Genomic DNA, 71,279 nt, shown 5'->3' with positions numbered 1-71,279 from the left:
AAGATGCATTATATTCATTTATTTTTGACTCTCTGCATAATGGATGTCAGGGATGGGAAAACCTAATTTCCAGCCAGAGCAAGACATATCCCAAGCTATATGTTTCCTCAGCCTCATCTCCGCTTCACATTTCTGTGTCCTGAGATCTCAACTTTTATGCCCAGCAGGTCCTATTTCACAGCCTTTGAACTACAGACATTAAATAACATACCTGTCTCGAAGTATTAGGTTTATAACTTACACTTTAGTGCTGCCCTCAAGGATTTTATAGAACTATTAAATAGCAATGATGAGTTTTTGGTAAGTGGAGAAGCCATCCAACCATGGAAAGTGTTTGCTCTGTCTTCCCTTGACTTCTTCTTAGGGGGTCAGGAAGGAAGTTTGTAATTGCATACAAAACATATGCCCAAGCCACTCAGTTTTCTACATGGTCCACAGTGCTACAAGCGCGAGTGCTTAAAACAGGAAACAAGAAACAAGTCAAATGAGGAAGGAAGTACAAGCATAAAGTCCTCCCCATCTTTCTTCCAAATCACTTCTTTTCCATTCTTATTTTCTTTTTCTACTAATGCCTGCATTCCCTTGTTGTCCTCTCCTTTTCTTGACATGTTCAAATCCCACTAATTAGCTTTCCTAGACAGGCACAAAAAACCCACTTTTGGTTCTCATTGTCTTTTGAACTGGCTGGGCTCAAATTCAGGAGCTTGAGTCAGTTGCTTGAATCAATGTCACAGAGGCATTTAGAGTTACTTGAGACACCCTTGGGTGCCTGCAAGATCTGCAAAGGACTAGCAGATGTGATGCAACACATGTGGGAGGACGAGGGCACCTGTGTGGAAACCACAGAACATGCAACTCAAATAACCCTAGATATTTAAGTCTAGAAATAGCTTCCTAGATCTTTACTGAATCAGTATACAGTTGCTTAAATAGCTGTGTCTGGCAGTATTTGCAATGCCCAAGGGTACCCAAAATGTTTGTCCAGGACTGACAAATATGACAAAGACTGCAGAGGACACGTGGTTTTTCAGAGCAGCAGCTGAAGACCAGACAGGATATGTCATAGTGACTAAGGCGACAGCAAGTATCTATGTCTAGGCACCTGAAAGCTGCCCTAGATCTCTGAAGACTCCTGGGAGCTCAGATGTCTGGCTCACCTGGGAACACCAAGACCCTAAGAATCAAAAGGAAGGTCTCTTAGTTGGGGTTAAATCCCATCATACAGTGTAGAGCTGTTGGCACCTCCTTGAAAACCAGTGGGGAAAAAAAAATGGGCCCTTTTAGGAACCAATTCTTCCCACTCTGTCCTCATTCTAACTCCTTTCTCAGGATACTGCTGCTCTCTGCCAGGCATGTCTTCACTCAAGTGGCTTCTTAAAACCTAGGGTCCCCAGAGAGCCCACAAACACTGAACTAGTGTAGTTGATACCCTAAAACGGAAACAAAATAATTAAATCTGGATTAGTGTAGAGGGTCGGCACACAATCCACTGTCACTGGAAGGCCCAGAGGACCTGGTGGGGCTGGAGAGGAGCACAGGCTTTTAGTACTTTTTTGCTGCTTTTGCACAGTGAACAGTTTTATGGATGCTGATTGTACTTGAAGGATCACATGGTAGGAGATATGCATCTCCTTTGGGCCAAACAAAAATATTGCAAAGCCCCTAATGGATGACTTCCTCCTTTAGGAGAGCAGATAACCAGCTGTGCTTAGTCAAGTTAAGGTTTCACCTTTCCACCGTGTAGCAATATGGTTACCTGCGTGACACATCTGTTTGGCTCTTTCCTGGAAAGAGCAACTAGAAATGCTGCTACTGCCTTCCTTGACTCTTCATTTCAGCTGCGCTACAGAATGAAAGATTACACTGAATTTTCCAGGTAGCCAAACTGTTGGAGCAATCTGAAGTCATATAGAATTAATAAAGCAGATAGCTCAATGCAGAACTTGTCATTTAGTCCTTAACCATCTTGTAAACAGCATTATTCTAAGCCTTAGAAGAACTACCCTGCAAAAGACTTTGTTCACAGTCTGGGGTGATTTTCAAACCACTTTCAATATCTCAAATTTGATAAAGAATCTAATAAGACTAGTGCTTCCCCTTGTTTCTACTGTGCTTTGAAATGGGCCAAAGATTTCTTTAAAGTTACCCCCAAAAACGGAAATTGCAAACATCTGAATTCTCTTTTTTTATTAATCAAAGTTTATGTTTCCACATGTGCTTATAAGATGATATGCCAACCTTCACTGCCTTATCCAGTGTCAGGCCTTAAAGAAACAAACTTTGCAGAACGTATCAAAAGTTGTCATGAGGCAGAGATAAGCCCCAAGAGAGGTCGAAGAGAGTTCAAACGAGCAAAACGAGGATGAAAGAAAAGAAAGACCTATGATCTAGTAGTGCAAATGCACGAGACTAAACAGGGAAGCACGTGAGATGCAGCTGTATTCGTTCACTTTAGACTTAGTAGAAGATAGGTTGTCTAGACCATGCAGCTGTAGAAATACATGGAAGAAGGAGCCACAAGTGTGATAGCCAGGAGGACAAGGGGAGAAGGGGGGATGCGTGGTCTAATAACAGTGAGTACACTCCACGGCTGCCTAAACCCATTTCCCTCCAGGCTGCCTGTGTCTCTTAATTTCTTTGGGTGTATCTTCCCACTCCTTCACATCAGCTCTGCATGTCTCGGACCCTGTGCTGAGCACTTTCTGTACGCTAAATTGATAGGAAACAATCCCCTTTTACCTTTGCCATGGGCAGCCCAGGGGGTGATGGGGGGTCTCATCTTGGATTGGTGCACGCCTCTTGCCTGTGGGACCGCATGTGCTCTGGGATGAGGGCTTCCTCTTGCTCTGTTATGTGGGACTTCAAACAGCTCTGTGCAATGCTACAGAGCCTCCCGGCCCTGTGACTACCAGCGGACACAGAAGCTACTGTGGTGTGGATGTACCAAAAGCCTGGTATCCACATTTTGTAAACCTACTCCCTTCCTTCACAACAGTTCAGCCCCAAAGCTTGCTGTGGCTCTGGCTAGTACTCTGAGTTTCTGTCATGCCCTTACTCCAGGTGACATGCAGCTTAGACACAAATGTAACTAATTACTTAATGAATGACTCAGGCAGCACTGGCTGAAGGTAGCTGTGGCACTATGGAATTCAGAGTTCATTAACCAAGCATTTCTACAGCTTTTTTGGCAGGTTTTAAAACTGGCATCAAGTCCTACAACTTCATTCAGAAGGTCAGAGAGGGCAATTCAGCTTGGGGCCCAGGATATGCCTACTCCAGCATGGGGAAGGGAGAGCAGAGGGCAGAATCTGAAGCCCTCAAGATAAAGATCACCATTTCTCCAGGCCCTGCACAGTTAAAACAACAGCTGGGCCACCTCTGCCTCCAGCGGGCAGAGCATGTTTGGTGACTTCACCCAAGGAACAACGTAAGAATCTAATTTCAGGAAGTGCTGGTGGGCTCTGAACCCCAAACTCACAGACAGAAATTTGATCAACAGGCACCATTCTCCTCAGTATGACGTGTTGACTGGCCTTCCTATCCCAGCAGTGAGGAAGAGGTGTCCACAGGACCTATGTTCCTCCACAGAAGTGGTCTCAAGCTCTTTAGCACAGGCACTGGGCTTCTCTTAAGGCCCTTCCCGTCTTTAGAAATAGCGGCTTAATTTAGGGATTTATAAAGAACACTAACAATAACAATAGTAAAGTAATCATCACTGAGCGTCTCCACAAAGTTGTATTCTACCCATAAGAAAGCTAAATTTGGAAGAAAAGCAACCAGGAGTGACAAAGGAAAGGTGAAAAATGAAGGCACCAGTGTACTGCAGCTTTTGATAAACCACCTACAAGACTGCCAGACTCAATTTTCATATTTCAGAGAGGTTGAGGATTATGAAAAAAAACTCTCAAAGATTCTGGAAAGCTGGACCATCTCATTGGGACTTCTCTCTTAAATTTATTCAAACATATTCCCAGCGCCTCTCTTCATGTTTCATATACCCATTCCTCAGGAGCAAAAGATGTTCTCTAGAGCCAGAGAGCTTTATATCTGAGACCAAATCAAAGAGAGAGAGAGAGAAAGAAAAAAATCCTATGGCATGTATGAACACAAAATGAGTCATGCTACAGTGGTTTGCACCTGAAAGGAAACCTTAAAGGACTGCTTCCTCCTAGCTGCAGGTCATGATGTGCTGCCGTAAGCAAGGATTTGAGACAGGAAACAGAGTGACAATCTCCTTCCCATTCCACTGCCGGACACATCTGGTGTCAAAACCAAAGCTGTGCAAAGGGCTGGACTCCCACAATGCTCACGTCCTCCAGCTCCCCCAGCCAGCGCTGCAGTTGCAAAAGAAAGACCAATTTAAATTTTGCTATGCTTCAGCATATGCAAGCTAAGGCTTTGCATCAAAAATAAGTGATGTTGCAAGTGACAGCAAACTCGAACCACAGGCAAAGTTCCCGCAGTGAAGTGAAACTCAGATGTCTTGTGCAGATTTGGCAAAAACATGCTAGCTTCACTTGAAGTCATCAGACAGACATTTCCTCTTCACTGACCCATGAGAGAAAGGGTTTTTTTTGTCTGTTTATCTAGTTCTCTGATTGTCTATACAAAGCTCTGTATCAATATAATTAAGATCTCGTGAGGAAAATATGGAATTTAGGGAGAAAAAACATAATTTTGTTTTTTTAGTTTTTCAGAAGTTGTGGCCTGCATTAGCCCCATGTGGTTTCAGATGCACCATGAAGGCCTGCCCGTATAGTCGATGGATCCTGTTGGTCCTCAGTTTCTCTGTCTCCACCTTGAAGACATTCCATTTTCTTCTACATTTCCAGGGACCAAAAAAACTCCCAACAAAACTGTAGGAGAAAATGAGGAAGAAAAGTAAAACTACATCAAATTTAGATATTTTTCTGACTCCCAGAAAATGCCTGAATCCTAGGTTTAAAAATTATGTTTCTAATTTTTTTTTTCAACTGCAACCATTTCACGGAATCATAAAATGGTCGAGGTTGGAAGGGACTTCTAGAGATCATCTAGTCTAATCAGGTCAGGATACCATTGGCCTCCCTGGACACAAGGGCACATTGCTGACTCATAGTCAACTTGTTGTCCACCAGCACTCCCAAGTCCTTCTCTGCAGAGTTGCTTTCCAGCTGATCAGCCCCTGATCAGCCTTGTGCATGAGGTCATTCCTCCCTAGGTGCAGGACTCTGCACTTGCCGTTGTTGAACCTCATGAGGTTCCTCTCTGTGCTGCTCTCCAGCCTGTCCAGGGCTCTCTGAATGGCAGCACAGCCCTCAGGTGTGTCAGCCACTCCTCCCAGCTTGGTATCATCTGCAGACTTACTGAGGAGGCACTCCGTCCCCTCATCCAGGTCATTGAGGAGGAAGATGAACAACTCTGGATCCAGTACTGACCCTGGGGGACACCACTAGCTATGGGCGTCCAACTAGACTGTGTCACCAGCCCCAACCCTCTGAGCACTGCCTTTTAGCCAGTTCTCAATCCACCTCACTGTCCACTCATCTAGCTCACACTTCTGGAGCTTACCTATGAAGATGTTATGGGAGACAGTGTCAAAAGCCTTGTCGAAGTCAAGGTACACAACATCCACTGCTCTCCCGTCATCTACTCAGACAATCATGCCATCATAGAGAGCTATTAGATTGATTAAGCTTGATTTCCTCTTGGTGAATCCATGCTGACTACTCTACCCCTGACTATTTGCTGAATCCAGCCAGGCTTTGCAGAGAGATTTGCCCATCCAAAGCTGCGCTTTGTGCCAAAAGCATCCTCTTGGTCGCAGCCCTGGGTTGAACTAGCTGCTTTTGAAGTCATTGGGAATTAAAAGCATTTAGCATCTTCCAGTCCTAATCCACATGTTGTGCAATGGGGCTGGTAGGGAAATTAATGGAGATCTGAATGAGTCCCACTCCTTCCTTTCTCTACTGAGACACAAGTGGGTTTTTTTTCAGTTAACTGGAGCTACTGAGACTCTAGTTTACATTCCAATACCGTGGTTCATATTTGAGCATGTGCCTCCTTCCTCTTTACATCATTAGGCAATTGCACTAGGGAGACATTCTGACCCGATATGTCAACCAAGGTAAATGCTGACATTTAATCAAAGCCCACGATTTGCTGCTAAAAAAGATCAAGCAAGGGCTGAACCTCTTAAGGTTTATGATTTCTTTCAAGAAGTTATGATGAGCTTCCAAATTGTTTCGGCTTCTTACTATATGGTTTTTTTAATCTTTTGCTTTTATTTCCTGGCTCTGTGTCTCCATGTGACTCAGTGATTTCCCGGACCCAGAATCTGCAGTGACATCAGTGTTTCTGAACACATTCTCAGCCATTCAGGCTCCAAGAGCTGAAATTAATAAATACCTCTCACTCTCACTCTCATTAAGTCACCTTGTAATTGTGTGTGTGGGGGGGGGTGCTTTTTTAAAGTCAGCATGTTGAATTTCCTCTAAATCCATATTTGGGCTTGAAATGCAGCATGTCTGCTGTAAAGAATCTATATGATTCTAGCGACCAAAGGAGACAAAGTGGAAAAACCTTGTTTTATCTTTTTCCCTAGTGCCTCATGGGATGACAAGTAGGCATAAAGTAAACTGTGCTGAGAAACACCCGGTGCAGACACAAGGTGAAAGTTCAGTATGGCTACAAGGTGATTTCTGTGTCCTGAAGTCACTTCTGAAAGTGACTTCATCTGCATGAGACCAGGGCAATTAAAAAAAAAAAAAAAAAAAAAAAAAAGAGGGAAAAAAAACCAGTAGAAGTATTTAAGACATGCATAACATCTTGCTGGCTCAAGCAAATGGTAGTGGCTGTATAAATACATCCGTTTTCCCTGCCTGATACTGTATATTCTCTTTGTCCTTTAAAAAGTACCATTTATCTGATCCTGCACAAGTGATGCTCTGTGAAGCCGGTATTGATATCGATACAGTGTTGGTCTTGCTCCACATCAGAGGCCTCAGCACAGCAAGTTTTGCATCAGCCTTAACTCAAGTCCTCCAAAGTCCTTTGTCCTTTCACACACAGTAGTTTCCACTGAGGTTTATCTGAGGAGAAATCACAGCTTTTCTATAACCCAAGATTTCCCCCCAACCCGGTCCCAGTTCTGGGGTTGCTGCCCTGAAATCTCAACTTTGGATCACACTTCAATAAAGCTAATGTGTTGCTTCTTCTTTCCTCCTCAAGGTGATCACCCACTCCTTTGCCCGGCAAGTGCTACGTGGGACTGTGACTCAGCCTCGCTAGGAGTCACGAGCCGCGGGGAGCTTCTCGTCGGAGCCGCCCCGGCGCTATCTCTTGGCCACCTTCACGCCGCGCCGCAGGTGAAGCACGCTGACGCCCACGCAGAGGGTGAAACGAGAGCTGTCACGAGAACAAGGCAAGAGCCCGCAGAAGCACGCAAGCAAGCAAGCAACGCCCATGCCTTTCCTGTCGTTATAGGAACCAACGTGATTGTAGAGCAGGAGAAATTCCTTCTCGCCACAAGACTATACAAGGCTACAGCAGGAGACTTTTAATCTGGTTTATCAGCAGGTCATATGTATCTCGGCAGAGTAATTGAGTCTACCTCATCCTTTCTTTTTTTTAATCACGCTTCATAGCATAAGCAAGATGTTATGAGAAACGCCCCTGAGTTCTGATCAGGATATTTATTTTTTCAGCTTGGATTTCATATTTTTGGATATGTTTTTTAATCTTTTAACAATTCTGCCAGAGTTATTCCTGCATGAATATTCTTACCACCGGGTTCACAAAAGGTAAAAGTAATTCTTCTACTACAAATGCAAAGGAGTGCTTTTTTATATATATATATATATACAAAGGAATTTAGGGCACCAATCCCATTTGGGGCCCTGGGTGAGGAAACCTTACCTCAGTGTTTAGAAGTTCTTTTTTTTTTTTTTTTTTTTTTTTTTGACATCAAACTTTCAGGGCAAGGATTTTGCTTTTTTACTATTTTTTTTCCTTCAGTTCTGGAGTTGTTCCAGGCAAACTAATTGGCCAAGTCTGGCTGCAGGTTAGCAGTACTGCCTCTACATCCATGCTAACCAGTTGCTGTTGTGCTTGGAGATGCAGTTGTCTGGCATCCAAGTGGCTGGACGGCCTCTGCCCCATGCTCCTCATGTTTCTGTGCCCCAGCGTAAAGGCAGTGACAGCACCTTGTGAGCACTTACTAACGTAAACTTGCCTTCTGTCCTGAGCTTTCCAAGTTCTCATCCTTGATCCTCTCTGGAGATGAACATGGATATAATCTCCACGATACCAACTGCCCATCATGCCCATGAATTCTTGCTTTGCTCCCTTGCAACCATTTGGGCATGGTGCTTTCTGCTGAACAACTGGGCCCAGCATGAAAGACACAGGATTCAAACATCTAACAGCTCCATCAGAGCCATCCGACTGCATTTTTCCAACCAACTCAGATCAAGCTGAAGATGCCAAGCAGAAGCAACCCACTTTCTCATCAGTCCTAGCCCTTCCCTTGTGTGTGTGTGTCTTGGTCTTGCAGTCTTTATCTTGATCTAGAAGAAGACTGCAGAAGGGGCCGGTATTTCTGAGCCTGCTTGATCTATCCTGGTCACAATGCACCAAGGATGCTCCAGAGGGCTTCTGCATGAGTTAGCAAATGGCCAGGATCCAGGATGTACTTGTCATTGCCAATTCTTGTCCATGACAGCTATCTGAATGACCAAGTTCAGAGCCACAGTTCTCTGGGAGGGTGTCCTGGGAAAAAGGTTACTCTGTGCTCATCCTGTTCTCATGCTCTGGACAGTTACTGATCAGCCTTCGATCCAATTCCACATGGCAGATTTTAAGTTCGCTTTGTTCTTCCAGCTTTGATTCCCACCAATCACCCTGCACCCCCAATTCCAGGGGTGGCATCAGATTGGGCCTCTCTCATCTTCTTCTTGTGCACATCACATGCACCATGTGCTGGCACTAGGAAGTGTAAACATGGACATTGTATTTATAAGTACAAAAGAACATAAAAATGACCCCGATGGTTCCCTGTTGCCCAGTATTGTGGTCAAAAGCAGTGATCTAAAGGAAATATGACAAAATCAACATGCAGTGATGCTTTTCCTGAATATTCTGCCAATGAATTTGTGTAAATAATATTCAAACTCCTGAAAGCAGCAGGACCCTGTGTATGGTACACTCAGTGATGGAAAGTGAGTTCCTGGCAATGGAGAACAAATGCATGGAAACAGGACAGCAGCAATCAGCAAACGAAGCCAGAGAGCTTAAAACTATTGCATTTTTGTGGTCAGTTTGGGGTTGTTTCATTCATAGAGATGACTAATAGGACTACTATTGTTGTATCTCTTCATGGCAGATGCTAGATTTTGCTGTTAGGTGTGTTTGTTATTTTGATGTTTGTCTGCAATATGCCCAGAGCGAGGCTACAATTTGAGCCTTTAAAGACAATCAAATCATTCTGTAGTCTAATCAGGTGAAAAAAAAAATCAGAAAAATATGAAAAAGGAACATGCATTACTAATGTTACATAATCAGATCACTCCTTTAAACACTTAAAAACACAGGAAGAATGACTTAAATAATAACATCTGCTTGTCTTTTGCCTATCTTTTTATATTAGAAGGCTAAGATTTGATTCAGAACCAATTACTAGGGAACTCCAAACATTGAAAATCTGTGTAACGACTGCCTAACGTAATGATTATCTCATTCTCAGCCACTCTGCTATTTGGATAGATTCTGTCATAATCAAATAAGTCCCTTTAAGCCCCTTAACTGGACTCTAATCCTGCAGATGAACTATTTTTTATATACATGGCCTGCCACGTAGCAGAGAAGCAAAAGCCTCAGTGAATGTCAGAAAAGAGTCATCTACAAGATCTCAATATGTTTAAAGTCTAGGCCTCATTGGTAAAGCAAAATCATGAAAGCTAAACTCATCTTGGCCATGATTTGAGCCCTAATGAGCCCTAAAGTGTTGCTTATATTGCAGCAGCATCTGCCATGGACATGCTGCACAGCCAGCTAGGCAGGGGAGGATATTCATCAAGAAACTCTGTGGCTGGAGACTTGTCTGAGTCTTTGTGTGCTTCTGTCTTTCTGGAGCCAGAAAAACTAGCCTGTAAATGCAGAAAAGAGTTTGCTGCTTCTTATCTCATTCTTAGTTTTGAGAGGTACTTCTCCCCATGGATCAATGTCATCAGTGAAACCATGTTTCTTTTTGGTACCCTTCCTGAGAAATCTAGGGCTGGTATTCAGCACCACTGGAATGACCATCACCATCAGTGTCACAGGGACTTTGGTTCTCTTTTAGTTCATTCAAATGTTGTCTTTCCTGCGTGGGTCTTCTTCATTGGTTTGACTTAGCCACAACTCAGAGACACCTTACCAGTTATAAGAATACTGTTTTTTTCTCAGTAGTGAAAAATCCTTACATTTTTAATTCCCTCACTTCTGCTGAGAAAGGCAGAAACAGTTGTACCTCATCCCCCACTCCAGCCCTTTAGAACCTGGGTTTGTCTGGTTTCTTGAAAAAGGTCACTAGAGGAGAAGACCTCCATGGAGGTTTTCATGCTAACAGTATGCAATCCTGCAGCAGAATAAAACTTGTAGGCTTATGCAGAAGCAGAGCTCCAGGATGTGATAAGGTTCAGAGGCTTCTGTGGTCTGGTTTATGTCAATGAAGACAGGGCTGCAAGCCCTTGTGGGGGCATCTACTTTCAGCTGTACCCCCACTTCCCTCCTTAATGCTGACTGCCTGGGCTAAAAGCCAGCTTGAATCCCTCTTGGAAGGAGATACTGGGTGCTTAAGTTGTCCACACATTGCTGTCTGTATTTGAGGTGTCTCAAGCAATCTCATCTGTCCTCCACCCAGCGAGAACAGCTCTCCTCCTATTATATCAGCCAGCCCTGTATGGATGCCTAGGGCAACCCAGGCACTAGGCAGCTGTGTTTAGACAACTGAGTCCCACCCTGGCCATCCTTTTGAGTAGGATAAATCTTTCTCTAGACATCATTGGCTCCACTGGTTAGACCTCCATTGATTGTAATGAGAACTTAGATACCCAATTCACATCTAAAAACCTGCATGCAGACACCTAAACATAGATTTTTGTGTGTGTGTGTGTGAAAAAGCTTCCTCTGTTGTTACAGGCATTTACCTCCTTCTCAGGCATCCAGGAATAACTGGAACATTACTCGGCCTGACTGACATTCCTGTGGAAAAGGTTGGCATGGTGGAGATGTGGGAAGTTACCATCATTTTCCACTTCAGCTCCCACTGACATGTCTTTCTCTGCTCCTGGCAAGCTCCATGACAGAGTAGCTGGCAAAAGATGTCTCCATGCTCGGCTTAAGTGAAGCTTGTATATTCTGGGGAAATTCTCTACCAACCATCTCTGGATAAAAAGAGTGGGAACAGGTGATTACAACCCATATCTGCCTCCTATTCCTTTGCAGCTAGAAACCTGGAAATGTAAAACTAATGACAGCAGGATTCATCTAATCTGACATTAGCATAGAGTAGGAAGCCTTCAATGAGTTTGACCCATTAACCCTAATCTCGTAATTACCCAGCTATTGATCAAGAAGTATGCATTCAAACAGAAATGCACATAAAATACATGAATCATGAGTTTAATTCTTAGCACCTCCTCTCAGATCTAATTAAGACTGTAATTGCAGCAGGCAATATCCTCTCCTTTCCATCTTTTGGGTTAAAATGGTACACAATTATGTGAGAAAATGACTCTCATCTTTTGTTTTCCACTGTGTTGTTCTTGTCAGCTGCTTAACGGCAACATAGTCACAAAAGAATTTATATCAGACAACAGTTTAAACATTAGCCAAGAGGAGTCTAGCCTTGCGCTTTAAATGACACTAACCAAAAAGGGGAATGAGTCCAAGAGAAAGGCAGGGCTCATAGGTCATGGAGCCGTGGGACATTTTTCCAGAGTTCCTCAAACAGTTTATAGAATCACAGAATCAGTAAGGTTGGAGGGGACCTCTGGAGATCATCTAGTCCAGCCTCCCTGCTCAGCAGGGTCACCTAGAGCATAGTAGATAGGGTTGCATCCAGGCGGGCCTTGAAGATCTCCAGAGAAGGAGACTCCACAACCTCTCTGGGCATCTTCTGCCAGTGCTCTGTCACTCTCACAGTGAAGAAATTCCCCATCATGTTCAGGTGGAATTTCCTGTGCTTCAGTTTCTGCCTGTTGCCTCTTGTCCTGTCACATGGGACAACTGAAAAGAGTTTGGCCCCATCCCCTTGACACCCTCCCTTCAGGTACTTGTACACATTGATAAGATCCCCCCTCAGTCTTCTCTTCCCCAGGCTGAAGAGGCCCAGCTCTCGCAGCCATTCCTCATAGGGCAGGTGCTGCAGCCCTCTCATCATCTTTGTAGCTCTACGCTGGACTCTCTCCAGTAGCTCCATGTCTCTCTTGTCCTGGGGAGCCCAGAAATGGACACAGTACTCGAGATGAGGCCTCCCCAGGGCTGAGTAAAGCGGCAGGATCACCTCCCTCGACCTGCTGGCAACACTCCTCCCAATGCACCCCAGGAGACCATTGGCCTTCCTGGCCACAAGGGCACATTGCTGCCCCATGGTCAGCTTGTCATCCACCAGCACTCTCAGGTCCTTCTCTGCAGAGCTGCTCTCCACAAGGTCAGCCCCCACCTTGTACTGGTGCCTAGGGTTAGTTTTCCCTAGGTGCAGGACTCTGCACTTGCCCTTGTTGAATCTCAGGAGGTTCCTCTCTGCCCAGCTCTCCAGCCTGTCCAGGTCTCTCTGAATGGCAGCACAGCCCTCAGGTGTGTCAGCCCCTCCTCCCAGCTTGGGATCATCAGCAAACTTGCTGAGGAGGCACTCTGTCCCCTCATCCAGGTCCTTGATGAAGAAGTCAAACAGGATAGGACCCAGTACTGAGCCCTGGGGGATGCCACTAGCCACAGGCCACCAACTGGACTCCACGCCACTGATGACGACCCTCTGAGCTCTGCCTTTCAGCCAGTTCTCAATCCACCTCACTGTCCACTCGTCTAACCCACACTTGCTGAGCTTATCTGGGAGGATGTTGCAGGAGACAGTGTCAAAAGCCTTGCTGAAGTCAAGGTACACAATGTCCACTGCTCTGCCCTCATCTACCCAGCCAGTCACTCCATCATAGAAGGCTATCAGATTGGTTAAGCAGGATTTCCCCTTGCTGAATCCATGCTGGCTACTCCTGATCACCTTCTTTTCCTCCATATGTCTGGAGATGACATCCAGAAGGAGCTGTTCCATCACCTTTCCAGGGATGGAGGTGAGACTGACTGGCCTGTAGTTGCCTGGGTCCCCCTTCTTGCCCTTCTTGAAGACTGGAGTGACTCTGGCTTTCTTCCAGTCCTCAGTTACCTCTCCAATTCTCCAGGACCTTTCAAAGATGATGGAGAGCAGCCTGGCAACCACATCCACCAGCTCCCTCAGTATCCATGGGTGCGTCCCATCTGGGCCCATGGATTTGTGGATGTCTAACCTACCCAGGAGGTCTCTAATGCTATCCTCCTCAACCAAAGGAAAGTCTTCCCTTCTCCAGACTTTCTCCCTTACGTCCAGGCTGCAGGATTCCTGAGGGCTGCCCTTAGCAGTGGAGACTGAAGCAAAGAAGGCATTCAGTAATTCTGCCTTCTCTGTATCCCTTGTCACCGGGGCCCCCGCCCCATTCAGTAGCGGGACCACATTTTCCCTAGTCCTGCTCTTGCTGCTGATGTATTTGAAGAAGCCCTTCCTGTTGTCCTTGACATCCCTTGCCAGACTCAATTCCAACTGGGCCTTAGCCTCCCTCGCAGCATCTCTACGTATCCTGACTGCATTGCTATAGTTCTCCCATGTAGTCTGTCCCCTCTCCCACATTCTGTGTATTTTCTTCTTCTGTCTGAATTTGGCCAAGAGCTCCTTGCTCACCCATGCAGGTCTCCCGCCCCCTTTTGCTGCACTTCTTACTCATAGGGATGCACCGCTCTTGAGCCTGAAGGAAGTGATGTTTGAACACTAGCCAGCTCTCCTGGACCCCCCTTCCTTCTAGGGCCTTAACCCATGAGACTCCACCAGTTCTGTCTCTGAAGAGCCCAAAGTCTGCTCTCCTGAAGTCCAGGGTTGCAATCCGGCTTGTTGCCCTAGTTCTTTCCTGCTGGATCCTGAATTCCACCATTTCGTGGTCACTGCAGCCAAGGCTAACCCCAACCTTCACATCTCTAACCAGTCCCTCTCTGTTGGTAAGGACAATGTCCAGCAGGACATCCTTCCTCGTAGGCTCCTCCACCATTTGTGACAAGAAGTTATCATCAATGCACTGCAGGAGCCTCCTGGACTGCTTGTGCCTTGCTGTGTTGTCCCTCCAGCAGGTGTCAGGGTGGTTGAAGTCCCCCCATGAGAACCAGGGCCTGTGATCGTGAGGCTACTTCCAGCTGTCTATAGAAGGCCTCATCAACTTTCTCTTCCTGGTCAGGTGGCCTGTAGTAGACACCCACAACAGTGTCCCCCATGTTAGCCTGCCCTGTGACCTTTACCCATAAGCTCTCGACTGCCTCCTCCTCCTCCCCGCCTAGGCAGAGCTCGATGCATTCCAGTTCCCATTTGGGTGCCAAAGTCACCCCCCATTTCAGTCCCCGGCTGGATCTCCTATCTATTCTGCTGCCAGTGTTGCATCATGCTGAGCAGGGACAGCACATTCACTGCAGAGAAGTTATGCTGGGGTGCAGGAACAGACAGGCGTGATTTCTACCTGTAGAGTCTGTACGATGCTCAAGAGGAAAAGCCAGATGTAAATGCCCATTTTGTTTCACAACATCATTCCCACTGAAAAGTAAGCATTTCTAGTCTGAGACTCTGATGAGTCTTGTGATCAAGGGCTCAGAAAGGATGTAGAGTAAGCAGGGGCTGGCTTTCCTCCTCCCCTTTCTGTTTATCTCTCCTGAGATGTTACACTGACCATTTTAACACAAAGCACAACATTTCATCACCTCTCACACCAGCTCAGCTTTCTACTGCTGCTTGGAGACCTCACCCAAAAGCCCTCCCAGCCTTCACATGCCCGGTGTACCCAGCTGCTTCAGGGCAGAGAAAGGCACATGAGTGTGAATCTACACCAACGTCTTGTCTCAGTTCAGCGACAGCTGCCAACATTTCTGCAGTTCTCTCTACCCCCCAGGCCTCACAGACCAGGTGAATATACATGTGGGAATCCTGTTCTGGTGAATTTTCTGATGCTCTGGACCTTCTGAGAAGGACCTTGTGGTGCCCTTTGACAGAGCAAGGTGGCTGTCATCTCTTTTATTCGTTGATGTTCCTCTCAGAGGAAACTACAGTGTGAGACCAGAGCACTCATGGCCAGTATCAGCTCTTAATCAGTGCTCAAGCAACTCCTGCAGCCATGCCAATGAGCTCTGTTACATGCAGCGCAGATCAAATCCATGCTTCCCGATCACGAGTCAGAACTGGGTGTGCTTAGCTTCTCATTTGTCAAAGAAAGAACCAGTTTTATTTCTGGTCTTCTTTAAATATCCAATGTGGAAATTTAAAAAATAAATTTTTAAAAAATTAAAAAAGAAAGAAAAATCAGTGTTTTGTTACAATGTCTGAAAGGTGAAATTTCCAGTATTCCAGCAGCCCTCTAAGTCCTGGCCAGCTCCTATACCAAGAGCTCATTTTACTAAGAGTAAATGTTGTTTTGCCTCATATCTTTGAGAATTTCCTCAAATAAAATCTCAGATTTCTTGTCCTAGATTGATAAATTATCTACTTGCCTTAAAAATTTCATGTTCAACTCCTTTAACATGAGCAGCTTCTGACTGGAAACACTGACAGAAGTGGTACAAAGTCCCCCTCTAATTAGCAGCTCACCCTCCAGCAAGGATCAAATTCCACTGCTGCATATGGTGTGTAGCTCTCTTTCACTCTGACCTTGGGATCTTGCTACTTCACGTGCCTGGAACACAGAGTTTAAACTAATAACAATAATATTCTTGCCTTTATGCTCCGTCTTTCATCCAAGGATTTTAATGTGCTTTAGAAACGCTAAAAGGCCCCGGCCAAGTTAAACATCACACCTCTCAATGAATTGCTTTTATTCACTATTGTTTCAAGCTCCATGTAAGTATTTTCTAAACACCAATGATTGTGATAAAAATGAAAACCCCTTGTACCGGATGACTTGGCACCATGCACGTGACTCTACCTTCTTCATGATTCTGTGGCAAAGCTGCAAGTGGCCACATTTTTGCAGGACCACTGTGTAAGTGGGATTGAAAAGGCAATTCTGCCACATCTCATCTTTGAAGCTAAGGTGAAAGTCACTCAGCATACAGAATCAAGGTCATGTCAGTGAGACTCTCTTATTTATAAGATTCTTCAAAACATCAACTCAGGACTGCCAACCCCATGAAAAAGAAAACCAAACCAAACCAAAACTACTGAAGAAGCTAATTGCAAAACCATAACTGTCAGTGAAGAGTGAAGGGCAGATGAAAGAGACAAACCCAGGGAGGATGGGAGCAAACTGAATGTATCCTTTCCGCAAGGGAAATTTTCACCGTTTTTAACTCATCACTTGAAAATGGCATAAGGCTGAAAATTCTGTGTCTCTGCAAAGCCAGGGCAGTCAGGGCAAAGCTAGTTTGACCAATTCAAGCTGCAGTAACAGAGAAGCGACTCCTATGCTGAAAAATATCTTCTAGACGTTGTCAGTGGGTAGAGTGCACATGATGGGCACTCTTAGCTCAGACCTGGAGATCACATTAGCTAAACTCAGTTGCCATGACTATTTATGGAGAAAAAGTCAGTTTTCCAGCAAGTTGGAGACCATAGTACATTCAGCTTTAAAAATCCATATTCATTAGTAGGTAGATAAAATAGAGTTTTCCAATTTTTTTTTCTGACTGTAGAGCACTTTGTAGCAGAGGATCCCTTCTGCTCATGCTGATTGTTGCATGTCAAATACAAACTTGCTATCACAGACCCCTTCAAAGTATAGCATGGGCATCCAGACCAAAAACTGAAACCAAAAGGAGGAAAACAAGCATTTTTTATTCCAAGGCACTCAAGACTTTTCTAGTCATCTTAAAATGAGGAATTCATCCTCTCTCTGAGTGCTCAGAGAAGTAAAAATACCTTTTTACATACAGGTAAAAAATATGAGTCACAGAAATGTTTAAGTGTCCTGGCCAAGGTCACGGAGGACTGATGGTCACAGATTCAGGAGCAGAGCTCAGATACTGTCTCCAAAGCCTGTTGACTGAGTGTTATAAAAAGTTTCTTTCCCCCATCATCTCAAGTAGATTCTTTTGTGCTAAATCATTTGTAACAAAAAAGGATGTAATAAGTAGAATAATTAATTCCAACATAACCAAGTCACTATACACTCTACAAAGATCTCCAAGAAACCCTTATCATTGTTTTGTATCTTGGTAAGTTGAAGCACTGGAATGTAAATTCATTCAACCTATCACTTTCAATCATGGGCAGGTGCAAGATCATGGAGACTCTGCAAGGTTACCATGGACTCCTGAATCCCAGCTCTGCACGTGCCAAGGTGCAGCACTGCCAAAGGGAGAAGTAGCCCTTGGCAACACAAGAACACCAAAAGTGGATGGGAACACACATTCATCTATCATATGGCTACAAGCCATCCCAGAAAGACTGATTGCAACACATCGTCCCTAGAAGGTTCAGCAGGAGACTGGGCTCACATTTTGGGTGTCAGATTACCCCTGGAGACCTCAGCCATGCTCACTAGGAAGTCAGGTGATTTTGCATGATTGTCTCCTTCTTCTGCCATTTAGTTTGCCAGGAGTGGCAACTATGACAAATGCAGTAGCTAGAAGATAGGTTGCTAAAAATTTGATGAAAATTGTAGTTTTCAGGAGATCATGTTTAGTTGGGAGAAGTCCTTTATTATTTGTGTCCTTTTTAGGGATAAACAATGGGACTGCTCTTCAGTAGAGAGAGGCAAAGTCAGTGTTTAGACTGGAGTTTCATTTCTGTAGAAACCACACTGGGTTCTGTCCTTCCTTCTTCCCCCCTTTTTTTTTTTATTATTTTTTTTATTTTGTTTTCCTTTGGAAGCCTACAGGGTGCTGTACAGCCTCCTGATTTACCCAAACATCTACAGCAGAAGGTTGGTGACTAACAGACACCAGCCAGAGACCAGGAGCAAAATTGTTTAAGTTGCAAAAACGCTAGGCTGTGTTCTGAACCTTCACTAATGGGTACCTCTTAATTGTTTCTAATATCTGTTGCTTTCCTTTCAATAGTGCTGAATCAAGCAGATCAAATCCTCACCAGAAGAGCATGCAAGAGGTCCTGAGGTTGTATTTAATGCTTAGATCAGTACAGTTCCTAGATGACTGTTGGCAGCACCAAGCAAACTATTTTACATAAATTCAATCTCTAATTTTCAGTTTCTCCTGCAAAATCTCCCCCTACTTTTAGCTTACAAGTTTCTCATAAAATTATTTGTCTCTGTTCCCCAGGTCCCAGAGGCACTGACAGCATATCAGACATTGGGAAAAGCGAAGTGTTGGTGTGAGAGCATGCTGAGGTCTCTTCCCAAATCTCCCAACCAAGATGTTTACTGAAGTCCACACCATCTGAAGGATGCCCTGCCCTAGTCAAGGACTACAGGAGAGGTATTTAAAGCTGAATGGGTACATTTTGTTGAAGATGTGACTTGGAGCCCCCCCACATCCACTCTCATTTGCTTAAACTGATCCCATTTATTAGTAATGCTTTCACTAACTAGAATTAGATGTAAGCAGATGTATGTTAGTTTATTGGTCGCTGTCAAACAAGGGAGCAAATAATGCTACTGGCCTGGCATCACTCATCAGTTGTATTTCCAGCCACTGTTACCACCTGAGAACTCAGGGGTGGAATGTACTTCACAAAATGCCATAACATGACATTGGCTCCTAGATAACAATTCCGTTGGCATCTGCAAGTGGTCATCAAAACTGTCCTTATGTGCATAAAGTCCTGAGGGACAGCAGAGATGATTTGCTACCCTGTTCTTTAGATTAGAAATCTATGGGAATGACAAAGTTGTTGAATCTCTGTGTTTTTCTACCTTGGAAGAATACAGAGAACTAAGTTCTGCACTTAATACGTGGGCTGTAAATTCAATGCAACTTCACTGATTTCATCTGATTTTCTTCAAGATGAAGAAGATTGGAATATGACCTAGAGACAGATATATTACATCTCCACACTTCAGTTATCACAAGGTTTGCCAACATACCTTTGCTATTTAATATGAGGGACACTTTGGATCTGATAGCAGATGAGCCAATAAACTCAAAGCTATAATCACTCTCTGTACCTTTCTGTTTCCCTCTAACCTTCACTGACTGGTCAGTCCAACCTTCACTTAGCAATTTTCTTCTGACAGTGGAGAACCGCTTATAGCCAGTAGCAGATCAGAAAGAATGAAAGTGTAGTACCCAATTATCATCTTTTTTCTAGCTTTTGTTCATTGCCAGAAAACAGTCCAGAAGCATTTGCTTTTTCTGGTCCTTTATATGAATTTGTGATGAAAATGGAGTCAGGTTGACATCTCCAGGCTCTAATGAATTCTTTTCTTTGCACTCAGCCCATAGGAGCAGCAAGATAATAGCTCTTGCTACTAATTGTCCTCATCCTATGAGCCTGAAAGTATCCTCTAAGCCCTTTCCTGGAGGAAAGGCAAGGGAATCAGGAGTTAGCATAGCAGTAGGTGGCGCTGAAGAACTTGGCCAAAGAACCTTGGCCAACACATACCCAACTTGCAGGGCTGTCCAAAAAGCCTTCCTCTGGTCCCCTTCTACAGTAAAATCAGCTAGGAGGGAAATAAGGAGAACCTTCTTCTCCCTCCTCCATTAAAAAAAAAAAAAAAAAAAAAAAAAAAAAAAAGGAAGAAGAAGAAAAACACTTGGGCCACTTTGGGCTCAGTGTAGAGCAGGAGCTGATTTATGCTAAGTTCAGACAAACTCTGGCCAGAAGTGGGATCATGCACTGTAGATGATGAATAGTGGGTTTAATTGAGAATACGGTTACGGCAGCAAGCCACAGACCACAGAAGAGCCTTGTTTCTGGATGGCAACTGTCAGTAATGACTTCTCCATCACTAGGTCTTCAGTCTATTTGGAGAGTTCAGTACTCTCGCAGGCCTTCTGACAACCTTCTTTCACTGACCTCAGTAATTCCCTGGAATGCAATTACATTTATAGCTTCAGAGGTGTGTCTCCCAATTACATAAGTGCCACAAGTCAGCTCCAAGCTGCCATCTGCCACACTTCCCATGAGAGTGCTGGGAACTTGTGACAGCCTGTGCTGTGATGAGGTTTCAGGGCATGAGCCATCATATCCCTTCTTATCTGATAGAATACATTGTTTCTAATGCAGAACTTGCCACATTTGACTGAAAACAACCTTGACCTCCTAGACTTGCCTGACCACTCTTGACAGCTTCAGGAAAAAAGAGGAAGATGATACTCCCTTGCCCTGCTATGCAACAGGAGTGCACATGTTACAGCTGGTTAGAAGCGTTGTATCTTACAGTGGCTTGTCTCTGGGACCACATAGGCTTCCTAGTTGTGAAATTCAAATTCATGTCATCGCACTGATGATAGGTACACCTGTGGAAGAAAAGTGTGTTTACAGGCCCTCATAGCTATTGGTACTGGAGAAATGACTTCAGGTGGAGTGTGTGTGGCATTCAACAACTTTTGGATATGACTAAGATGAGCCTTGCCTTCCATTGATCTTAAAAACATGGAGAGAAGAATCCCCACTCTCCAGACCTTCAGCTCCCTATCCAGTCCACGGGATCAATCATACAAGGACTTTCTATCACTATGTCTAAATAAGGCATCACTCCCACTGCTTTCATTGGAGCCATCATCATACGCTCATTTCTTGATGCTACACTGTAGTGTGGACACTGAAGCACAGTGTTGCAGTGAGATGTTAATAAAGAATTGCATCTTTTTAGCATCTGCAAATTATTGTCAAAAAGACAGACTATTCTGTACAAGGAGAGTGTAGTTGATAACAGATCCAGCAACTCCTAAATTACTTGTGGGTTTAAAGGCAACCAGACTTGCACCAGAGTAAGAATCTCACTGTTACCTTTGACATTGCTCTGAGTTATCACTTCAAATTTGCTCCATGAGACTCACCAGGGCAACAGAAAATCTCCCCAAGAATCACATCTGGATAAAATCCTGGCTCCATAAAATATTCAAATTGACTGAGAACTCCCCTTGCTTTTACTTCCTTGAAGAGATTCAAAAAAAAAAAAATCTTTTCCTGGGGACCTTTTCTGACCTCTAATAACTCATCATTATTAATCATATCGCAGGTCATCATGACCATTTTAGGCAGGAAATTAAGCTTCTCACTAAACACTCCTATCTAATCACCATGGTCAACATTTCAAACTCGTTTGCCCCAAAGGCATTTCCTCTAATATCCATAAAGCTGGGTCACACCAAAGGGTACTTATCAAAGGTCATGTGTGTTCACCATTATGAAAAGCTTTTCTCCCAGGTGCCATGTAACACCTCCACATTTTATCTATGGCCTAATTCAGCATATCAGTGGATGAAACATGTTAGCATTCACGGAATCAACCAGGAAGTTTTCCTCTATCCTTAGTCATCCAAGGGCATTTCATTCTTTTCTTTTTCTTAGTAGTTACCTCAAGATGATCAGGACAATGATATACACAGAGATATAGATTTAGCCAGATAAGACAGGCATAAAAACTTTAATTAGTAGTGTTGTGTGCTAACTTAACTCATCTCCATTCCCCAACAAGAATATACTGGTATTGAACACAACTATATACCAACATGTAACTGTAACTAGATAGACTGAGAAATATACATTGATAAATACACATTGATACACCTAGAGAGGTAAAGATGTGTATGTATGCATGCAAAGCTTAAAATGGCATCATATGCCATGTGCTCACTTCTGCAAATATCAGACTCATGTATCATTAATATCAAGGCATCCAGAATTTCATATCCTGCATTGTGCTTTCATTTGTAGTGGCTGTCTGTAGAGAGATGTAGATATATGTAGAATATATATATATATATATGTATGTACATATATGTACACACACGCACGCTTATATATATAATTTCTGTGAGTGCATGAAGATAAACGAATGGACAAATGCTTGGTCCAGAAAAGCTTTTAGGTGGAAGTTAAGATACCCAAATATAAGTATCCTTGTGCATCTAGACAACATATAGTTAGATATTTTAGTATATCTATAACAAATCTTATAGACAGACTCTATTTACTCCCTTGCTTTACCAGACAGAAACATGCTCAGGTTCACTGCTAATGAAAGTGTCTAACCTACTGCATGATTTTATGTGTCCATCAGACAAAAAGGAACAAATATTTGGATGCTGAGTGGAGATGAATAAATACTTGCCTGTGTTTATTCCACACCCGAGGGTGGGGCTGGCACTCAAACTGATCAAGTGAGCCTCTTTTTTTGTTTGTTTTGGCAGTCTCTGGGTTTTTTCCAAGCCTTTCTCAGGCCACCAGTGGGGCTTGTCTTGGAGGTAGGTCCTGCTGGACAAAGCCATCCTATAAAACAATAGAGGCTACAGAGGCAGGCTGGGGCCCAGCTGATCAGAGAGGATTAATGAGCAGTGTGGGGAAAGGGAAGGCTTCTCTCTAAATATAGAATGAGTCAAACGCATCTCTGAGGAAGGGAGAAGAAAACCTGAAGCAAAAAGGAGGCGTTGACAAGGTACCGTATGTGCTCTCAGTCACATCCTCTCGTTGTTTACTCAAGCTGCAGGGATATGAGCAGAAGCAAAACCTGATCTAGGTCACATAAGCTTTTCTCTCTGCTCAGTGCTGGAGTCAAAACATCCCTTGGGCAAGAGAAGGAGGAGACAAGAAGCCAGTGCATCGTCTGGGAGATCAGATCAGATTTGATGCACGTTCATGGATGAGCGACGATACCATTTCTCCCTGTTCAAGTGCTTCAGGCAGAGAGTGGCTTTTACATCTTTCTAAATACAGCCTCTTTGTGGACCTCACAATGTGCTATTTTGGATTCTCTGAGACATTATTTTCATAATCATGTAGCTTTGCATAACTAATGAACTCTGATTTCAATATATTTTGCAAAGCAGGCACTGGCTGGCGAGGAGCTCCCTGGATTTATGCACCTCAGCGACAGGCATGGTTTAGTTCCTCATCGCCTCCTCTTCTGCCTACACTACCTTCTCAGTGAGAAGTTTCTGGCTCAGCATAAAGCTCTTTGGACTGTTAATCCAGCACAGTCTCCACATCTCCACTTCTGTGCAAGGCCCAACACAATAATGGTTCCACCTTGATCAGCCTCTAGGCATTGCCCTCAAAGCTTAATTAGCCTGACTTGTAAATTGCTGACTTGAGAACCTGAGTTTCCAACAGCACCGGAGTCCTTGGAGGTGCCAGCAAAATCAGTGTTCGACATCTCTGAAACCAGCCTGAAGCTAGGAGACAGAAGGGGATATGCCAGAATCCTACCACAGATAGCCCCATTTAGATATGTGGAGCTGGTGGGGCAAAATCCAGGTCTGGAAACATAGAGGTGCCTGTCTTCAGACATCTGCAGCCAAGCTACCAGCTCAGACTGACAGTTCAAATGAATTAACTGAGAAAAATACCCTTTCCACCAGGAGACCAAATTTAGAGATAGGTCATGAGATCAGTGTTGCTATTTGCCTGCAATTGGACCAGAAAAGAAAAGAAAAGAAAAGAAAAGAAAAGAAAAGAAAAGAAAAGAAAAATGAGACTTTCAGGACCACAAGCAAGCCGTGGGAGAGCTATCCAAGTTCTGCCTGGCCATAAATTAAATATGGGCTTTGCTTAAACCATGCAGCATGCATCAATTACCGTCAATGAGTACCTGTGACACACAGTTACATCCTTCCCCTTGCCAATCCCTTCCTCCCCCATGCTCGGAGCCACAGATCTGCTGTTTCTATTTGAGTCGCTGTGCTGCTGCTTTCCCCTTAGCCAGCACCAGCCAAAAATGCAAATCTCAGTCACTTCTTCCATTCACCACATGTGAGAAAAGGACTCCATTTAGTGAGGGCAGCTGGTAACTACCCACAGCTTTAAATACTGCTGCCTTCAAAGCCTCTGTCTCCGGAATTTCTTATTCAGGGGAGGAGTCAAGCCTGCATGCTTTCTACAGGCTTTACTGAAAGCAATTCACAGTAGATAGCACTCACGTGAAGTCAATCAGCCTTATTGCTTAGGCTGACTGCTGCAAACTTTTTCTCAGCCCAGCTGAGAATTGAGCAATGCAACAACTAAACCCTGGCCAGCTGCTGAGGGAGAAGCTGCAAGCTTTGGCCAGCTGCAGCACCCGCCAGACAAGCAGCAGCTCGTAAATCAAATCATCAGCACTACCTAACGCAGCATGGGGAATTTAAAGATGGAGTAAATGCCCAGTTCAGGCCCTAGTTTTGAGTTCCCCCTATGCTTTGTGACTCCACTGGTCCATTGATCGCCCCACTAGAAGACAAGTCTTCTGCTGCAGTCCAGCATCCCCAGCAGATCTGACACTATGAGGTAGTGACTGGAGTGGGATAAGAGAGTTTCTGGATGATGCTCAAGGCTGATGAACCTTGTGGGAACTTTGTTTGCTCAGGACTGATTAGTACCAGGCCTGGGAATTGCAGAAAATTAGCAATCCATAAGCTGGATGGGGAGAGAAAGGGGAACCATGGCTCCAGATGGCAGGGAGGATGAGTTGCCATCATGGCTGTCTCCTGGGACATGTCCCGGGGATGTCTGAAATCAGGATGGACTTCACATTTGAACAGTGATTTTTGATGTCTTCCCCATACAAGATCATTGGCTGCTCAAGCTACTGGACTTTCAGGCAGGCACATGACTGTTGCTAAATGCTATGACAGGATGTTTCATCCAAAGGAAGTGAGATCCCTCCAGGGATCAGCGAAGTGTGCGTGGTAATCCCAGAGGAAGTGAAATGAGACAATTAATCACCTCTTTTCCTGTGCCTTTTCTGGAAAAAAATAAGCCAAATTTAGGCTTTGGATTCCAGCTATATTGAATCTACTGTGTGACCTGAATCCTTTTCTGACCTTCTGGCTCCTGAGATGCTCTGAAGAGCATGTGACACTCCCAAGTATAATAATAGTAATAATAAGAATAGTAAATCAAGAATAATACAACTTTTCCATCAGCTAAGGCACGAACCTGTCCTGGAGACAGCCAAGGAAATTCCTGAAACTCCCCCTGGCTCCAGCACACAACCGCACGCTAGGTATCCTCCGAAATGGTCATTCCCCGCTCCGTACCTTGCAGGTGCCAGCGGAGTGAGATGGGTGCCTGCACCCCACTGCTACATTTCAGAATCCCACAGCACTTGGGGGGATGAGGCAGGCTGGATGCGACCGTCTGCCTCCAGCTTTGCTCAGGAGGACTATGTCCTTAAAACAGAGGAGCTCCTCCATGGAGCTGGGCAAAACACCAGCCGGGCAATGGCGTGCATTGCCCACCTTCCCGGCTCACCAAGGTCAGCACGTGGCCCGAAACAAAACAGGTTTCTATCCCTGCCTCAAAATGCTGTGAAACAGGCAGTTTCCCACACCCCTCACCATCCACAGAGGCAGCCGTTGGGACTTCGTTTCGCTCTGAGTGTTGGGGACTTCCCTGGGGCCCCAGCAGCCCAGGCCCCAATATTGACATAGCCCAGCATCCTCCTGCAAAAAGTTTCAATATTTGACAAACTCACACTTTCAGCTAGAAAAAAAGCTTGTCCTTGACTCATTTTGCCTGCCTCAGAGCAGATTTCTGTCAGCAGCAGAAAGGGACCCACAGCCCTTGATACGCTCCGTTCTCGTTCAGATTAGCTACTCCAACTTCAGACAGCACCGCTATAAATAATCACAGATAGGCCAAGAAACCAGCTCCCTGACAGTTTAATTTTCTGCAGGCATGACCAATCCACAATGATTTAATTTGCTTTTTGTGCATATTTACTTTGACCCCCTGGTTAATTACTTGGAATAAGATGCTACTTGATTTCCACCGTGCAATGTATCTGTTCTGCGTTGATTGTTTCACTGCTGTGCTGTGTCTGGCCTGCCACAAGCAGAGGTGATGACAACCAAGAGCAGCTCAGTCGAAAGTACTGCAGCTAATGGCATCTCTCTAGGAGTAAAAAACACCCGATTCAGTAGAGGGAACAAGTGCTGGTTCTGCAATAGCTATTAGGCCCAATTACATCCTTCAGTGGGATTTTTTCCTGATGGAAAGGTCTTGTAGCAAATGTTCGTTGATAGCAAGTCAATAGCAGATTCCTAATGGCAAAGCCATTACTCAGACAGCGGGAGAAAAATTACCAGTGAAACAAACAAAAGCAACAATTTCTAGGTGGAAATCTGTGAAAGAATAGTCGTATTGACCCTGGCATCTGGGCGCTCAAGTGTGTAATTTGATTGCCTGTGGTTAACAAGGATGTCATGAGCAGCCTAACGTTTGCAAACTTGCCTATGAAACTGGACTCAGACCATCCACACAGCAGTCTCACAGATGTTTAATTATAATCACCTACTCAGAGCAATAGAGGGAGGTATCAGTTGCTTAATTTTTCACCTTTTGAAATAGGTATCCAATTTGCTCTTGCACATTAGCATTTTAAATATTGACTTCCTGGACAGTACATATTTGTTTAGCTGGTGCTTGTATTTGTTTTTGCACTAGCTTCAAGCCACAGTTCGCAAGAGATGCGAAGACATGAGAGCTCCTGTCAGCCTTCAGCCAGCGAATGGGCTGGACAGTGCAAAGGTGTGGGTCTCCTGCCCGGCTCCTCACAGACACCGTGCTTTGCATCAAGGCCTGATGTACCACCAAAGATGAGCCACAAAGCCCAAGCCTCCGTCACGGACTGGCACATGCACCCACGGGCTCAACGAGAAAGGGAAATGTGCAATTCAGCACTTGTGCTGGCATTGTGAAATACCAGAGGGCTTCAGACTCCCAGGTTGCATGTGCAGAATAAAAACCTCCCAAGGAAGCTGGAAAACTCACATTGCAGGCTCAGACACACGACAAAGCTATTGCAGTCGTGCTCTGTCAGCCAAATCCTGGCTGTCCAACACGTGCATGGTCTCATCCTGTGGCAGACTTGCCACAGCTCAGCTTAGCTTACCCCTCACATCACCGCTGAGTCAACCTCTGTGCAGGCAAATCAACTTCACAGCCATGGCTAAGAGCCTTCCCTTAATGTCTAGCTGGCTGACACACTCACAGGCCTTAAATGCCCCGCTGTCACCACCGGTTCTGTCCTTGCTGGTCCATGGAGCAGCCAGTTCTTGCAGGCAGCAGGAGCTTTGCAGTGAGGCAGCTTCAGAAGAAAGTAGCCAGTTGCCGACATACTCAGATCAGCTTAGCAGATAGGATGGTAATTAATACCTGCATTAAAACTGCTGGGGATGGGCAGATGAGCTATCTGCTTGAGCCTGCTCTTCTCAGCCTTTTGGCCTGTCTGGGTCGATTTCTGGGCAACCATCTCAAGTAGTTTCAAGAGATAATAGTGAGCAAGACACCAAAGCTACCACGTTCAATCAGAGTCACAGTCTTGAACACGTATCTCCATCCTTCTGGGTCTCCTGGGAAGAGTTTCAGCATGACCTGTTGTGTGTGTGTGTAACACATGCTTTGGGCTCATGTGAAATAAGGGGAATGAAACCCTCACATCCAGCTTTGTGAATGATGAAGGACAGGCCCCATTTCTCTGTTAAGTTACTGCTGCATTATCCCCCAGTGTTGCTGCAAGTCAATCTGACGTGGTGTTTCTCCAGCAAAGGACTATTTTGTCCAAAGAAGGCCAACAGTGTGTTAAAATGTCTTCAATTAAATAGAGTGAGGACTGTAAAAGAGGACATCTCAGCACATTGCTGCAGGGCGAGGGATGCTTGAAACTGCTGCAGGGGAGATGTTGTTAGCAGATCTGCTTGTGCTAAAGATGCTACTGTTTGGCCATCCCCGCTCAGTGAAAATGCTATGTCAGTTCACTGAGCCACTCAAGGGTCCAAAGGAACTTTGGCTTGCTAGAAAATTTTGGGAAAAATGGTTTCCATACCATTTGGGCAGGAATATATTTTATTTTTATTTAAATGTAAAAGAAAAATCTCTATTGAATCAAAAGCCTTGGTTTGGAGCCAGCTCTAACCGTGAGTCTTGAAAAATCCTTTATTACAACTCTTCAAACTTAATTCACTTTCCTCACAGTCCTGTGTGTCTCCAAGGTTTGTTGACAAAGAATTTTATGTAATGGCTGCAGATGGACTTTTCTCACCTCCATGCAACAGATCCAGTCATGGGTAAAAATATGCCAGAGGAAGAGGTTTGAAATTAGTCTCTGGGTAGTGTCCATCCTCAGAAATACTCACTATAAGTCTGCATGCTGGTTTAGCAAGTCTGGAAAGGCATCCCTGTCATTATTACAAATTAATTACAGTGAATATCAGTGTGTTATTATTTTATTATACTTTATTTAGACAGCAGCCAGTCACTGCTAGATAATGTAGAGTCAAGCAAGAAAATAACTTCCCTACCCCGAGCAGCTTCTAAAGGAGGAATAGATTGATTCACCCTGATGAGTCTGGCTGTCAGAATTCATTTCATGGACAGAAACACAGCTAAGAAAGCATCCAAATGGATGGTATTCTCTTAGGAAAAACTCAGAAAGAATATTAAAAAGTTGAAGCAAAGTGCTGCCTGGAACTGCTTTGGGATTTTGTGGAAATGACTCTGTCACTGGTACATCTCAGCTAGTGCAAACCTCCTCCTTCATGAACCTGTTCCAGGGACAGTTCACGGATACCTTCTCACCTTTCTCCGGTAGGTTAATACCAGAGGCCAGTTCAGGCCTGAAGAAAGATGACATCTATCCCTTGTAGCCATATGCCAGAAGCTGGGCAATGGGAGTTGATGATGGTGGTTGAGTAGTTATGCAGTAGGCTAACAAGCAGAATGCCTGCAGTCTGTCAGAGGATAAAAGGACACCTGGTGTACCACACAAGGAGGACAGGCTTGGAAGCCAGGTCATGTCACAGTCCCTGGAGCACCACCAGTGGGAGAGACTGAAAGGAAATAAGCCATTAACACCTGCACTATCACCCAGAAATCTAGGTCAATTATGTAATTTGCCTCTGGAGTCACCACTGAGGACAACACAAAGAGGATGGGATGAGCAGACAACCATAGGAAAGCTGCAACCTCTTTCCCCTCCTTTCTTCCCCCAATGAATCGGTGCTTTTGGCACGATGAGTTGAGGCTGAGAAGGACCAGGAGCCAGAGAAATGCATAGTGACATTTGCCTGTCCATATGGCCATATCCTAGGCATCCTATTCCCAAGGGAGGACAGAAGTATTTTTAGGTATCTCTTGCCTCTCCAGAACCAGCACATCGCCTGCTAGCCGGAAAGCATTCTCCTCACTTCCTCCAAAAAAGGCAGCTCTGCCCACAGGTTGGCATCCTGCTTTGCTGGAGGCATGCAGTGTGGGCTAACACTCTCCAGTCTGGTTTGGATGACATTTATCAAAATGTTGGGTTTTATTTTTGTTGATGCTGACTCAGTTGTTTTGATGGATAAAGGCAGTGAAAGGCAAGACCGAACTCTGGAAATACCTTCTCATAATGACCAAAATCACAGTTTAATTGTGGGTCTTGAGCTGCAACCAGAAACATCTGGATTTGGGGCTGTGCTCATTCTCAAGCTTCCCTCCAACATGGTAATTATTCGTTAGCTCTTAATTACTGCTTCTCTTCATGGTTCAAATTCAGCCATGCTTTCTGGTCACAACCTTTGTTGCCATTCTTTTCACTTTTCTAACTTCTGCACCAGGTCACCACATGGTATAAAGTTCTGCCAATACGTATTTCAATATGAAGAGTGCTCAGATACCTGTTGGGGCAATAAAGACCAAGTAATTTTGCTATTGTATGATTGTAGGAGTGGATGCAATATAAGTTTCCCCATTAAGAATCTGTATCTTACTCTGGAGGAAGAAGCAATTCACAAAGACTGTGTGACCTTGAAATTTCTCTCATCATGATTCTTTTGGATCAGGCTAGCTCTGCAACTGAGAGATTTTGTTGAGTCTTCTTAGACCAACAAGAAACGATCTTCTCAGCTTGTCCACAGGTTGGTTGGCCAAATGCATTAGTTGGGTTTCATTTTGCCTCCCACGACGTGTGCCAGAATCAGCATCCCTATTTGTCACATTCCTAGGTTGTAAATTAGTTTGCCCGTAGGATCATGGAAGCTAATGGTAGAAAAGAGTTGTCAAAGCATTTAGCTCATCATCAGTTGGTTTGGAGTTGTTAAGTCCTCAAGGCATGATGGCAGCTCATGAAGAAGAGCCTGACAGGAGATCTGAGGCCTGGAAACACTCAGTATGTCAGTGACTGATTCCCAGGTATCCTGTTGCTCTATGGACTTTATCATCTCTCTGTGAAAGCAGGTTCTCTGAGCTCTGTACAGGATCATCTATCAGAGAGATTTCCAAAAGCCAGCATGATGAACTGAGACAGTAAGCTGTTTTGGCTGTAGAGAGAAATTCAGTCCTCTTCTGGAGTTAAATTCATATCTAGTCACAAACAGAGGTCTCTTTTTTTATCTAACAGCTGATTATTTGGAAGTTATATATCCATCACTAACATCAGCTGCTCCAGAGAGTCACACTGGCCTCCAACACAGCTTGCCTCCACACTGCCCTGGACCAGACCATTCCGCTAGGGCACCACTCTAGGGTACCCTCTAGGGTGCCATTTCTCTAGGGCACCACTGTGGCTCTAAGACAAAACTATTCATTTTTTGAATACAAAACATTCATTTTCTGGTGAGGGAGTTTTTGGTTCATATTTCTCAGGAAACGTCCTCACAGCTAGGTCTCACCCCAGCGCAGGGGCATTTCATAGCAGGGTGCTAAGCCTGTGCTGCAGCTTGTGGGCCTAGCATGAAGGTAGATTGGGTTTCTGAAAGCACAAGGCTGCTGGAGGAGAGATGAAGGACACTGAAGGTGGATGACATCAAGCACAGTATAGTTTTATCCATACTGTCTGCAGGAAGTGGTCCCAAAAGTCCTCTTGGAAAGTCACCCAGGTGCCATTCCAAAGAGTGCAGGTATGGACACATTCAGCCTTTGAGGATGGTAGAGGAATCCATAGATGTAAATAACCCTCCCAGTGCAGTCTTCTTGGATTAAAAACATCACAGCCAGTCCTGTGAGAGAAGCCAGAAGTCATCTAGATCATCTGCCTGCCCCTGCATGGAGTAAGCTTAACTTGGGTCATTCCCAGGCATCATTCGTGTTCCTAAAGACCTCCAGGGATGGAGACTGCTTAGTTTCTTTAGGCAAACTATTCAAACACTTTTCCAGGGAAGAGGAAATGAAACCGTTTCAGCCTGTCCAAAGAGAACTTTCATATACGAGCAATTGCCCGGGGATGCTGTTTCGCAGAGGGAGGTGGTTTGAACCTCCAAAATATTTTGGATCCCCTCCATTATGAGCATCTGTTCAGGGCAGGAACTGCTCTATAATTACTCTTGCAGAAAAGGAACACTTTCCTGCTAATTCTTTATATAGAAAGGCTATAAAGTGTTTTCATGGGAAGTAAAGAAGTAGAACTGACCAGAGAGATATGATAACAAGCTGAACCTAGGGCTTATCAAGAAAAAAGCAGTAGAAGGAGAGTTTATGAATAATGCTAATGGTAACAGCGTCTCCCAATGCCGAAGTGCTGCCAAGGAGGTGATCTGTGTTCATCAGGCCATCGAGTGCTTAGTACGCTCTCCAAAACCCTTCCGGGCAGGGCACAGGAGCAGCTCTGCACCCTGCCTGCACCCAAACCCTCCTCCCTCCGCCCCACCAGATGCTCAGCAGCAACCCATGGTCTGATCTCTGCTCAGATCCAATTAGATGCAGGCCTGGGCTGCCCACACCTCCCTGCAGCTGGAAAGATCCTCCTGCCCTTGCTGGGCTTCCTCCCTCCCTTGTCACCAAGGTAACCCTTTACACAGAAAAACCCAGCCCGGTCCAGCCATTTCAGCAATGTCGGGGTGGCTGTAACCCTTTCTGTGCTGTACTGCTGGTGCATGGAGCAGCTGTATTTTTTTCCAGAGAAAAGTTCCCAGTCTTGGAGAATGAGAGGGTGGAAAAAAGCTGGGAATGTCAGCCCTTCTGCCAGTCCTCACTTTTTAACATTTTTGTGTTTTGCCGGTCATTTGCTGAGTTTCTCTGTGCACATGCAGTGTATCAGTTTCTGCATGTACTTGCCCATCACCTTCTCTACACAAAATCCCATCAATGGGTAAGGCTCAGACTCCTGCTTCATGCTGTGCAAAACGTTCAAGGCCCCAGAAAACCCTAATGATGTTGAAGTTTTGCCTAAATGGAAGGAAATCTGAGCCCCTCCCTATCTGAAAGTTAACATTCCCTGCAAGCTTGCTGAGAGCACAGCCAGAGGAGGGAAGGGTTAAATCCAGATAGCACTTGTGAAATCCCAGGGGAGGAGGGGAAACAAAGCAGCTTCCTTCCAGCCCAATGGTTAGACAGTCCCTGGGCCCAGTTCATCCCTTGGCCACTGCAGTTGCCTAGACCCAGCCCCAATTCACCCCTAGGCAACTGGAGTTCCCCAGAACCCGGACCCAAGTTCGGACGATTCGGCGGACTCCCCTTTCCTCTGCTTTGGACAAAGCACTCTCAGGGCTCAGCTTTGCAGACAAGACCATGACATTTTCTTTTTTCTCTCTCTTTTCTCTTTCCTTGTTTGCTAGGCTGCTTTCCAAGCAGAGCTTTTGCAGCTTACTGGAGGGGGCTGCACCACCAAGCAGCTGAGCACAACCAAAGCAGGGGAGCCCGCAGGTACGGAAAAGTGGCCAAAGGAAGGCAAGAACTGTAAAAGTCATTTTTTTTAGAAGAAATAATACCCCAAAACCACATGCTGGCAGGACTGCAGGAGCAAGCCTCATTGCAGCTTGTCCTGGCTCTGGAAAACAAAGACGAAGCTCCAGGTGTTCTTCCTCCTGGCTGAAAGCCCTGAGTAACCACCTCAAGAGATGTCCACATGCTCTCAGTGACCATATGTTTCAGGTGGAGCAGAAATACTCCAGATAAAAAGGTCCAGTATGTTCAGCATCAGCTTGGCCTACTGGCAGGACATTGCATGGTTCAGGGAACGTGAGATGGAGATGTCCCCAAGGCTCACGGTCACTACAGTCCAACAGGGACAGCAGCAGCCTGCTCTTTCTAGGAAAGCCAGGCCAGAAAGCCTCATTTGCCTCTGTGGGAGCAGATATACCTTGGGCACGTTAGGCAGGGAAATGCACTCAGAGAGAGAAGAACAGCTACTGCAGGAGGCAGCGATGATCTTGCAGAGCCAGGCGACTGGTAGAAGGGCTCAGCCCACACGTGGGCAGGTGTCGAGCAGCACGCAGGCGCAACACCCTTTGCAGGTGCATCTCCCACCGCTGGCAGCCGGCAGAGAGCCTACAACAAAAATGAGCTGCTATGCACCCACCTGCTGTCTTCTCTCAGCTATTTTATCTTAAAGCACAAGCAGCTCTTGCATACGGATGCTTTGTTTCCCTGAAGTGTGGATGTGCTCCTTTAGATTAATTTCCTGCTAAACCTGCTATCTTTTAGGTCTAGCCCTGTCTTGTAGAAATCTCCCATGTAGATGACTTCATGCAGAAAGCAAACATCAAATTATTTTGTGTGCTAAGGCTGGAGAAGGGCAAGGGGGTGTGATTCAGTACAGACCTGGCGTCCTGGCTCCCTACGGGCTCCCTAGCCAGAAGCTGGAGCTGCTGTGCCTCAGTTTCTCCAGGATGCTCCTGCTCTTCTGAGTGTACAATGCTAGTGTACATTTCTACAAGGGTGTCTCAGGGCAGAGAGCCTGGCCCCGGTGGCAGCAGGGACCAATCCCTCCACTGGGACCACTCCAGGCCAGCACAGAGCATCCAGTATTGCTGAGCTTCCTAACTATTTCCTCCCAGAAGGATTAATCCAACTTTTAAGATCTTGCCTGTGTCATCCTGTGTGGAGAACAACAGGTCTGGAAAGAGGAGGCAGGTCCTCCATGGTGAACAGGTCACAGCTCAAGAGGACAGAGATTCGAAAGCAAAAGCACGTGGCTGGGGAAATGACACAGTCTGATTTCTCAAGCAACTCGTGATCTGGAAGAAAAAAGAATCCATGCATATATTCAGGAAGCTGCAAGGGGTTGTCACAAAGTATCTGTCACTGGATAGCTATTTCCAAGCGACAGCTCAAAGGCAGGCGTGTTTGCAGGCGGCACGGCCGATCTGTGCCTCATTGCTGCAAGCAGCAGGGAGGAGCAGGACTGAGACTCTCTCCTCGGAGAAGGATGTTCTGCAGCACTCGTGAGGACGATGCGGGGGCTGCAGGGAGACATCGCTCCAGTGGTATTGATGCATGGGGCACAGAAGGGTATGAGCAGGTCTGAATGTGAACTAGATACTGGTGTTGGTCTCACGGCTACTACCCATCCCCCTTTTTTTTGCTTTCTGATGTGTCCTTTTTTATTTGACAAAATATACAGTATTTTTCAAAATACACTCCATATGGGAGTTTAGGGAAACAGGAGAGCCGTGACATGGTAGTTTTTCTCAGCTGCTCCTAGTAGGACATCACATAGTGGGAAGTCAAGGTGCATGTGGCCAGGATGGGCACCTGTGAGCATCCTGCTGCAGCACAGCTCTGCTTTAACCCTTTCATCCAACTTCCTCCTGCTCCCGCCACCTCGGGGCGTCTCTTGCCCCTGAGCTGAATCAAAACATATTTTCTATATTTTGGTAGAAATATAGCCATAGCCAGGATGTGTTTGGTGTGGAGAGAGTGCACGAATGGATTTAGACACCAGGGACTGTTGCAAATCTAACGCAAATCTAAATAATTCTCATTAGGTCTCTAGGACATAAATCAGTCCCCCCACCCCCTTGCAAAGCAGCACCACAATACCTATTTCTTTTTAATTTTCTTCTTTCGGGGTGAGGAAAAAAAAAAAAAAAAAAAAAAACTCAAATCCCATGACGTGATGCCAGTCACTCCCCAGCCGGCAGGCAGGTGAGCCTGGTGCCGGCTACACTTCATACAACATGTAGCATTGTAAAGGTTTGCCCACAGTTTATTTAATCCCTCACACGTATCAGACGCATTCCTGAGCCATCAATCAGAGCTGAGTCAGTCAGCGTGACTTTTTTTTTTTTTTTTTTTTTTTCAATCACAAGTTCCCCAGTCTTGTTTGTTGGCAGTAAGGCTGGATTTTTTTTTTTTTTTAACTCAAACAGGGCCTGGTAAAATGACAAGGACTCCTCTGTGAGCAGAGAAATGTTTCTGCTGTCAAGGGTAACCTTTAAAGCCGCCTTGCCTCAAGGAACGTCTCTTCTCTGCAATGGCACAAAATGTATCATAGAAAAAAAAAAAAAAAAGGAAAGAGGATGGAAACTGGGTGAACACAAGCCTGAATTCCCGCTGCTCTCCTGGGCTGTGCGTGCCGAGGCTGAGCAAAGCTTTCCGTGCTATTTCCGGGCTGTTTGAGCCGAATGGGCGGGAGCGCTTCACCGGGGGCATGTGCATGCGCCCGGAGGGCCGGTGTGGTGCCCCCAGGCATGGCAGCACGCGAATCCGGGGCTGATGTCTTCACCCTCCTCCCTCCTGCTGGCAGGTTCTCATGGACCTGGATGCTGGGTGAGCCCGCTCCTAGAAAACAGGAAGAGAGAGATAATTCAAATCTGCTCCGACCCTACGCGAGGGCTGCTTGAGGAAAATCAGCCCAACCAAAGGTGGGCCCATGGGATGCAGCAGCCACTGGCTGATAACTCACAGAGTCCCAGAAGGGTTGAGGTTAGAAGGGACCTCTGGAGATCATCTAGTCCAATCCCCCTGCTGAAGTAGGGTGACCTAGAGCACGTTGCACTAGACCCTGTCCAGATAGCTTTTGAATATCTTCAGAGAAGGAGATGCCACAGCCTCTCTGGGCAACCTGTTCCAGTGCTCAGCTGCCTTCACAGGAAAGAAGTTTTCCTCATGTTCAGATGGAGTTTCCTGTGTCTCAGTTTGTGCCCATTGCCTCTTGTCCTATCACTGGGCACCACTGAAAAGAGTTTGTCCCCATCCCCTTGACACCCTCCCTTCAGGTACTTGTACACATTGATAAGATCCCCCCTCAGTCTTCTCTTCTCCAGACTAAACAGGCCCAGCTCTTACAGCCGTTCCTCCAAGGGGAGATGTTCCAGTTCCCTAATCTCTAACATAGCCTTACACTGAATTCCCTCCAGTAGATTCATGTCTCTCTTGTACTGGGGAGCCCAGAACTGGACAGAGTACCCCAGATGAGGCCTCGCCACGATGGAGTAGAGGGGGAGAATCACTTCCCTTGACCTGCTGGCAATACCCTTCCTGATGCACTCCAGGATACCTTTGGCCTTCTAGGCCACAAGGGCATGTTGTTGGCTCATGGTCAATTTGTCCACCAGGACACCCAGGTCATTCTCCGCAGAGCTGCTTTCCAGCAGATCAGCCCCCAGCGTGTACTGGTGCGTGGGGTTATTCCTCCCTAGGGCCAGGACCCTGCATTCCCTTTGTTGAACTTCATGACGTTCTCTGCCCATCTCTCCAGCCTGTCCAGGTCCTTCTGAACAGCAACACAGCCCTCTGACATATCAGAATTCATGCAGGATGCTGTCTGGGATGCTGTTTTGCCAAGTGACCCCTCCTGCTAGGCAGCTGGATGTCATCTGTAGCTATAAAATAGTGATTTGCATTGCATCCTTGTTCCAGCAAAGGGTGGCAGAGCCCTCCTGGCACTAACGACAGCCACGCTCAGCTCATCCAGCCTTGCAACTCAGCCTTCATCACCGGCCTACTGGTGAGAAACAGAGCACTGCTGCCCTTCCAACTGTGCTCATGCTCGTGCAAAGTGATCTCCCATGCGCAGCCCATCACAGGCCCCGTCACACACCCTGAAATAGCAGCAGCGGCTTTTTGGAGACAACATTTTCCTCTGGAGAGGCCTTGAAAGCTCCCTGGCTGCTGTGAAGGCGGCTTTTCTCGGGCTCCCCCCGCTCCAGCAAGGCCGACGTTATCAATATTTTCTGAACAGCCTCTGCTCGCAGGAGGAGCGGCACGTGCTCGTGTTGTGGCTAGGGGGAAAATCAGCCCTTTGGGAGAGCGGTCAGGCACGGTGCAAAAGGCTCTGATGTCCTTGCCCAAAGGCTTCAGGTCTCACAGCAGGGCAAGTGCAAGGACACACTCCACCCTCCAAATGAGGGAAGGCCTATTTCATCTCTAGGACCTGTCTCAGCTTGGATCAAGGAACCAGTCGGGTTTACAGCTGGTGCAAGAGATGCAAAAAAAAGAGCTCTGGAGCTGTCATTTTGTGGCTTTTCTTGGAGGGACTCTTGCAAGGATGCCCAGCCTTGCACATCTGAGTGTGCACCCAGGAAAAAAGTACAATTCTTGCAGGTAGCTCCACCAGGAAAAAAAGCAGAGAGAGGGGTCCTATCAGGCAGGGGAACTGGGTGAGAGGAGACCAAAGATATTGGCTGTCCCATGTGAATCCCAGCTGTGTCACAGCAAGCCTCATCTCCAAGTCAAAATTGATCTACTCCAAAATCCAAGAGGAGGTCAGAGTGGGTCTGAGCAGGGGCTGTCTTTCATCAGCTATCAGAAGCCAGCTTGAGCTGAACCTGAATATGCAGCAGTCTAGAGCTATATTGATCTTTTCCCCCCAATTTTTAGTCCTAGCCAGCTTTCAGAGGCCAAACTGCCTGAAGGGGATGAACCACCGACCACGTGGGGAGCATCAACCCAAGAGAGCCTGCTGGTGGCTCGAACCAGACTGCCATGTCCAAATTACACCTTCCGCAACTTCTCCCCCACTATTTTCTCTGGAGCCAGAAGAGAAAAGAGGGAAAGGGGGGAGGAAAAAAAAAAAAAAAAAAAAAAAAAAAAGAACACACACCCTACACAGCAAATTTGACAACTTCCTTTCAGAGATGCATCTGCCATTTTCCCACCTTCGAGGTAAAGAAAAGACAATCATGATCTCAGCAGACAGCTCTGGCACAGCCCTTCTGCTTCATTTAACATCAAAGTATTTTAAGCAAGTTTGTGATTGCAAGAACTATACCAAGTTTGAAGAGCTAGCGAGTCCTGGCCAGCTCACAGCCTTGATGAAGGTTTAGCCAGAATGCATACGAGGCCATCACCTAGGGCTTCCCTTATACTCCTCGATGACCTAGTCCATACAGTGTGGGGTGTATTCAGCTTGCCCTAAGTAGGTGTCTACAGGTGGTCTGATGAATCACACCCTTAAACACCACTAACGAGCTCTTCATTGACCATAACTGAAGCCAATTATTTAGGCTTAGCCATATCCCTACATCACAGACACCAGAGGTTAGGTGACCAGTCACCACCGCCATGGTAGGTGGCCCGTCACAGCATAGAGCTTTGCCCAAGAAGTTTCCAGCACTTGAGCCTCGAATACCCCGGTCCATCCACTAAATCCACAAGTGTTGCTAAAAAGCTACGGCAATGCTAATTCTCTCTTTTAAGGGTGATCTACAGCCTCTTGTCCCCATCATTCAGAAAGGGACCAGGGTCTTGCTAACAAATTTCTCCTGTTATAAATCTAATTCTGCATTGTTGTATGCTGTGCTCCTGGTGTAAAAATTGCTGTAACCCCTCGGACTGTCCCACTGGATCCCAGAGAGCATGATTCCCAACAGCAAGGGAAGAGTCTGGTCACATCTGTATTTCAACAGGAGATTTTATTGGTCCAGCAACTGCAAAATATACAAATTTCTGAAAGGCATACCCTGTTTTTAAGCTGGCACAGCTTTGTATCAGGCAGTTATTCCAGACATATATACAGGACAGTTAACGTACCACAAGTCCAAAGGAGAGAAAAAAAAAAAAAAAAAAACACCCAAGTAACTACCCTTCTCTCCAAGCTTTGCAATATACATTAAATAAATAAACAGCGCTCTGCTATCAAAAAAAAAAAAAATCATAAAAAAATAAATTCAAGTATCACAAAGGAAAATAGAACAAGAAAAACAAACAAACAAAAAAAAAAAAGATATCATTGGTGTGGTTCAACAAGTCCCCTCTCACCACCTGCCTTGGTTGTGGCATCGCTGCCCGCTCCTTGGCTCTGTTTACCCGAAATCCGACTGGCAGCGAGTTTCCCAGGCAGCAGGAGAGCAGCCCACCTGGCCCAGTGCCCCCCACTGCCCCACAGCACGAGGGCACTGTTTCGCCGCTCAGAGCCCAGTTTCCTTCTTGTTTGAAGAACCAAAAGATTACAAGTTTGCCTTTCCCCCCTCACCCCTTCCCTGGGGGAGAGGGGAAGACATTTCAGGTCATTAGGGTTTTTTTGTTGGTGGTGGTTGATTTTATATATATATATATTTATATGTATATATATATATATATATATAGGTATATATAAAACGTGTATATACACACACACACAAATACACGCAAAAAAAAAATTCTGCAGAATTACATGTTTACAGAATCAAACATGGGGCAGCCGGACGTCACATGCTCGTATTTGCCACCTTATCTTTTCGTGGCAGGAGGAGAAAGAGGGAACTCCCCAGGAAATGGGCTGGGGAAACAAGGGACTCGTCCTCCCAAAACGAGCTCATCTTAAATTCAGGGGAGGGGAGGAAGCAAAAGGGTAGGTGTTAAATGCACTAAATGCACGCAGCACACCCAGAGGAGTCTGCCTTTAAGGCAGCTATGAGGAAAGAAAGGAAAAGCAGGGAAAAAAAAGTCATTTTTTTCATCTGTACAGGAGGCACTGTGGTTCCCCTTTTTGGAAAGGGGGAAGGGGGAAAAAAAGCCCTAAAAGGGAAAAAAAATAAAAAACAAAAATCAGTGTCCACAGACTTTTGCACAAAACGGTAGTGGTTGATTGGCATTTTTAACCTCATGTCTTGTGGCCTGGGATAGACCATGGGGAAAGGAAAAGAAAGGAAAGCTCCCCCCCCCCCACCCCGGGAGCTGGTTATCGCGAAAGCTAATCCCGACGCTCGGCAGCTCGCCCCGCGCCGCCGCAACCTGGCGGCTCAGCTTCCCAGCCCCAAATAAGAGGCGGTGGCCAGGCTCCCCAGTTCAAAGGACAAGACTTGGGGGGGGGGGGGGGGGGACAAAACAGAAGAAAATGAAATAGTTACGCTCCTGCCACAAATAAAGTGCAAAAACTAAGCGCTTTCTACATGTACTCATATACACGCGTGTGCGAGCGTACATCGTAAAGCCAAAAAGCCATTGACAAGTGTATCTCACTGTGGCGTTTTCCAGTCACACATGAACTTCTGCACCCTAGCAAGACCTCTGGTCACCTCCAAGAGACTTGCACATCTGCAGAACACAGCCAGCTTAGCCTGTCCTGCAAAGACACTGGGGTCCAAACCACCTCCAAACCTCCTTTCCCCCCCCCCCCTCTTTTTTTTTTGGTTAAAAGTAGCAGTTTTTGCCTTGAAGGACTTCATGCAATGGCCTGTTGCCCTCTTTGCGTGCATCTCGCGTGCTCGGTGAGACCAGACGTGTGCATGCGACAGGCTGCAGCGTGAAGGACAGCAGCACAGTGCGTTAGGGGCCTTCATGAAAAAATAATAATACCACCAGTAGTAGTAGTAGTAATAATAATAATAGAAAAAAAATTAAAAGCCCCTTTGTCCCCCCCAACCCCATCTCTCTACTAACCCCATATCATTCATGTATATACACTCCACCACAAGATGGATCAGTACCAATCGTCTATACAAAAGTAGATTAAAAAAAATTGCCTACGCATGAAAATTAAATCTGGAAACCTCCCGTGCACGAGAAGCACTTTACAGCTTGCTACGACAGACCAGCGCGCCGGAGAGGAGAGCGGCACAGAGCCGCAGCCTCCGGATTCGGGGTGGTGAAACCACCTTTGCCCCAGGGGCTCCTCCTCCTCCTCCTCCCAGTTGCTCGGTGGTGTCCCTGCTCGATGGAGCGGCTCGCAGGTGAACAGGTTCGGGGGTGGAAGCAGCCGCAGGCCGAGGAGAGCGGATTACAAGCAAGCTGCAGAAATGACGATGGGATAGGAGCCGGCGTCGCTGGTGGGCTCAGGACCACGCCGACCGAGTCACGACGGCTTCTGAGAGTTGTTCATGTTCTGCAAAGGAGACAAGAGGAGACGGGTTGGACATTGCACGTGGCAACACGGACACCCCCCAGCTCTGCTGGGGACGCGGCCACGTCTTTCCGCATGCAAATAAAGAAGTGTGGGGGCGGGAGACAGAAAGCCACAACACAGGGCACTACAAAGCATCCACCATGGAGGGAGAGGACATCATCCACTGGAGGAGAAAGACGAGGGAGTTTGGCCACCTCCTCTCTTCTGCTGGCCCCCTGTGCACCGCCTGGGTTTAACTGCCAGGCACGGATTTGGCACATCCCAAACTCCGAAAACCTGAGCTAAAAGTCAAGGCCCCTGGTTATGCTGGGAAAAGAAGTCACCATCTGCCCACCCTTGACCACACCCCAATGACATCCTTTGGTGCCCTGCACCTACAGCTGTATAAAAAAAAACCCACCCGCTGCAGAGACCCCCAGCACCCCTCCACTACAGGCATTAGGGCACCCACACAGGACATTCGCTAATGCATGGCAAAGCTGCAAGCCTTGAAGATGACAAAAAACAGAGACAACAAGCTAAAAAGCAAGCCAGCACCACCACAGAGAGCAGTGGTCAGAAGGGGAGCATCCATTAGAGGAGAAGGCCAAGGAGTCATTGCAACAGGGATATTTTCTGATTCACAAAGCTACAGGAAAGAGGGGGTTGAAAAAGAGGCAGGAAAGGGTTAGGAAGGTTTCTCAACACTATATATATTCATATATATATACACACACACACACACACTTTTTAAAAGCTACCTAAATTGCCTCTTAGAAGCAAGAGGAATTGCAGCTGGACCCACAACACAAGCTACGAGGCAGAGGGCTGAACTGCTCTGTGTTATCTACAGCGACAGGGTCAGGGTTAGGAAAGCCACATGCACCACAACCATTTACCTTGGAAATATTAGTAAAGAGAAAACTTTGAGAAAATGACAAACGGGCCATCTTTAAGCATGAAAAGTGAAGGGGAGAAAAAGGGAAGGGGAGGAGGAGGAGAAACTGTAAATTGGACTGTTGTTAAAAAGCACGCCTTGGATCGCAGACCAAGCACAAGGACAAGAAACCATCTCGCTGGTCAGTCCCACGGCCCAGCTGTGCTCGGCCATCAGCTCCCCAAGGGCTTGAGCCCACAGCCAGGAGGACTTTCAGGTGTTCCCAGGCTCTACAGGGGTTTCACTGGCCCTGTGGCAGCCCACAGGTGGGGACAGGGGGCTTGTGCCACACCAGCCGTGTTCGCACCAGGATCCTCGCCACCAGCAAAGCCAATGCAGAGGAACTGTGGATGTCAGCGCAGCTTTCACACTGCCGTAGATGCAAATCAGGAAGGGAGGTAACTTGTACCTCCCTAAACCCTCTTTGGTTTAAGGGATCCTCCTCTTGGCTCCCTCAAAAGCAGTCTCTAAATCCAGCACTAGGTGGGTTGAAGCAGGCCCCCAGCAGCTGGAGATTTTAACTTGCTCCTCCAGGCCTACACCTGGGATACGTAGCCATCATCGCCTGGTCCGGCAGAGCTCTTTGTCTACCAAACCATCACGCAAGTACCTCCCAAAGGCTGCAAACTCAACATCAGTGTGCACTTTTGGTGCCCCAGAAAGTACTGAGGCACACAGTGCTTTTTATTACAGCACAGACAGGAAAAAAGGTGGAGGTAGGGATGGATAAAGACAAAAATACCTTCAAGGCAACCCAAGACAACCAAACACTTCATCATGGGTTTTGGCACCTATGAGCAGCATGGGGAGGAGAGCAGGTGTGCATGCCATGCTGAGCAGCTCAACCTCTGCATTCACCAGGTAGCAGCAGGTTGCTTTTCCCCAATGTATCTGTGAGCAAAGCTAAGTCTGATATTTCTAACCTCCCTTTTCCCCAAAGGACTTACTCTAAAAGGGAAGAAATGTGAGGTTCATCAGCTGTTACGTGCAAGCAGTATTGAATTCTGACCCAGCTGGTTAACAGCAAATCTCCCCCACTTCAGCCCACAAAATGAAACAGGATAGGCATGCACATAGGTTGCTGCAAAGCAGTCTAGGGAAGGCAAACTGGCCCCGACACACTGCCCCATCCTCAGCTCAACCCCAGCACACTGCTGACAACCAGCCAGTGCCTATTAGCTTCCTTCATAGTCTGTCACCAAACCAGGAAAAGAAAGGGGCAGGGGGAAGGAAAAAAAAAAAAAAAAAAAAAAAAAAAAAAAAAAAAAACCACACACACACATACCACACTGTGGCCTTTGAGAAGACATTTGAGCACAGCTTCCAAGCACTGCTGCTCTCTCAACTCAATGATGTAGCACAAAGTCAGACAGCTCCACCTTTAACCAGTTGTCCTGTTCCTACTTCCCAAGGATTTATCAGCACTGATCCAAGCTGCTGAAGCCTTGACTGTTCCTAACTTGTACATTAAATGCTCAAGGCTTCTTGCCTCCTGGCTAGAGCTACAGGAGCACAATGTCATTTTGTCCAGTCTGCCCAAGCCACCTCAGACTATTCCCCAAATCCAGTTTGGGGAAACTACAGGTGTAAGGACTCAGGGTCAGCCCAACTCTAAAAACATGCTCCTGCTCCCATGCAGGCAATGAAACCCTACCAGGCACTGAAATAAAAGCAAATAAAAGGGTTATATGCAACCAGGAGCCCACTGGAAAGACAGACAACCTGGATCCATCACCTACATTAAAGTGCTGTGCAGAGGAAATAGCTCAATGAAAATCCACTAGCATCTCCCAGGCACTGCCTGCCAAGGAAGAAGGTAGGAAATTTAGACAGTGTCAGTAGAGGGCAGGTGACAACTTGCTTGATTTCCCAACACAACCAGGATGTTTTAATCAAGCCAGAATACAGGTCGGATAAAACAGCATCCATAGTCTCATCTTCACCTTTCCTAACGCATATCCAAATTCCACTCACACACAGACATATTAACTCAAAAACCGTGCCCCAGCTCAGTTTCACAGCAACAACAAAATGATCAGTGGAATGGCAAGAGATATAGAAAGTGGATGGGAGGGGGATAAGATGCAAGAAGGTACTTACAGGCATGCCTTCCCTAGTAAAGGCTGTAAAGAGACAGAGAGAATGGAAAGAGAGGTGTCAGTAATGCAGCGCAAGAAGGGCAAAGGACATTTGATGTCCACAAGGGGCACCTGAGCAGAGCGCGTTTCCAAAACCTAAGCCAGTGGAGGGTTAGTTAGAAGACTCCACCAGCCCAAGCAGAGCCTCCCAAAGCCGAGACACAAACAAGCTGCCCCGTTTAGAACTAACCAGGATGGAAATGTTAATGCAAGACTGCCACGAAGCAGAGCAGGCAATGCTCAACACAGGTTGGAGGAGCTCTAAGGAATGCAGCATCCTTCCTAACCTCCACAGGGGCCTGGCCAAGGAAGGGGCAAGAGGACACCAGACAACACAGACAACAGGGCACTTGAAGAATGGACAGGCGAGACAGGAAGATCCAAAAAGCAGCTAGTGGGAAGGGCAGCATGGCGACAGCATTCCTATACACCTAGAGCTGCTCAGAAGGCCTTTAGAGGTGTCATCCCAGCTCCTCAGCCAGGAGAGGGAAGGGTGCTTTGTTCCTGGAGAAATGGGCATCAAGCAAGGTTTGGGCCACAACTCTTCAAAAATGGTCAGAAGAGGAGAGGACATACAGGCAGATCCTGCAAGGAGCAGCTGGCTCCCACCAGGCTGGGTGGCCAACCTAGAGTTAGTCAAATCCATTCGGCCTAAAAGGCAGGTACCACAGCAGCTGCACCCAGGGCCACAGGAGGTGACAGGGCTCCCCATGCCCAGCACTATCAAAGACTGCTGTTGCTCATTTTTGGTTCATTTTGCCTAGTGCTCCAGGAAGGAGCAGAGATCTGCAGGCAAAGATGGGCCCTGGTGGCTCCGTGCGGGAAGCACAAGAACATCTGCTTTATTGTAATACCTAGGACTACACTGGGGGCTGAGCAGAGCCAGGGCAAATCTTTTGGTCTCGTCTGCTCCCGGGAGCAGTTCCTCAGGGACTGACACCCCAGAGGTCAGATGGGGGATGCAGAGGCACCCTTTTAGATAATGTAGTTGATTCAGCCCAGATCTTTGGGGCTTTGTGATGTTTTCCAAATCAAAATTCACTGGGCGCTCCTGAAGCCAACCCAGTGTGGGAGGACAGCAGCCATGGGATGATTAATACATCTCAAACAGCAGCACAGATGGAGACAAAGTGAGAGCCGTTCCCCAGATTCAGGAGCGACAGAAGGAAGACGACAAACAATAAACAACAAGAACAACAACAAAAAGAGTTCAACTAACTTGTCCCGGCAGCTGCGAGGGCACTTCCTGAGGAACACAGCCTGGCAGGGCGGAAGAAACAGCCACATGCTCCTCAAAGCTGTTGATGCGAGGTTTTTTGGTGGGCTCTGGGCTTGCTAGAGGGGTAACGCTATTACGTCTCATGAGCGGGTTAGGTCCCTTCTTTGCTTCCTAAATTAGAGTGAGACAAAGAAAAATAAATAAATAAATAAAAAATAAAGAAAAGGGAAGAAGGCGACAGTTAAAGAAGCAGGTGTTTGTTTTTTTTTTTTTTTTTTTTTCTTTTTGGTTGTTTTCTTTTTAAAGCAGCCTCTACTTTTCCCCCCACAATCGCTGTTGACATGCAAAGGGCAACTTGGATGCATTGAAAGGCTTTGGATACCAAAAAAAAATTTGATGAAAAAGTTCAAGAACACAGCGTGATTTCCCAAGAAGGGGAGGGGAAAATAAGGCCCTGCACTCCAAATGAGATGAATTTTCTCCTCTCCTGAGCCTATGCCCACAAAAAAATTAAATATACTTTATTAAAAAAACGTAATAGTGGTAAAAGGCCATGACCTGAGCATGACAGAGACACTAGAGCAAGATGTGCCCATCAGTCTCCTCCTCCAAGCTGTTCTCTCTGACTCAGGGAGAGGTGTGAAAGCAAGAATAGGAAAGATGAGCCAGCCTGGGCTAGCAAGAAGGACTCAGGAAATCAGACCGAGTAGCCAGTGAGGATTGGTACCACGAGAATCTTGAATTCAAGCGATGGGGGATGGAGGAGCAGTGCCTTCAAAGCCAAGCAGAGGAATCAAAGCTCCATCCTAACTGCACCGCATGGGTCTCTTGGAAGTAGTCCAAGGCCCAGATGCCAGGAGGAAGGATTGGCTTCCTCCACAGGGAAAGAGAGGCAGCTGAGATGCTACTGCTTGCTGAGATCAGCAAGCAAAGAAAAGAAGTTGCCCCAAAAGGGGACAGGTCTGACCATCCACCACCCACCAGCTGGGCACATGTCAATACCGCACACAAACCAAAAGGGCACAGCACCTCATCCCTGCTGCATCTTGACCCAAGGGACACCAGCCCCACCAGTGTGGCCTCTGGAGCCAGGTGCCTTCCTCTGCTCCCAACACTCCTTCCTGCAGCAGTGCTGTGTCCTCCCAGCCCAACCACCACACAGGTGTTCCCCTGCTCTGGCCTCAGACCCTGTGGTAGTCACACAAAGTGCGTTGACTCTGTGTTACAGGGCGTTTCATCCCCTTCCTCCGCACTATGCAAGCACAAGGGATCTCCTTCCACCAGCATCTACCCCTGCGGCAACCATGCAAAACCATGGGTGAGCGAAAAAAAAAAGAGAAGGCAGAAATAGCTCAGCAAACTGTTGGCCCTGAACACTGCTAATCTACTGGGAGAGCTTGGAGAAGTCACCTTCTTCATCCATGGCTCCAATCTCACTCAGAAGAATGAATGACTGTACAGGCAAAATACAAAGACCAAGAAGGACCTTTCCATGGGATATAGGCCAGCTTTAATCTGGGCAAACATACCAACAAGCAGGCACATGCAACAGTCCTCTTTCCCTTTGCGGGGCAAGAACCCATCTGATGCTCCAGTTCTCCAGTGGCACTTTTGAGCCTCTAGCTAAGCAGTTCTCACCATGGCCACCCCCGAGAGTCCTTGCTGCTGTGTGACCATAGGAGAAAGAAGGTAGACCAAAGTATGGTTTTGAGGAAAAGCAACACTCACCTCTGACCGTTCCCTATGGGTGTTCACTGCTTCAACATTCAGAAAGATGGATTCCACCCGGCAGCCTGCAGAAGGGAACATACGGAGACAGAGGGCATCAACAACTCATCAGTCACCAGATGCTATGAGATGCTCAAAACCAGATATCTGACCATCTCCCAGAGGCAGCCTGGATTCAGATATGAGGTGCAAGTCAAGTACCTCCACATGTCAAGGAGAAATGCCACTCACCATAGGCTACCGGAGTCAGCTTCAACACTGTGTGAAGGGGACATTTCAGGTAGGGCATTTCATCTGCAGAGAAAGCAAAGCAGATAGGTTATCCTACGCCCTCTCCAACAGGGGACTCAAACACCTTGCTCCTCAGCACCTGTGGCTACCCTGTATGAAGAGATGCACACTCCAGATCCTGCACAGACATGCACACATCTCATCTCCTCCAAACCGTATCACCTACCCAGGCAGGAGAATGTTCTCATTGGTGGGTAAAGGGAGCTCACCTGCACTCTTGTCGAGGAAGTAAGCCAGGAGACAGCGCATAACAGCCTGGTGACAGATCACAAGGACATTCTCTTGTCTCTCCAGCTCCATGATGACTGGCTCTAGACGCTGCACTAGATCTTGGTAAGACTGAGAGAAAAGGGCAGGGAGATGGACATCAGGAAAATGAGGACATTGGTCATTGTCCTTGTCCATCAAATTTATGTTTCTACCTAAACCAATGTAATTATTGCTAAAAATGAACAAAATTCAAAGCCTCAATTTTGGACCATTCTGGAATGTAGCTATTTCTTATAGCCAAGGGATAAAGAAGCTCTTCATGTCTGAACCACAGTTGCAAAGAGTCTATTAAGGTAGGCAATAGCTACATCAAGGCTTCAGACATTCTCTCTCCATGGCCTTGAAATCTGACAGGTTTATAAGTTCTGAAAGGTCTGAAGCATTCTGGAGATAAAGCATTTTAAAGGGCTAAATTCATGAAGAACCAAGATAGATATCCAAAAGAAACCATAGATGTCCAGAGTCAGCATTAGACATCCTCAGACTTTCTCCTGCTGGGCCTACTGTCACTAGGATGTCTCCAAACATTAATTTTTCTCAAATATCTATATACATAGCTTTTAATTCAGGGTTTAAAAGCACAGTACAACCTAAGATATCATCCAGAACTGACACCAATTAACACCTCACTGATTCACACCTCAAAGGCAAATCATGATCCTCATGTCAGGAACAAATGGATCCATCAACCCTCAGCAAATGACACAGACAGCAGGTCTAGAAATCACTTCTCTAAAGCAACACAGCATGTGGAATGCACCAGAAACCTCCAAACGCCCCAACAAATTTTCTATGAAGTAAGTGGGACTGTTTGTTAAATGATACATTCTTTAATGAGATCTTTCCCTACCATGATCTTACATGAGCTGAAAGCAGAAGGCAAATGAGAGCCCTGACCCTTCTGGACTCTGGTTTCTGAAAGCACCTGTTTCTCCTCTACTGCCCTAATCTGAATGTATAGAACAATGTGAAAACAAAAATGCTGGTTTTTAAGTCAAAGTTACATTTCCAAGGGTCTCCTTTCAGACTTACCTCCCCAGAAGGATAGCGGTAATAGTATTTATCCTGATCACGTAAAACAAATTCCTCCAGATACTGCTCCTTGATCTCTTCATACGTCATTTCTTCACATACACCCTGCCAGGATAGGACATCCATGAGGTTACTGATCGCGTTCAGATCAACTGGTGCCGATCCACCCAGCATTCAACCCTTCTCCCAAACAAACTACCTTTAACCCCCTCAGTACTCAGCAACATAGCAGTACCAAGCAGAAATCCCAACATCTTAAAGAGTATCTGTATAAGGTAGAGCTAAGACAAGAAGCCAAATTGCAGATACTAGAGAAGAAAGTGTTCTCTTCCCCTTTCCTTAAACTCTCCCCAAGTAAGAGATTTAGGCAAAAATGAAAAGACCAGTGCTATCACCCCTTCTACCAACCCCCAATCAGCACGATCTGGCTGTTCCTATTACAATCAAGGTTGCTTACAGCGTCTATTTCATTGAGTGCCTTCCACTGCTCGTAAGGCAGCTGGAGAGCTTCTGCCGTTTGTATTGTCCTCTTTAGTTGGCTGGTCCAGATTTTGAGATCCTTTAGGTTCTGCTCCTCAACAAACTTGTTCAGTGCCAATGCAAACTGTGGGACACGAAGAAGAGGTTGGTTCCTAAACCACAACTTCCCACAGAGCCTTCCTCCCTCATTCCTAATAAGCGTTTCCTTCTCCAGCTCCTCTTACACTTTTGAAGCCAGATGTATTGGCTTCATGCTGTGAGGTGCATAGTGGCATAATACACATGGATCTTCAAGGGCCACATACATCATCTCACTGTTGCCTGTCAATTGGGCTTAAAGTATTTGCATTATACTAAAATCAGCTGAATTCAGGACAAATTCTGGTTGATTGGGTCAGAGATAGATTCCTTGGTTTTGTGACATGTCCTACTGCTGCATTTCCCAGAAGCAGTGGGAGACAGTTTTTCCAGATGTACTGGAGTAATGCTTGTCAGCTTGTTCGACCAGGTAATAGACTGATGAGAATCTGACCATTCAACAAAGAATGCACTGCTTGCATGAGCCTAATTTACTAATTAAAGTAAATTGAGGCAGTTTTGAAGATCATGGAAAGCAGAGGGATGAAAAGCGAAGGCTAAGTGTCCATGAAAGTTGTGATGAGGCCCTGGTCAGCCAGTAAAAGTAGATCTCCATAACAGCTAAAAGCTCATAAGGAATGACTGCCAGGGTAGGAGATCGGAGAATGGCAGAGGACAAGGTCATCACCTCATGCCATGAAGCAGCTGCACCAGGATCAAGAAATAGCACCACAACTTGGACTCTTATGCTGACTCTTATGGAAGATCCTAGACCTCTTGTAGTCATAGCTTTGTCATAAACAGAGCTAATCTGATTTATCCTGTAGTTTTTGATAATAGTCATATCTCAGATAACTTCATCTTCGTCACTCTATTTGGGCTTCAAAATGGTACAGGAAGTCAAAATAATTATTCAGTTTTCCTGGAGCATCTCCCTTGCCCATCTTCTTGAAGAACTGATTTGTGAGCAATCTGAAAGCATCATTTGAGCAGGCTAGCCCTACTGAAGAGTAGTGTAGTCCTCAGTGGGCGTGCAACACGGCTGCAGCGCATCCCACACTGCCTATCCTAGATCTGAACCAATGTCTGGATCTAAACTCAAGCAGTGAAGATACCCCTGCCCTTCTCTCCTGGGGAGGTCTGCAGCCCAACCTTTGTCAACCCCACCTACATGCAGGCACACAGTCAATGTGAACAGCTGAAGCATCTTGGTCTGAGCCCAGGCTCAAGCCTAAATTTAGCCAGCCCTGTAGGCAACCCCCGAGCACTGTAGATGGCCTCAAAGATGCTCTTTGCATCTCCTGCAGCCAAATCTCTCCTACAGCCTAATCTCTCCCACAAGCCATAGGGAAATAGTTCGTCCTCCCTTACCTTTTTGCCCCTGTTAGAAAGCCCCGAGTCACCTCCAATCTTCCCCTTGAGGTTGAACTCGCTCTCACCATGCCGACAGAGATAAATGGTGCGAGGCTGGACATGGATGTTCATTAAGTAGTAAACAATCCTGCTCTGGATGTGATCCTGAACCCTGTTGACCAGGAACCGCCGGCCAACATCAATGACTTTGATGAGAGAAAGTTCCCTAGGGAAAGCACACCAAGAGTTAGGGAGATGTGAGAGGAAAAAGCAGAAAGTGGGAAACACCATCCTCAAAAAACAACGTTGTGAGGTACCTCAGTCAATATAATCACCCAGCTAGAAAGATTTCTGTGAATAGTTTTTAACAGGTAGCCAAGAGGTAATGGCAGTTCATGGAGGGCTAAGTAACATCAGTGCAATTGCCACTTCTTCGTGCAGCAGTAAAGGAGATTAAATAAGCCTAGCAGGGAGTTAGTTCCATCCAGGATGGAGCAGCACCTCCTGAGCAGGATCATCCACACAGGGCACACAAGTTAAAACCAGACTTTCTGGGCCCAGAATGCCCTGGGAAGATTTGGATGCCCAACTCCTTGGCATAGGGCTGGGAAAAACAGTATAGTGCTTTCAAGTCTCAGAGAAAGAAGCCTGAATTTACAGTGAGATTTGGCTCAGACATTATTCAAATACGTGACTATGCTTGAATAGGAAGTGAAATGTAGCTCCATATTTCATTGCTGCTTTCTTGGGAAACAAAAGACCTTCAAAGTCAGCTTATTTGGAAGTCAGCAAAGTTTCTTACCGATCATAGTCATCCGGGTCAAGTGGCTGGTAGCTGGCCTGGTAACAATTGATTCTTTTCATAAAGTCCTCCATGGCATCGGTCGAATTACAATCCCGGTAATCAGGGCTGGACAACTTCACTTCCTGCAGCAGGGGAGAAAGCACACCGAAAGGAGCTGTCAGGAAAATTTCCAAAACGGACAGAGAAGACTGTCGCCCCGTCTGCAGCTCACAACAATCCTCCTACGCAAATATCAGGTTTCAAATCATGCCAAGTCTCGGCTGTCACCTGGGCCTCTTTACCTCATTTATAGTGAGGTGGAGAAGAAGCAAACTAGACCCAAAGCTAAGCACAAGATGAGCAGACCTGGTATAAGTCATTGCATTTCTGGTATAGAGAGAGTGGAAAGTGCATGATTTTAGAAAAGACATTTGTCCTCAGCTTTGTGAGCAAATACAGCTCCCAGGAGTTACAGGGCAACCTGGCGGTGCCTCAGTTTCCCATCTGAGGTAGCAGGATAACAGCATTTGACCTCCTTCCGTGGATGATTTGCTTCAAGATAACTGGGGTGAAAGATGCTAGAAGCGAGCAATACAGATATCTAGAATCTTCCTGGATGAAGCTCTGCCTGTGTATTTTCTGCACTGATGCTACCACCATTCAGTTGCAGTGCCTTGTGAAGCAGAAGCCTACATACAAGCTAGTAGTTCATTCTCTCCCCCTTCAAGCACTAGTTTCTATCAAAGAAAGGGATCTTGCAAAAATCCAGCTTTGGGATGTTTTAGAGAAAGGGGTGGGGGAGGGGGAAGATATATCAAACTGAGCATTTTATTAGTATCAGGAAGAGGATTTTGTGTGCAGACTTACAGTAAGCTGGTAGCTTGCCATGGGGCATCAGCTACCAGCAAGAGCAAATGCCATGATTTCACCCCCTACCCTGGGTGCCCACGGTGGAGCCTGTGGGGCAGGAATAAACCCCAACAAAATGATCTCACAGGCTTTGGAGATCTTGCAATGCATTCCTAGACAGTGTAAAAACAACTCGAAGTTCAGACATACAACTGGAAATAAGGCTAGAACACAGCCCAGTGGAGAAAAGGACTTCCATTACAGTTAATTATAACTAAATAGACTAATTAGCTTCTCTCTGCCCTAGCCAAGTCTACCGGGCAAAGGGGCATTGCTGATGGTGGGAGATCAAAGATCCAGCATCTCCCAAAGGAGCCTGCAAAGCAGTGTTTTACGTTGCTTTCCCAGTCAAGTTTTCAGCTAGTGGCGAGAAACCTCTAAGCTTGGCTGCTGTTCTTCTCCAAGCAGACCCCAAATACATTTTGAAACACTATGTGGCCGACAACACTAAGTCTGACTACTCTCCGATGGGCTTTAAACCCCCAAACTACACTCATCACTTCCAAAAACTGGGAGTTTGTGGTCACTGAAGCCTACTGAATGCATTTCTCCCCTCAATGTTAAGTTACATGTCAACATGTAACTTGAAAAGGAGAATGGGACAGTGCTGGCAAAAGGCTAAGACAATTTTTGGATTCATTACATCCAGGTGGCTGGCCCTGGGTCAAGGGAGATAAGAGTTCCTCTCTCATTCCAGGAGAAATAAATCAGAAAAAGACAAAAACCTCCTAACCCCTCAACTGACTGGCTCTGGTACAGGCCAAGGGGGAAATAAATAAATAAATAGAAACCACACTATATAAAAGTTTTTTTAAAAAGATGTTTCCACACTTACCATAACATTGGTAGCTACCACAGTGGGATCATTGCAGACTGACTCAATGAAGAACACCTACAAAGCAAAGTAAAACCCACCTGAAGGCCAGAAACAAGGTTTACAGCATTCAGGCAGCTCCTCACTCAATCCGGGCTCAACCCACAGAGCTCGCCCTCAGCCCCACTCCCTTCCCCTTTCTTCTCTGAGGCTTTAGACCGGGAAGGAAGGAAGCATTTTACATCTGTGATCAATCCAACAGGGAAACCGCACTCCCTCTTACACAGGAGCATCATGAGGACATTATGTTACAGAGAAAAAGTTAGGTCAACAACATGTTAAGGGGAACTATGCAGTACCAGGGGCAGCCTAATGGTACCAACCTTGAATCCATTTTCTTTGGCAAAGTTTAAGATCATCCCTCGCCTCTCTCGTGTTGTATTGGTAGCATCAAAAACCTTTAGAAACACATATATTTGGTTTAACATTTAAGAATGCTGCGTTTCCCACCAATCCCTTCCTCAACCTAAATCCAAGTGGATCAGCAGATATTTTGCAAGAGCCAAGCTCACACAATTCACAGTTCTCTCTCTCATTAAGGGCATCAAGGAACTCACGGGAACTGCATCTCCTCGGGAGCATCCTGTCTCGCTCAAATGGGCCAGAGGGCTCAGAAGTTACTGGGGAGACCAGCAGAGAAATGTGATGGCTTGAAAGTGCCTTCCATTGAAACCCAGCCCCAAAATACAGGGGGGATAACCAACAGACACACTAAAATAGTCCCTGAGGAATGGATGGGAGGCACTAGAGCATTTGCTGATTACAATGCTCAGCTTCAAAAGAAGGAAACATTTTGATATATGGGGGTATATACAGGGGATACACTGAATGGAAAAAAAAAGGAATTAAAAAAAACATTTTTTTGAGCTCACGCAAGATCCACAGCTTCAATTTTGGGTTTAAAGCAAAATGCACCCATGATGTCAAGAGTGCAAGATGAGGGTGCAAAAGGCCCAGGCAACCCCTTTTTCTCCAGGTAGCATAGCTGGAGTAGCATAAACTGTGCAGGAACCAGGAATTCCTTTACAATCAAATACAGCAAAGGGTTTCTCCAAACTCACCGCAATCTGGCCAGCCTCCTCAGTCAGGTACAGCTTGACATCTCGCAAGGCAGCTAGGGCACATTGCCTGCAAAAGAGAGGCGACAGTCGCGTGTTCCTGATATCCTTTGAGATGCTCGCGTCTGCCAGCATGCAGACCTTTCCCACGCCTCCTCCCCTCCTTTCAGTCCCCCTTCCCAAGCAGGACAATGTCCTCAGCTTGCCTAAAAACTGTGAGCTGAGCACGCCAAATCCATAGGACCGAGCGGGCGAAGCCTCAGCGGCGATCAGGCCCTCGCTGGGTGGCCAGGGAGGTCTCAGCTCCAGTCTTTCCGTCTGGCATGTCCCAGGGGGAAACCCACTCTGGCCTCAGGCTTCACCACCCGTTTGGGCACCAGGCAGCCGCAGCACCCGCTTTTACCTCCTGACTTTCATGGCCTCCTCGTTGTCAGGGCGGAAGAAGTCGTAGGAGCTGTAATGCTTCACTGCCTCGCGGCGATATTCTCCCACATTGAAAACTGCACGGGAAAGGCAAAGACCATCAAAGCCAAGAAGAAGTATCAGCTGGGTTCAGCCAGTTCCCACCATGGGAGGGAGGGAGGGAGGCAGCTGGGAATCCCCACCTCCCCTTGTCATGCATAGAGAGTGCCAGCCCTGCAAACCTCGCTGGTCCCCTGCCCATGGCCCAGAGCAACACCCTGGAGAGGGTTGCTCTCCAGGTCAGAGCCCAAGCATGGAGGAGGGCGGCACAGCTTAATTTTCAGCTATGACTGCTCCCATGGATGAAGCTTTCCAGCTATTCACTGAGCAGAGACATCCTTGGAGCAAAAGGCCGTCCCTTGGTCTCCATGTGAAGGAGCAACATCTACTGCAGCAGATGGGACTTGATGACATGGACATCTTTACTAGGGTGATCTTTGAAAAGTCTCCTATGGCTGAACCACCCTAAAGAACTCCAAAGGCCTCACCTTTCGTAGGGACACCAATCCAGTTGAGGTAGCGAGTCAACTTCTTGGAGATGTAGGTCTTCCCACGGGCTGGGAGGCCAACCATCACTATCACAGTGGGTGAATTGGCAAGCTGTGGCCCACAGGCTACAAGAAAGAAGAGAAAACAACACAAATAAGCATTAATCTGCCAGTTCATCTTGTGTCAATCCCACGAAGCACTTGCTTTAATCCAGTTCCTTGGCAGCTAGAGGAAAATCAAGTGTTCCTCATGCACCACCTTCTGCCCAGTGCCTCAGCTTCCTACAAGCCTGGACAACTGAACCAGTGAACCTATCAACTCATTTTTGCAACGAGAGATGCTAAATGAACATGTAGGAGCAGGGATGGATAGCAGCTGGCTCCATGGCCACCTAGCAGTGAGGCAGAACAGCCATGCTGATCCAAATTCACCCAGGTGCCACCCAGGTCAGAGATGGAAGCCACAGACTGACAGCTAAGACAAAACCAGGATATCCTAATGGCTGAAACATGAGAAAAGGACTAAGTAACCTCCAAGAACCTCTACACCTCAGTTTTCTAACTTGAGAAATCAAGGTAAATGCAACCTATTCTCATAGTTTTGCCAATTTTATGAAAACTGAAAGGATGACCAAGGATTTAGTAGAGTTCTCAGTTTTCACTGGATTTAAACACAGAAACCCTTGCAGCACAAACTGAGAAAGGTTTGCCCGAGGATGCTGCTGACTGATGTGACCTTGCGGATGCTGATCCTTTCCTTGGCAGGGTTCATGAAGGCTCAGGAAGATCTCAGCCAAAGCAGGTCTTGGCAACACCGTTTCCCGTTCAAAGACTTTCCCGACAGCCCAGCACACAGGGATGGCAGGCGCCCAAGTGGAGCCGGTGCCTGGCGAGCACTCACCCCAGCAGCTACGGCAACACGGCCACCCACGGACCCAAGCGGCAGCACCCACCAAGGCTTCGGGTGGCGGCAGGGGGAGATCGGGCTAACCAGCACCCAGGGAGCCCACTTCAATAACACAGGCCTCGTTCACATTTTCCCCTCGCTCTTTCGGCCAACATAATTTCATCCAGCCTCATGGAGCCTCCCTGATCATTGCAGGCTGGTTTGGTGGAGAGAATAAATTAAAACAAAGAGACCAAAAACACCCCCACAAAAATCCCCCCGAAAAGCAAACAAAAAACCCCAAAGATTTCAGATGTGGCCACTGTGCTAAAACAAACAAACAAAAAAACCCAAACACATAGGCCTGCACTGCCCTACAAGACTGAGATAACCCTCAGAGAGCAATCTCCAAAAACCTCTGCTAGCTTTCAAGCTAATGCACAAGCAAATACAACCAACCACTTTCCTGAAGACATACAGGGTCATAACACTATTAGTGAGCTGCAGAATCAAGAACATTTAAAAGCAGATATATACAAGTGACTTATCTCTCTTTCCTTTTTTTTTTTTTTTCTTTTTTTTCCCTAAATCTGCTTTAAGCTGGTTTCTTTTTTCTCCCTCTCTGCTCTGGTTTAAAGAGGAGCCTGTATCAAACAGCTGGGGAGAAAAGAATAAATAAAGAAATACAGAGTCATCAGTACACTGATGACATGACAAGTTAGAAAAAGAAACTCTTCTCCCATTCAACCCAATTGCATGGCCAAAAAGCAGACTAATCAGCTTCCAGGTTGCCCAGGCGAATCACTGCTACCCCCAAAAATCCTTGAGGAAATGAATTTTCTGCTTCAGTTCAAAGGAAATTGCTGAACCGAGCAATTTGAGAATTTTCCTATCCCGCTCTCCTGCCCAGTTCCAGCAGCACGAGCGCTGTCTGGGGGCAGCATCCCTCTTCCCTGCCCGCCTTTCCACCCCGCTCCAGGATCGCCCCGGCAGCGGGGCCGGGACCTTCACATGGAGCTACACACGGTGTTACACACGCGGGCGCCGAGCCAAACGCCGGAGACGCGGCGGCGGAAGATCCTAATGACTCCTAATGGCATCTGGATTAGAGAGCCGCCTTTCATGCCGCCCGGCATCGTGCCGGGCATCACGTGCGAGGAATCCTTCCAGGGCATCTCTAGCCCGCTTTTCCGGAGCGAGCCCCGACACCTCGCCGCAGAGGAAGGCAAGGAGCCAGCGGCTGACGGGAGACCCCCCCCCCAAAAAAACCGCAGCTTCGCCTGGGCACGCGCGCAGGGTGGCCTCCCCCCAACCCTGGTCCTCTCCCCACTGCCGATCCAGTGGGATCGGGGGAGCTTCAGTGGAGCTGCCGCAACTTGGTGATGTGGGGGGAGACAGAGCAGTGGGTCAAGGCGGGCTCTTCTCAGCTGCAGAGGGCAAACCACCCCAGAGGTGTGCCGGGAGCTCACGAAACACAAGCGTTTAAGGGCGAGAAATATCCCTCTCCTCCTAATTAAGGACTCCAGCAACCACTAGAGAAACCAAATTCAGGCCACAGGAAGGAGTGAAGGCGACAGCATCCAGGACAGGGGAGAAAAGCCACTCGTCATCTGCTCGTCTGTCTTGCCAAAGCCAACTCAGCAGACAAGAGATGAGAAAACTATCCGAAAGAGGCGGTATGTTTTTTTTTTTTAATATATATATTCTCATTCTTCTGCATTCCTCAGGGCGTAGCTGCCCTCACACTCGCTTTTGGGCAACCTGTCTCAGCAGAGCTTGGCTTTGAGCACCCAGGGCAGCTCCCACCGATTTCAAGGACAAGCGTCTACCCTGCACGCTGGGGTGCTGAAGGGGCTGTGCAACTCATCCGGAGAGAAGCTTCTTTTCTCTCTGGCTGAATAGGGTGGATGGCAACAAGCTGACATCCTCGACCAATATCTGGAACAAGCCTTTCTTTTGCACCAAAGAACAGCCATGTACTAAATGGAAGTGGGGGCAGGAAGAGGAATATCTGCACAGAGGAGAGGAACTCCTCCTTCCCCCACCTGCCAGCAGATAAAAGATCTCAGAGATGGGAGCCAAGAGGATTAGGAGCCATTAGTGTCATCAGTCCTCCACGGGGACAATGCGGTGCACTGTCCACCCCTCTCCGGCTCCAGACAGCTAATTGCAACCGTCTCGGCGCTCACCCTGCGTGCGCGCACGCGGCCTCGCCGGCTGCTGCGCCGGGGCCAGGCACCTGCGTTGGAGCAAGCCCCCTCCTCCTCCTCCAACAGCTGTGCATGGAAAGATCCCAGATCCGCATGGACTGCTGAGGAGCATCGGAGCGGGGGAAGCACTCCCCACCAGGCATCGCGGGGGCCTTCGGGTCAGGAGCCCGCACCCAAGCCCAGCTAGACCGCGAACGCCTGCGGCGCAAACGCGCCCCAGCAAACTTTGAAGCAGGGATGAAACACAAGCCGGTGTTTGGCTCCGAGTGCTTCACAAAGACCCAATTCATCCCTTCTTTTGGAAAGGAGTCAGGGATTTCAATGCATATTCATTCCCCATTATTGACATCTATTGATGTAAGTCAAGGTCAGGGAGGACTCTCCAAAGACTCCACTAGTAAGTTTAGGAGCTCCTCGCTCCTAGTTGCTGAAAGCCAGTGCATGCCCGCTCTGGTTCTTCACCGGAGCGGGTAGAAGGAAAAACAGCAGGAAATTTGCCTCTAGAAAACCAAGTTAAGTCAAACATCCACCTTCTCACTCCTGCTGTTTTTACCATCTCCTTGATGCATTCGCCCCCCTCTCCCCAAAGCTGATGCTCTGCAATAGTCTGTTAAGACTATTTTTTCCCTCTCCTCCTGATTCTTTTGCACGCTCACCCAGCACCTGAGCATTTCACGTGCCCGTGCTGGCAGCGTGCAGGCGCCGAGCCAGCAGCAGCTGCCTTTCCTCCTGCAGCATCCCCCACCGCGCGAGCCCCCTCCCCTCGCCAAGGGCTCTGCCCATAAAGCCGCCACGCCAGCGACGGCGGCTCGCCTTCGCGGCCCCTACGTGAGCGACGTGCAGCCTGGCGGGAATTTAATGGACCGCCGGCGAAAGGCCCGGCCGAAGGCATCGTATCGCACCCGGCGTCCCCCTCGCTCGCTCCCCGCCGCCGCCCCGCCAGGACGCATCGGGGCGCCCGTGGTGCCGCCGCGCTGCTCTGTGCCACGGCACGTTAATTAACATCACCTCTTAGAAAAAAAAAATCCTCTCTGAGTTTTAAAGACTTGAAAGGGCCCTAAAACTCAAACATCCGACAGCTCTTCACCAGCAGATCACAATGAATGATGCCCCACAGAAACTAATTAGAAGCCACACGATGGTATTAACTATTCCCCCCTCCTCCCCCCCCCGGGGCCTTGGTATGTTAAAGTACACTAGTTTTCCTCTTTTGCAAGGGAAACATTGTCCCCTGTTAGGAACCATGCGGATAAAATATCCAAAACCACTGGAAAGGGCTACGCTTGCGAGGGATTTCCTTCAAAGGTGTCCCTACGCAGGGCAGTCTTTTGGGGAAAAGAAAAAAAAAAAAAGAAAAAAAAAGGAAGAAATCAGATCAAACGGATACATCTGCAAAGCATTAAGCCAATTCCCCCAGCCAGGAGACATTTTACCCCGCTGAAAGCAAAGCCCTGTGGCAACCCAGATGTTCAGCCTGTTGCTGAAAGCCATTTCTGAGGCAGCTTATGCTGCTCATCTGACCTCGTCTCCCGGGCGTCTCCGGTAGGGCTCAGGTCAGGTCATCTCTTACGGTATGCGTGACCCATAGCCAGAGGGTGACACGGGAAGTACGTCTCCCACACTGGCAAATTAACAGGGTCAACAGCCAGGATAATTTTTTATTTAATTATTTTTTTAATAGGGGGAATTTTCCTGGCCAAGGGAAACAAAGGTCCCAAGTGACTTTAAAATGCAGCCGCCTGTTAAATAAGAGCATCGGAAATACTGATTCAAACTGGCTGGGCAACTTTCATCCATTTCCACATTGCAGAAGGCCATCTCCCCCATCCTTCACCAAAAACATGTGCAAGGAGTCCTGTGATGCTTTCTATAGTCGTCTGGAGTTGCACAACTGGCAGGCTGCCAGTTTTGACACTGGGCAAGTTAAAAGTGCCGGTTCTCAGCTTTCATCATATTATGATGCATGATTTGTATTTCAGTAACACCTGGATGACCCAAGCATTTGCCTCTCTATATTATATTTTTATTTAATTGCAGAATTCAGTTTTAAACCCAGGATGCTGCCTGCACTTTCAAAAACGAAGCAAAGCACTGCAAGAGCTCCAGCGCGCTGTCTTGCTTGGGGATTTTTAGCACCAACTAGCTCCCTTCCACCTGCCTCCTATCTCATCCCAAGCACAGTGGGGCCTGGGAGAGCACCAGCGGTTGGGGATATCTCAGGAGGTTCGGCACCACCCCAAGTCCAAAGTCACGGACAAGCCCCAAAGTAAAGCTTGAAAATCCCAGCTGAGCTGGTACGTGAGGGCCACGGTTAACAACCTGTCTCATGCCCCTGTAATCCTAGGTGCATGAGAAAGCGGGGGAGAGGTTGGAAAAAGTGGGGAGCAATTAGGTCAGGCCCCATCTCCGCGGCTTGGCATCGTGGTCCAGGCAGGGATCAAGGCAGGCGTGAGACATCCGCACCGGGGCGGCAGCGCCGGGACCATCCTCCGCGCTCCCGGGGCCGGCAGCGATGCGGCCGCGGGCAGGATGCTGCAGCGGGAAGGGGCAAAAAAAGCTGCTGATCAAAATCTATTTTTTTTTCTCCACGTGGGGAGAAGGAAAAAAAAATAATAACTAATAAGGGAAATTTGGAAGAGAGCACGGAGCTCTGGGAGGGGCCGCTGCCAGGAGCCTCCCCCGACCGCGCAGCGCCCCCCGCCCCCGGCCGCGTGCAGCGCCGAGCACCCCCGATCCCCCGGCCGGGCCCTACTCACAGCGGCGGGGCAGAGCCGGCCGGTTGTCGTTGGGCAGCCAAATCTTCTGGATGCGGCTTTGCGTCAGCTCCATGGGCATTTTTAAAACAAAGCTCTTTTTGCGCTCCGAGTCCACCTTGCTGCGTTTGCACGGGAGAGGGAGGAGGAAAAGAGGAGAAGAGGGAGAAGGAGGAAGGAGAGAAAAAAAAAGAAAGGGGAAAAAAAAAGAAAAAACAAATGCCTTTTTGTTGCAGCCGCTGCTTTGGGGGTTTATTTGCCCTAGCGGCTGTAAGCGCTTTCTGCCGCTTCAGGGAGGCTCTTTCAGGCTTTAATGCGGCGGAAGGAGGGAGAGAGGGAGGGTTTCAGGGCACAAAGCCGGCACGGCAATGAATATATAAATAAATAAATAAATAAATAAAACGCCGCTCCCCGCCTGTCCCGGGGGAAGGATGGAGGAAGGAAAAAAAAATTAAGGCGAGTTCCGCCGCTAATGTTTTACATACAGATGAAAAAAAAAAAAAAAAAAAAAGGAGAGAGAGAAGAAAAAGAAAAATAAGGAAGGAAAAAATGGGATTTGCGGCCGGCGAGGAAGGCGGCTCGGGGCTGCCGGCTCGCTTTCGCTCTCTCGCCTTGCAATGGGCCGGCAGCCGGCGGCCGACTCCTATTTCTAGGCGGCCAGGCCGGCCGGCAGCCGGCGGCTCCCCGCCCCGCGGGCGGGGCCCGGGCCGGGCCCGGGGGCGGCGGGGCCGCGCTGCCGCCTGCCGCCGGCCCCCCGCACTGCAGCGGGGACAAAGGAGGCGCCTTTGTCCCCCTGCCCCGTGCACGTTTTGCTTAGGCCGGGGGCTGCGGTGGGGGGGGGGGGCACACGGACAAGCTGGAGCCCTCCCCGTGCAATGCTTTGCAACCCGCTCCGGGGGCCGTGGGCGGTACCGGCGGCGCCCCCCCCCCCTCCCCCGTAGTGCGCTGAATAAATTAAAAATAGCCTTTAAAAATTAAATAAATAAAGGATTGATGGGGGGGGGGAGCAAAACAGAGCTTTCCTACCCCCTCCGCGCTGCGCGCAGCCCCGCCTGTACCGCGTTATTTATTTAATTATTTTTTTCTCTCCTCAAGGAAAGGAGGGGGCTCCCAAGCGAGGAGGAGGAGGAGGAGGGTGGGCAGCGCTCCGGCACGTCGCTCACGTCGCACATGGCTGGGGCCTCCTCCCGCGGCGGGGATGCCCTAGCCGCCGCGGCGCCCCGCCTCCGCGCCGCTGCGCGGCAGCGCAAGCCCCGCGGGCAGGGCGCAGCTCCCGCGCGGCCACCAGCCACCTTCGCGGGGGTGGGAGAGGGCGGTGGGAGCTCCCTTCTCACCTAGGTACGATTTTTTAAAAATTTATTTTATTTTCATTTTTACTCTAGCAGCTGGCTTGTGGCAGGTGAGCTTTCAGGCTTCAAACAAGCTATTAAAAGCAGCCCCTTGGTAATAATAACCCCCCCCCCCCATTGCACAGAGGGACGAAGAAGTTGCTATTTGCAACTAAAAGGCGGCAGGAGAAATCTGTGACTCATCCAGAAATAGGCACTGGGCACTTGGGGGGGGAATAAAAAATATATATATAAATAAAAATAAACCATTGTGCCTGAATTTTTGGCTGTCAAGATGCCCCTTAGCCCCCCAGAAGGCAGAGCAGTGGGGTAGATGCCTGCTTGGCCTAAGGATAATTTCGCCCAGGCCCAGGCCCACGGCGTAAGCCGCACTGCTACGCGCCGCGTCCCTTCGGCTCCGCGGGTGGGATGTGAGGCAGCAAACGTGCCCGCTGGTATGAAGTGGGGAAATAGGTAAATATTTCAGAGCTGGAAAGAGCTGTAAAGTTTAGGAGCAGTGCCTCTGCTTTGGTGGGTTTGAATAGAGCAAATTCAGCTTGAAAACTAAAATGCCACTAAGTAGTCACTCGGGTACTTAAAATGTTCGCTAGCCTCTTACATCAGGGATCTCCCACCTCTAGAGGCAGAGGCTTCTATTTTTACAGCATCTAGAGAGAACGTGCATTTGGCTCTGTCCTTATACGAAGCCCACGCTGATGGAGTAAAAAAACACGTAATGCTTCCTTCTGCCTGGGAAAAAAAAACTAGATTCACTGGCAGGAATGAGGGAGCTGGGAAAGATTCACGGATGACGGGAAAGGAAGTGCTGCGGCGAGCGGAGGTGCCGAGGTGCAAGGGGGGGGTCAACCAGCTAGACACCAAATGCAGCTCCCAGACCTGTGACGGTGACTGCCGCACCGCGCAGGGAATGCATCCTCAGGAGAGAGCAGAAGACCTTCCTCCATGCGTTCAATAGCTGTTGGCCGTCGGTTTTCCCCACGGGAACCGCGGTCCGTTCCAGGAGCTGCTTTCGAGGCCACCCCCGAAGGAGGTGGGCTGACGGGACCGGCCACGATCGATCGATCGCTGCTTATAAATCAACCCTGGACCTGCCCCCACTGAGGTCCACGGAAATTTGGTTCCCACACTAAAACGCAAGAGGAGGAAAGGAAGCTCACGTGACGCGGCGTGTGTGGGCATTCCCCTTCCTCTTCCAGCAGCTCGGCCCTCGTCTCCGCAGGTTTTCTCGGAAGGCTCCGGCGGCTGCTCGGAAGATTAGCGCCCCCCGAATACGAAAGTGAAACTCCGCCTGAGTTAAATTCACAGTCGCTTTGAATTAGACCCACCTAGCAATTCTTGGCTAAAAACTCCTAAATAACTGGAGCGTAAAGTGAGACCGTACTTAAATGCCTAAATAAATGGCCCGATTTGCAAAAGCGTGAACCCCCAGCTGCTTCGAGGCAGGTCAGCTGGAAGAAGCGTTCATTACTATTTATAAGGCACTTTCACCACCGCGAGAGCATTGCCTTGCAAGCAGGACAGTGCTAGGTGCAGAAAGGCATTTTTTTTTCTTTTTCTCTCAAATCCCGCTCCGTAAAAACCTTTATTAGGAGGCTTGATGGGTTTGGAAAGTCCCATCCTGAAGGGAGCGGCTGCCCCGTACTGAGAGACGCCGTGCCGATGATGCTCTGCAGCTTTCCAAGGCAGGCGCGTGATGGGAAAGACTGGGAGCATCGCCCAGGGCATGGACAGCCTCACCGCTTCCCTCCCAGGACCTGCTGCCTTTCATTAAGTGCAAGGGAGATGGGGGCAAAAATGCAAGGCTGAAGCTGGCAATCTCAAAGGCCTGGCATCAGGCAGGGAGAAAATAGCCCAGAGGGTCCGAGGGAGGGAGGTGCAGAAGCCTGGGAGCAAAAACCAGCCAAAAAAGGTGAAGAACTCCAGTTCTGTGAGAATGGGACCCCCATCTCTTATGGGGTTCGTAGGCCATGGACTTCTCTGAAATGCAGAGTGAAAGGCAATCATTCAATTCTCCGTTTCCTTTCTCTGCTGCTGAAGCACCCAACCAACCTGTCAAGCAGTTCCCGACTTTGGTATTAACCTTTCCTTGGATGTGGACCAAACCCCTCCAATAAAGTCACCAGCCTCTTTGGAAGGACCCGCTGACGCCAGTGGGAACCAGCCAGCCTCCTTGGCTTTAATTCGCCTGGCATCAAAATGCAGGGAACAGCAACGAGGGCTCTGCGAAGCCACGGCTCCAAATGAGCCCTGACTCACAATTTTTATCTTTTCCTTCTAAAAGAAGCTTAACAGGAAAGCGCAAGTCACAGAGGTCACTACGTTCTGACATCCAGCAGGAGAAACCTGGGATCATTTCCTTATGACATGGCCTCGGAGGGACAAGGTGCTGTCCCTGCTCCTTTCCTCAAAAAAATAACGCTGCATCTCCTCAGCTCGGGGAGGACTTGACGTGGTTCATCATCGTGGTTTACCATCACCGGCTCGCAAAGTGAATGCCAAAGCCTATTTGTTATGCAGAAGAGGTTCAAACCTTTCCGTTCAGGACCAGCTTGCTTTCCCCCCCCCCCCTCCACTTGGAGATTTGCTTAACTCCCTGTAGAAATGCAGCTCTCTGTTAATGCTGGGCAGCTCGGCCATCGCCGGCTTCCAGCTTAGCCTCAGCTTGGCAGGCTGTGGCACAGGCACAGGCCGCTCTCCTTTCCCTCGGAGGCAGGTTGCAAAAATCACCTAGCAGCTACCCAAAGTCTCATTCCTGCACTTAACTGCATTGCAACATACACTATATATACTAACTGTTGCAACAGAGCAAGCTATTTGCGTGGGGGTGGCGGAGAGGTATTTATATGCATATTTGAAAAGCTATTCATCTCTTTGCACTTACCAAAAAAAAAAAAGAAAAAAAAAAGAAGAAACCAACCAAAAAAATCAACAAGGCCCTGGGGAAGCCGAGCAAATTGTCTGCAACATCTCAGGAGAAGCCAGGACTTTGGAAAGGTCAGTGAGGAACCCGGGCGGTTGCCTCCTGCTCTCGCCTGCGGGACGCCAAATTGTTTTCGCTGCTGACGGCGCTCGCTGGAAGCGCTTGCCGAAGCTACCGACAGCCGGTTTTGCAAACAGTCCGGCTTGGAAAAGCAGCTGCAGTTCGCGATCCTCTGGGCCCTCTGCCGCTCGCCCCCAGCGGGTCTCGCAGCACAAGGAGAAGTGAACGAGGGGCTTAGCGGAGGGCGGCAGCACTCACGCGAGGGTGAGGTTAGGGTGCACAGACTGCGCACATGGGGCGCTGAGCTGTCTCGGCTTCTCATCTTACCCTCTCTGGTTTCTCTGCCATCGTGCGCAGGCTCTGCTGGCAGGAGGCCCCTGGAGACCTGTGCCACCAGCCTCCCACGCCGCGTAAGGCGTCGGGGCTGTTTCCGCCACAGAAAGGAGCCTTTTCTCCCGCCTTGCAGCCCCATGACCATACCCGGGTCAAAACTGCCCCTGGCAAAAGGTGCGCACAGATCGGGCAAAATGCCTTCTGCAAGTATTTAAAGGTATGTTTTCCTGCGGTGGTTGCAGGACACCAATCCATGGAGGACCGGTCATCTCCTCCTCCAAGATCAGTGAGGAGGCAGATGGACAGGGAAGTTGGGTGCTCGGAGCCCTCCCTCCCCTCTGCCGCTGCCAGGACAGGGTGCAAACGCCGGAGGAATCCCCCGCCCCGTTGTTCCCAGCGCCGGGGACAGGCCGTCCGGTTTTGTAACCTGTTACATGCGGTAATTCGACCTTACACGCTCATCAAACGTCTTCCTTCCCCCGCGGGATGAATTCAGCTAGAGGCAACCGCTGCCCAGGCGGTGAAATACCAGCAGGGCAGGCACCCGGGGGGGCTGCAGCAAGGGCTCACAAACAGCTGCACACGGAGATGGGGAATATCCAAAGGGGTCTAGTTTCCAAAAATGAGGAACCGGTGCAACCTCAGTGCTCGCGGTGCAACCTCGGGCGCTGCCCGCCGTGGGAAAAAGCTCAGTTCCCCCAGCAACAAGGAGACTTTCTACTTTTTTCTTTGAATGATTTTTCTTGCCACAACATACTCAAACCTAAAGCCCGTACAGTAAGCGTGGGGGCCCGCGTGCTTTTGCTCAACGCCTCAGCTACGAGCCGCGGTGCGTGCCACAGCCGTCATGCTACGCGGCAGCTATTTCAGGGACGGTAAATTCTGCCAGAAGTCAGCTCTCCTAGCACTTTCTTACTACATCACCGGCTTTGCTAAAAGTCTATATATATTAAAAAAAAAAAAAAAATCAGAACCCTTCAGGCAGAATGATATGGAATTTAACCCTGGTTAGTGCCCGATTTAGTGCAACAGGCTTTGCAAAGCTCTTTGGGATCGTCGGGAGGAAAGCAGTGCTAAGGACAGGAACAGTGTTGGTTTAGAGGCTTGCATTGGTATGAGGCAAGAGACGCACAAAAAGGGTACTGACTTCAGCACTGTTCGAAAAGGAAAAGGCAACGCGGGAGTGCACGACGTGCAGCAGATGAAACAGCAGCAGCACAGGAGAATGTTGACTCAGTGGCTTGAAGGAGCTGCTAAAAATGGAGAAGAAAGAACATAGAAATATTTTGAGCTGTCAGACTTGTGCCTTAACTAAAGACTTCTGGTTATCACTGAGTGAATGACAGCGTTAAAGATGGATAGGAGCAGCAGGAGGTACAGATGCACTGTCTGTGTGTCTGGCCATGACGGATATGTGAAAGAAGAAAGGACAAGAGGCTGCATTTAACTTCAGTTCTTCACATTAAGAGCAAAATTGCCCTAGAATCCCTCAGTGGTCGCTGGAGAGCAGTGGGTGCTGCAGACTGTGGCCAAATGTTGCAGAGGCCTCATCAGTATCTGGGAAGACCCATGCCGTATGGTCCAAAGACAGAGATGAGAGACATAAGATAGGCTTCCACCAGCAAGGCCTGAGCCCCAAAGGAGCCTCCCAGACCTTCAATCCTAATTAAAAGCCAAACAAACAGGTAGGAAGGTCTCCCTGTGGCTGCTGAAGGAGACAGTATCATCAAACTGTGGCTAGTAACCTTCAGGGAGCTCCTGAAGCAGGCTGGTCGAGGAGATGTTGGTGTCACTGAAGTGACTGTAAGTTCTGCAATTGATTTCACGAAGGTGAGGAGTTCAGTCTTGTGACCTCTCAGCACCCCCGAGGAACAGAGAGGAGTATAATCCAGTCTGAAGGAGATGAAAAGAAACACAGGTCTCTCAAAGCCAAGCACCGTGCCTGCCTTTGCATCCACCACTCTTCACACGTGATTCGAGTTGCACCTCTGATGCATGGATCAATCTCACCTAACCAGAAAATCAGAGGTGCGACCTGCTCACTGCTGTTCTTCCAACTTCACCTGATATGCTGCCCTAGTCCCACAGAAACCATCAGGATGCTGGGACATAGGATGTCCCTGTGGCCAGTTAATGAGGCATGTCTTGTGGGATGCCAGCTGAGCAACTCAAAGCTCTGCTCCGAATCTTTTCTGTAATTCTTGAGAAGAAAAGTCAGAAATAACGCTCTGGGCCTGCAATGTCCGCTGGAACAGGAACATTTCTCAACACAGGCAGGTCTGCGAGGAAGTGTGTGCAAAAGGCTTGTGCAACGGCCTCCAAAAATTCCTGGCCTTACAAGACCGAAGCAAAATGCAAATCAGCCAACCAAACTGTCAAGCCGTAAAGATACCCAACTCTGTGGGTTGGCAGAATAAATAGGAGTTTTTGAAAGTAGTTAGATGGCAGATATATGGCAAAAGGTTGGGAATATTCCAGTCTTGGGAATCTGATAACGTTTTTCCTTGAAGTCAGATCTGGTTGCAGCATTTCAGGCTTAATCCCACCAGAAAGGGGCAAGAGGATGGATCGTCGAGCCTGTGACAGAGAGCTAAAATTCAGATTTTGGCACTCTCAGGGACTCCAAGAAGCCACTATTCCTATTAGCCTGACACTCTGTTGTGCCTCCTATTCCTAGGCACTTTTAGTGATACCCAAGCAAACCTCTTCCAGTTTTGGAAGTGAGTTCAAGTCACAAAATCTCCAGGGGATTTTCTTTTTCTCCACTGAAAGAGGTGAACGAAACATCCTTACTCACCTGCTGCCCTCCATCCCCAAAGTGTCAGCACATTTCATCCAGTCGTGTTTGCCGTGTGATTTTGCACCTGGAGTGAAAAACTCTGCTCAAGTCTTGGCATTGATACAGGGTGTAATTCCCCAAGATAATAAATTTGACTTTAGATTACCTAGTCCCTAATTGAGATGTCACAACCACCTGACACAATGTACTGATCTGGTAAAAAAAAACCTCCTGATGGTTTGAAAAAAAACATATATATATATATAATAGTTACAGGGTTACTCTGTCCCAACAGAATCTGTGCCAGATCAGATATTACCTATCTTTCTGTTGCCGGCAAAAAACTGGTGTGTGTTGCCATCCTGCTTTCTCCAGACAGAGCTGCAGAAACGCAGGCTTGTCCTCGCACCCGATCCGCACGCAACTTGTGCTGCAGCAAGTCAGAGATCCAGCACTAACGAATTAAAACGCAGCCCTCCTCTGACCGCAGTGGCAAATCTTCCAGCGCCCAGAATATTTGAGTCGGTTTAACGGTGGTGCCCGATCTTTCAGGGTTGAGGTTTTTTGGTTTTTTGTTTTTTTTTCCCCAGCCCCTAGTGCATTTGGGAGCCCTCTGAGTCTCCTGCCCTGAGCAGCCAGCTTGATGTAGCAGAAACATGTAATATATCTGTTTTATTAATTTAAGGTGGAGGACGGTCACTCCTGGAAATCACAGCCTGTCATTATCACATGGATTTGGCTGCCCCACTGTTTCCTAATGTCTTATTTGCACCTACCGCTCATTAAGTGCCTGGATCGTTATCTTGTCATTGCAGGGTATTAAATCAAACAATGGCAAAGGCCATGGCCTCTCCTGCTGGGACTGATTCACCCTATGATGCAACAAGCTCAGGCCGGTGACAACCTCGGCGTTACCGTGGTGACCAATATGCACCTAAACAGCAGCCCGTGATGATGTCATTAAGCCAGTTGCCCAGGAGATGCAGGAGACTCTTGGAAGCAATGAAAAGACCTAGGACAACACAAAGCTCTCGGCAAAGGTCTCGAGCCTGCGAGTAGCTGGGGTTAGGGATGAAGAGAAGCAAATGGAAGAAGACAAGTTGGTTTGTATTACTGTTGACCAAGAGAGGAGGTGCTTATAGGCAGCATAGATTAATCCCAGATTAGGAAAAAAGGATATATATTTTTTTTATCCTTGCTATCATCCCTTACTAATATCAGTACGGGTCCTGCCAGCAGCGCTTTTGATCAGGAGTGGTAAAACCTACAGCAGTTGGGGATGATGTGCACCGTTCGGGAGTGCTGAGCAGTCACAAAACTTCTGCTTAGGTGTCTACAAGAAGGTGGTCACCCTTGGCCACTTCCACTATCCATGGAGAGAAATAGGCACTTCAAGAGGGATTCATCTGCACTGTCATGGATGCTGGCTGTAGACCAGCATCTGGGAAGTGTTTCTAGCCTGGCATAGAGGGAGAACTCAGTGCTATGTCCAACGCTGCATGACACAAATTTTGGTGCACTCCAGCCACAAGGTGAACCAAAACACAATCCCTTGCTCCTGAAAACATGATCCGATGCAGGGAGGACGAGGAAATCTTGGATGAGCGGTGGCATTTCGAAACCCTATACTCACTGACACAACATACAGTGATCTTTCCACGTGTTAGTGAGCACGTCTGCTGCATCGACAACCTGCTTGTCTCTGCTTCCTCACAGGGCTGGGACGACATGGGCAATGGCGGATGAGGATTGCCCAATGCTGCTCCACACACCTCCTCAACCCCAGCCAGGAAGAACCACTCCCAGGCACACCGCCACTTCTCGGGTTGAGCTGGTTCTTTCATTGGCCTCTCAGAGGATTTTTCTCTCCATCCTGCTGATGGAAACTCTAAGGCATCAAGAAGTAATGTCCAAATGTCCTGATTCTGCTGCAGCATGGTTTTAAATTTAAAAACCTGCAGGGTCTGCTTTTAAGACATTCGTGAAAGGTAACTAAAAGAGAAAGCTTATGGTCACTGTGTCAAAATTCACAATAGGAAGATCCACAACTTGACTGAAAAATGTCCAAGGACCAGCAAACTGAACCACCATCATGAGATGGCAAAGACTTCTGAATTCTCCTGAGCAGAAGGCCTCTGCTCTACTGAAGATCTGTCCTTCACACAACAGATATCTCAAGCAGGTCTTTTTTTGATACGTGAGTCAGTCTGAGTTTCCGTAAGTCTTGCTGGAGCTCTCTACAGTCAAAGCCTGCCTTGGGTAACCCTTTAGATCTTCTGGCTTTCCTAACAGCTCTTCTTACCAATTTTTGGAGCCAAATTGCTGGAACCAGATCACACAGGTTGCTGGAATGCAGAAGTTAAATAACCAGATTTCCTTATCAGGATTCTCTTAAATTTTTTCTGCATATGAGGCAAAGATTTCCATTTATCTAATTCCAAGCAGATGTGCTTAATTTGTGCATTTCACTTAATCTCCATGCAGTGGGGACCTGACTGGAGAAAAAAAAAAGTCTAAAATTGTGCAAAAAAATCAGCAGAATTTTGTTCTTTTTTTTTTCCACTAATATTTTCCAATCAGAGATGAAAAATATTAATGGGAAATTTCTCGAATTC

General features: G+C 47.4%; 1 protein-coding gene across 3 annotated transcripts; it reads right to left on the bottom strand.

Moving 5' to 3' along the window:
• Positions 1-40,570: 40,570 nt before the first annotated feature.
• Positions 40,571-61,496, bottom strand: PFKFB3 (6-phosphofructo-2-kinase/fructose-2,6-biphosphatase 3). 3 transcript variants are annotated; one of them, XM_062580463.1, is made up of 15 exons: positions 61,227-61,496; positions 55,375-55,500; positions 54,828-54,924; positions 54,428-54,494; positions 53,690-53,764; positions 53,328-53,384; positions 51,602-51,726; positions 50,818-51,025; positions 49,346-49,492; positions 48,889-48,993; positions 47,796-47,925; positions 47,527-47,589; positions 47,296-47,360; positions 45,568-45,738; positions 40,571-41,273 (listed from the first exon to the last, which is right to left on the bottom strand). In XM_062580463.1, the coding sequence occupies exons 1-15, from the start codon at positions 61,303-61,305 to the stop codon at positions 41,244-41,246; spliced, it is 1,545 nt and encodes a 514-aa protein (XP_062436447.1). In that variant the 5' UTR covers positions 61,306-61,496; the 3' UTR covers positions 40,571-41,243. The 3 variants fall into 3 exon arrangements, with proteins under 3 accessions (XP_062436447.1, XP_062436441.1, XP_062436435.1); XM_062580457.1 differs by lacking the exon at positions 45,568-45,738 and having other exon boundaries at positions 61,227-61,382; XM_062580451.1 differs by lacking the exon at positions 53,328-53,384 and having other exon boundaries at positions 61,227-61,382.
• Positions 61,497-71,279: the final 9,783 nt, after the last annotated feature.

This window comes from Rhea pennata, chromosome 1 (genome assembly GCF_028389875.1).
Source record: "Rhea pennata isolate bPtePen1 chromosome 1, bPtePen1.pri, whole genome shotgun sequence".
Classification (NCBI taxonomy): Eukaryota; Metazoa; Chordata; class Aves; order Rheiformes; family Rheidae; genus Rhea; species Rhea pennata.
Note: the sequence above shows the minus strand (reverse complement) of the source record. Positions and strands in the feature narration are given on the sequence as shown.

Excerpts from the sequence above, each read along its gene's own strand:
- PFKFB3 (XM_062580463.1), bottom strand. The coding sequence starts at position 61,305 with ATGCCCATGGAGCTGACGCAAAGCCGCATCCAGAAGATTTGGCTGCCC. Across the intron at positions 53,385-53,689 it reads CCAAAGAAAATGGATTCAAG|GTGTTCTTCATTGAGTCAGT; the intron begins GTTGGTACCATT and ends TTTGCTTTGTAG. Across the intron at positions 47,361-47,526 it reads GCTGACTCCGGTAGCCTATG|GCTGCCGGGTGGAATCCATC; the intron begins GTGAGTGGCATT and ends TCCCTTCTGCAG.